Consider the following 72,089-nt stretch of genomic DNA (forward strand, 5'->3'; position numbering starts at 1 on the left):
ACACATCTGATACATATTTTATTCCTGAGTATTTATCAGGTTTAACTTGCTTGACTTGCCTGTCTCTTTATCAAGCGTTTTTTGATTATTAAAATAAAAGCCCAATAGCTGGTTATTATGGCTTTCAGTTATGAATTTATTAATGATTCTTGCTTGTTTATAACATTCCTGATAACTTTCATTTTCAGTGTTGCCATGAACCCCAACTTGTTTTCCAAAATCAATTTCTGTAGAGAACAACATGTTCTATTGGAATCACTTGACATAGTGTCACAAATTGCTCTTGGAGATATTGTGAGCCAGGTGCAATGTCATGTTTGCCTCAGTTAGTTGTTGCTCTTGGCTTTGCCACAGCTGATGTGCAGATTATATTAAATAGACATGGACTTATTGAGATCTCACCTTGCCAGCAGAGTTCACAGAGCTGTCTCTCCACTTGTCCTGATGAATGCTGTTTAGCATTATAATGATTCCAGATTACAGCGCCTTTCATTCACTGTGATTCCATGCGGCTCAGTTCCTGGCCCACTGTCCCTTCTCTGTCTTTTTGGTTCCACTATTTAACGTGATAGCTGGATATCAGCCTTGGAAAGAGTTTCTAAGCAGAAGATTTATTATTCTGGGGAGGAGTTATTGTCAAAATCCATTTTAAAAACTCAGAGCTTTGAAGATAAAGTTGTTGATGGTTCTAAACTTCCTTTGAAGTGTAAAGAAACTTCATAATCAAAAACAAAAGTCTACATTTAAACACTAAGTGTGATTATTCTTATAATAGTGATGATGTTATAGCTACTAACATTTATTGAGTACTAACTGTACTATATGTTCTAAACAGTTTTCATGTGTTATCTCATTTCATCTCACAACAGCCCTATAGAGATTTTTTTATCCTTTGTTTTCAGATGAGGCACAGAGAAATTGAATAACATACCAAAGATCACTCAGCTACTAGATGGGAAAGCCATTATTTGAAAACTGACAAATCTGATTCCAGATTCTATAGCTCTTAATCATCACCTACCGTAATAGAAAAAGGAAAAAAAAAGTGATGACAAACTCTTTCCATGAGAAAGCACAAGATGTTCTAATCTCACCCCTTTCAGTTAAGTTAGTTGATTGTAAGTCACAGGTCTTATTAGCTTTCATTTATTGATGTGGACACTTTAATATCTTTAAAAATACAAGGACTATTTTTTTCATTATTTAACCCAATAAACATGGTAGGGCAAACACTCTAATGTTTAAGTTTTATCTTTAGCAATTTCTTAACCAAATCAACTTTTTCCCGAGAAATATAGCATGGGATTGTTTTAGAATATAACCTACGGAGACAGGGTAGCTGAGCTGGCTATACTAATTTGGGGTTACTTATTTAGCCTCACTGCATTTCAGTTTCCTTATCTTTAACTTAGCTTTATCCTTAACTTTGATAGTAGAATTGTTGTGAGAATTAAATGTATTAATACATATACATTCTTTAGAATAATGTCTGATATAATAATAATAAGCAGTTCACTGTATATATCAACTATTTATTATACTTACAGATAAATATATTGATATTCAAGGGAATATCTTCATAAAATAAAAATAAATGCCTTTTTCAAATAAGTCAGGTGATGTCAATGACAATGTATACATTGAGTTGCTAATATATCCTAAGTAGCATGCTAGGGTCTGGAATACAAATTCAGTTCAGGAGCTCAGAAGTATTTAGAAAGCTTATAACAAAATGCAGACAACAAAACCTAGCCAAAATATATTAGGGTAAGTGATATTATTATAGGATGTACCATGAAAAAATTCAAACAGATGGAAAATTAATTTACTCCCTAATCGGATCCAGAGAAGCTTTACTGAGGAGGTAATATCTGAGCTAAACCTTGACGGAATCCAATAAAATGTATATGAAGCTCATTGTGGGTACAGGAAGCAGCATCACAGAAATGTGAAGAAATAAGAGTAGAAAATTGAAGGTTCATGGAATGCATATGAAAAATTGTCTGCAGGTGAGCAGGTGAAGTTGTACTTGGTGCTTATAGAGGGCCTTATAGTCAATTGAGGACTAACCTTGAGAGAGTACTATAACATGATAACATCTGCCTTAGAGACAGATCACTCCTATGGCACTATAGGGAATAGATGTGAAGAATAAACAAATGTAAAAAAAAAAAGCCCATAACAAGATTATTGCAATGATCCTACTTCAGGAGAGACTGTGAAAGGTAAGATAGGGTGTTAGTGACAAGGAAACAAAAGAAGTGTACAGATTTGGGAAGAATTTGCCAAGCTTCAATATAAATTTCATGTATCTAATTAGTATAGTTGCATAGTCTTAAGCATAATGAAGATAATTCCTACATTTCTTTGAATTGGAAGCAACATTTCCATCTACATTGAATTATTAATTTGGTGAAAGTTTCCTTTTTTTCTTGCTATGACTCAAGTAATTTAATCAAATTTAATATGCGTTTGGAATATATTATTTTATCTTGGAAGCAAAAAAGTAAAGAATGAACTTATTCTTAAAACTGAATTAATTATCCTTCAAGAGAGTAGAAGTTCCTCTAATAATGACCTTCAGTACCAAAGATTAAAATTAAAACCTAGGTGAACTATCATAAGCAAATAAATATTGATATTTCAAAATACCTACAACATAAAACTAAGCACATTTAAAAAGTGAGTACATGTAGCGATTCAAGCAATAGTAGGAAACTTAAAAACTTTTTGATGAAACTTCTCATTTGAAGATGAAGAAACTCAAATTAGGTGACCTGCAAAGTTTACAAAACCAGCAAGTTGTCAAAGCTTGGTCTAGGATAACTTCTGAGTCCATTTCAGTTTACTTTTCACAATAACATGAGTCTTACTGTCTCCCAGGAAGGATATTATATTCCTTTGTTATTTATATCTGATTCTCTAAAGTAGAATCTCTCAGCCAAAGTCGACTGATATTTTGGACAGACTAATCCTTGTTTTAGGCAGGTTGCTTCATGTTGTAGAATATGTAGCGACATTCCTGGTCTCTGCCCATTAGAGGCCAGTAACAGCTCCCTCCCACCTCAGTTGTGACAATAAAAAAATGTCTCTAATTAAGAACTGCTTGCTCTACAAGGCTGCCCACTTCCACCTCTCTTGTTCAACACTGTGTTGAAAGTCCTAGCTAGGGAAATTAGACATGAGAAGGAAATCAGGGGTATCCAAATAGGAAAAGAGGAAGTCAAGTTATCCCTCTTTGCTGGTGATATGATTCTATACCTTCAAAATCCAAGAGAATCTGTTAAAAATCTGCTGGCACTGATAAAGGACTTTGGCAAAGTCTCAGGGTACAAAATAAACGTGCAAAAGACAGTTGCTTTCTTATATACCAACAACAAACAGGCAGAGACCCAAATTAAAAGCACAATCCCATTTACGATAGTCACACAAAAAAATGAAATACCTCGGCATCTTCCTAACCAGAGAAGTGAAACGCCTTTACAATGAGAACTACAAAATACTGTTCAAAGAAATCCAAGAAGACACAATCAAATGGGAAAATATTCCATGCTCATAGATAGGAAGAATCAACATTGTTAATATGTCCATCCTACTAAAGGCAATCTACAGATTCAACGCAATACCCATTAAATTACCAACATCATTCTTCTCAGACCTGGAAATGACAATACAGAAATTCAAAGGAAACATAAACAACCACGAATAGCCTAAACAATCCTTAGCAAAAGAAACAAAGCGGGAGGTATCACACTTCCAGACTTCAAACTGTACTATAAGGCTATAGTAATCAAAACAGCCTGGTATTGGTACTAGAACAGGCATATAAACCAAGGGAATAGGATAGAGATTCCAGAAGCAAAGTCTCAATTTCTCAACCAACTCATCTTTGACAAACAGCAACCACTCATCTTTGGAGAACAACAACCACTGGGGAGAGGAGAACCTATTCAGTAAAGGGTGTCAGGGAAAATGACTGAACACATGCAGAAGATTGAAACAGGACCCTGGCCTATCACCACACACAAAAATCAACTGTAAATGGATCAAAGCTAAACATAAAACCTCAAACTATAAGAACCTTAGAAATGCAGGAGACACCCTTATGGAAATTGGAACTGGCAAACAATTCCTGATCAGAACCCTAAGGGTTCATACCATCAGAAATAAGACAGACAAGTGAGACCTCATCAAACTGACCAGTTTCTACAAAGCAAAAGAAACCATCAAGAGAGCAGGCAGACAGCCCACAGAATAGGAAAAAATATTTGCCAACTGTATACCTGAGAAAAGCCTAACATCTAGGATCTACAAGGAACTCAAATGCGCCAAAAGGAAAAAAACAGCCCCATTAAAAAGTGGGCAAAAGACATGAATAGATTCTTCTTTAAAGAAGATATACAGGCAGTCAACAGACACATGAAAAAGTGTTCAGCCTCACTCATCATCAGAGAAATGCAAATCAAAACCACATTGAGATACCACCTAACTCCAGTAAGAATGGCCATCATTAATAAAACAAACAACAACAGATGCTGGCAAGGATGCAGAGAAAAAGGAATGTCTCTACACTGCTGTTGGAAAAGCAAACTAGTGCAACCTCTTTGGAAGTCAGTGTGGCGATTTCTGAAAGAACTAGAAATAGACCTTCTATATGACCCATTAATTCCCCTATTAGGAATATACCCGGAAGAACACAAATCATTCTACAAAAAAAGATACCTGCACATGTATGTTTGTTGAAGTACTATTCACAGTAGCAAAAACATGGAAGCAACCATGCTGCCCATGGAAGCTGTACTGGATTTTAAAAAGTGGTACATATACACATTGGAATATTATGCAGCCATAAAGAAGGACAAACATATGGACTTCACAGCAACTTGGATGGATTTAGAGTTGATCATACTAAGTGACCTATCACAGAAACAAAGAACAGAGTACCATATGTCCTCACTCATAAGTGGACCTTGAACAATTGTCATAATACTATAAAAAAGGGATTGGCAGTAGTGGGAAACCGCTGGGGGAGGAGGGGTTGGGATTGGCAGTTGAGGGAAACTGCTAGGGGAGGGATGGTCACACCCCATCAACAAGGTACCTGCATATTCAACGTTTGTATACCTAACCCTGAATTGTACTCCACATCTTTAAAATAAAAATAAAAAAATACATTTAAAAAAGAACTGCTTGCTCTAAGTCCCCTCATCCCTAAGATGTTGTGAGCTTTAGACAAAAGAGAAAGAATTGAAGAAACTGCTTGTGAAAATTCTAAATCTCAGTTATACTTTCCATAGTATTCATTTCCTTTTCTCAAGGAGTTCAACACCTGTGTGCTTTGTCTCTAACTGGCCAATTGCTTAGACTGGCTTTTTCCTGTCTGCTCTCACAGTCTGGTCCTTATCATTTCTAGCTCTGCTTTGTATTCAAAGGAATCTACAGTTTCCAGTCTCCTTTGTTTTCTGGCTTCTAAGTGGATTCAGCCAATGGAAGGTCTAGACAAGATTGGAGTGGGTAAGAGGAAAGAAGCCAGGACAGGGAAGAAGCAGATAACGGCAGCTGGGTCACTTCCAGGGCTCTTACTTCTGCTTGAAGTCCTTCCTTGGTGGTCCATGCAATGATTTCATCTTCCAGAAGGTGGCCCTAGATTCTGGGCTGTGATAACATTTTCTCTTCCCCTACTGTCGTCAGCGACATCAATTGTTGCTAGTCTCTGGTTTACCTTGCCATCCTACTTTTTCCCATCATCTGTATAAATAGGAGCTATAAACTGAATTGGTTCTCCCCTAAAATTCAAATGTTGAAGCCCTACCTTCCGTTGTGACTGTATTTGGAGTAAGGAAGTAATTAAAGTTAAATAAAGGACATAAGGGTAGAACCTGAACTGATAGGATTATTGTTCTTATAAGAGGACAGACCAGAGCATCAGCTCCCTCCCTCTCCTCTTCTCCCTTCCTTTCCTTTCCCCTTCCCCCTCCCTCTCCTCCTCCCCCTCCTCACCTATCACACAAAGATAGCAAGAAGTTCAGCTGCAAGCCAGAAGAGAGCCCTCACCAGAAACTGAATCTGCCAGTACTTTGACCTTGCACTTCTTAGCCTCCAGAACTGTGAGAAAAGAAATTTCTATTGCTTAACCCACTCAGTCATCTGTATCTTGTTATGGCATCCCGAGCTGGCAAATACAGGAGTTTCATGTATTATATCCTTATTGTTTGAAACAGCTAGAGGTTTTCTCTTTTCCTGCCAATCCTTTCCCGAAGCAAGTTCCTTGTACCATTGATACTATATAATATTTATTGAACTTCTAATAGGTGCCTGCCGTGATGAAAAAGATACTTTAATATCCATTTCCCTATTTTTCCCAGTGATACTGTAAGCCATGACAAAATGATATGACATAAAAAACACAGGTTTTTTAGTTACTTAGAGTGTATCACAATTCCTCCACTTACTAGCTGCACGCTCTAATTGTTAGCTAATCTCACTAGGTCCTGGTTTCCTTACCTGTAAATTGGTCTAGTAATAGTACTGAACTAAGAGAGTTGTTGTGAATTAAGTTAGTTACTCTATGTAAAGTGCTGAGAATATTTTTAGTCGTATAGTAAGTTCTCAATAAATCTATTATTTTTATCTACATTTTATTGAGTACTGATTATATGCCAGTCACTGCAATAGTCACTGGAGATACGAAGTCAAATAAAAAGCAACCAATAGCTTCAATATACTAAGACATAAGCACATAAACAGATAATTTTGATAAAATGTAGCAAATTTATCAATAGATATATTATTGCAAAGCCAACATGATCAATAGTCAGGGTTTGGGAGGTATTAGTCAAGGTTTGAATCTTAGTTCCACCAACTTTATTCACTGTGTGACTGGGTAACTTACCTAACATCTCTAAGCCTCAAGTTTTTCACCTGCAAAATGGTAATAATAATAGTACCTACCTCATAAGAATATAGTGAGAAGAAATGATATTACAGTTTCTGGAAGATGACATGTACTCAAAGAATAGCTATTTTTATCATTAATAGAGGAAAACAGAATGAGGGTGCCAAACCCAGCCTTGGGCTCTCCCAAGTTTCCTACTCTTTAGTGCTTACTCTGATCTACTTGAAAATAACTGTCTTCCTTAATGTTTCTCCTTCTCAGAAGAAAAGATTGACTATCATACTTTTCTAGTATGAGTATAAAGTAGCACAACCACTTTAGAAAATTTCTTGACAGACTCTATTAAAGGTAAACATAAGTGTACAAAGCAGTTCCACTCCCGCCTATATACCTTGAGGTGAGTACATGTATGTACCAAAAGACACAAAAGATAATGTTTATAGTAGCTTTATTTTATAATTGTACCAAACTGAAAGCAAACCAAATGACCATCAACATAATTAATAAATACAGTGTAATATATTCATATACAATGAGGTACTACATAGCAATGAGAATATACTACAGCTACATGCAAAAATATAGATTAATCTCACAGATAAAATGTTGAGCAAAAGAAGCTAGAGTGCATACTTTATTCTTCCATTTAGAGAAAGTTCAAGAGCAGACAAGATGAGTCTATGGTCATAGAAATCAGAAGAGTGATCATCTTTAGGGACGTATTTATGGAGAGGGACACTATATTGGTAAATGTTTACCAAGAAAGAAACAGAGAGAGAGGAAGGGAGGAGGGAGGGAGGGAGGGAAGGAGAGAAGGAAGGAGGGAAGGAAGGAAGGAAGGAAGGAAGGAGAAAGGAAGGAAAAGAAAGGCCCCGAATTTATAGCATATGTCAATTTTCATGACATAGTAAATACTTCCAGTATGGCAGATTTCAAACTACCAATGTGAGTTACTAAACACACAGTTGGGAAGAGACGTATATGTGTGCAATCTGCTTTGGCAAGTATGAGCCAGCTCCAGATCCAGAAACTTATAGAAGGTTGCGTGAAGGAGCATTGTGATATGCTGCAAATGTCCTGTATTGTTTTTTCCTTCTTATTTATTTATTTAGAGATGGGGGCTCAGTATGTTTCCCAGGCTGGTCACAAACTCCTAGACTCAAGCAATCCTACTGCCTCAGTCTCTCAAGTAGCTGGGATTACAGGTGCATGTCACCACGCTCAGCTTTGTATCTTGATCTGGGTAGTGCCTACACAAGTGTATACATATTCACAGAAAAAAAATATTTTTAATCACTTTATTGTCTGTATATTATACTTTCAGAAAAAGCAAAATTTAAAAACATTTCTGAGAACTAGAAAGAAAAAAAGGGTGACCCCTTTGGGTCCCCTCCCACTGTGGGAGCTTTTCTGTCCTCTCAATAAATCCTACTTTTAAAAAAAGAAGAAATAAAGAAAAAGAAGTTATAACTGCTGTGTCCCAGAGAAAGATCCAGAAAGGTGCTAGAGAGTCAATGGTTAAGAAGTGAACACTCAGCTCTTCTTGTCCCCACAATAGATATGTAGCAAAAGAGAGACACCATGAGTAGTCATTGACATAATAGAAAAGAAATGGCTCTTCTTTTAACTGGCCCATTCTCACTTATTTCAGCATCTGACTTAATTCAGTCTTATCATCAATTGTTGATACACTGCACAGAAGAGAGTGTTGTTTCTAAAAGATCCCAGATTTGTTATCTTAACTATCTATAGCTCTGTCACTTGAAGTGTATTCCACTGGGTGGCTCTAAAAGAACATTTTAAACAAAGTACTGCCTAAACACAATGATCAGACATGGAAAAGCACCAGTGTAAACATTATTATTTTTTTATTTTGAGTAAAAATACACATTCACATTACTTGCCTATGTCTCTCAAATCTTGAATATGTTCAATATGTCTAGAAGAAATCTGTGGTATAGCTAAATGTGAAATTTTAATAGGACAGCTGTTCCTGACATATGTAGCACATAGATTTAAAGGTACAAAGTCAAAGTAAAATGTTAAAGGGTTTTGACTGATGATATCTTGACACATCCACAAATTCATTTGTTCCCAATCTGGCAAAACAGGACCATAGAAAACACCAAACCAAGGATCTAGAGAATGAAATTACAGAATTAATATGGAATGTAAGGAAAAATGCTGGGCATGTCTATAATAAACAGAAAGAGCATTGTATATGAAAAGATTCCGTATACTGACAGTTCTAATATTATTTATCTATGTCATCTCTCTTGGGAAATTAGAGGTTCCAATGGGACAAAAGAGCACTGAGAAACCTCTCTGAATTTTTTCTGTACTTTGTTTTGTTTTTTATTTGGCGTCTCAATGTGTCACCCAGACTGCAGGACAGTGGCATGCTCCTGGCCACCATAGCCTCAACCTGCTGGGCTCAGGCAATCCTTCCAAGTAGCTGGAACTACAGGCGCATGCCATCATGCCTGGCTAATTTTTTGATTTTTTGTAGAGATGAGCCCTCAGGCTGATCTTGAACCTGAGGGCTCAGGCAATCCTCTCACCTCGGCTTTCCAAAGTGCTGGGATTATAGGTTTTCTGTGTTTTAATCAACATTTTTTAGCTGGCTAACCAGCCTCTAACCGGCCCTATTTAATTGTGCAGTAGCAGCTGCCACCAGAGGACCCTCTCCCTTTTCTGGAATACATCATTCTTCTGTTAGGCATCTCACTTAAAGCTCTGGAGAGCTCAGGTCTCTGGGGGCTAAGTATACCTATTGCTTCCATTAAAAAGTTATGATCATCTGGTTTAAATCATCTGCATAAAAATCAAGGAGTCTAGAATTTCTCTCACCATAGTTTCAGGCATTGCCAAGAGGGATGAAAAAATGAAGTAACTTTTTTTAAAAAAAGTTTCTAAACTGTGGGGAATAGCTTAATTCAGGAATTTGCTTTGAAGTGAAAACACGCAGCTGAAAATCTAGGGCATAATTTCCATCTCATTAAGTAGCTGGTTCAAGAATAAGGCACTCCAAACTTGTTCTAATTGGCTTCGCACTTGGAGGCTTACACACCGTGTCATTGATGTAGAAATGATAGAGAAGACCTGTGTATACTACAAGTGATCGAAAATTTCCTTCCCACCAGCCTCCTTGGAAGGGAGGCAGGAGAAGGACAAAACACCATTTATGCTGAGTCATCTCAAATGCTCCCACTGTGTTGAGACTTACTGCTGACTAGTACTTTCCTGGAAATGTAATTCTGTTGAGAAGTGCTACCCAATATTTCTTCATGCTTAAAAAAAAAAAAAAAATGACACCAATTCTCTGCAAATGTAATAATTTTCATACAAAATGTTCTAAAATTCAGGACTCAAGTGTAGTCTTTTTGCCTTGATCCCTAACCTTCAGTCTGAAGGACAGGTATCAGGAAAGAATAAAGAAAATGGGCGAAATAATGGGATAAGGCAGCTATGGTCTTTCATTGCCACAACCTCAAGTTAGAAGCCTGCCATTCATCAGTGGACTAGACAGTTAATATTATACTTTCTTGCATTTTGCTGTCTCTGAAAAGAGCATTTATCATTGCTCAGAAAAGTAGCAAGTAATTAAAAGAGATTTATCATTGTATAATGAGTGTTAAGACTCATAATGAACTTGCTAAGAGGTATGCACAGGTTCTTATATTTTGAGTTGTCTAAAAAATGTAAAAATTATCATTTTTCTTTTAACTGCTTTATCTTTAGGAACTCCTGTCAGGATAACTTTTATTTATAACTATTAGTGTGTAGACTTCTTAAAACAAATTAAACTGCTGATCTTTTTTGGGCTTATAAGTTACTATAGTCAAATAAGGAGAGATATGATAGTCTATTTTTTAAGTTGCAATAATAATTCCCAAAAATGTCTATAGATAAATTTTTATAGAATAAATCATTTTGCATAAATTCCTAGCATCCAATGTGAGAAGAATTCCTCAGTTATATAATCTTAATAGAGTCTTGCTGTCTCTCATATTATAGCCAAAGGCATTTTCAAGAATCTAAATACATCTAATAGAAAATAAAATTACTATTCGCCTGGCTCATCAAAGCCTTTGCCTAAACAGAATAACATCAAAGGTCTAAAGGTGAGAGGGCTTTTTTTTTTTTAAATATCATATTTTTCTGTGGGGATGATCTGAATGTATTTTCTGCAGAAACATATTTGCCTTTGTATTGTTAAAGATATTTATTAGAGGAATTTTTCTATCTTTTTGTTTTCTTGAATTTGAAAACAGAAGGGAGATGAACCTAAATGTTAGGCAACTCGTACTAATGACTATAAGACAGACTAATGTGTGTCTTTTGAATACATTTTTATAGATCAGGTATCAGAAGACTGTTTTCAAAGCTCTTTTTTGAATAAAGATAGAAAGAATATAGAGTAATTTTCTTTCTCTTCAAACCCTAGAGAGATGGCACATTTTAGACTTAGAAATGAAACAAAAAGCAATCAGTTTTTTGAACCAATTATTTATCATACCTACAGACAGTCTAGAAATCACACTTAATTTAACTGATCTAATTTTAAAAACAATTTTTTTTATGATAGTACCACATAAACTCCATACTTATAGATTACTTTACAGAGGTTTTTATTAAGCCATTTCTCTGTTTACATCTTTAGAAGGACCAACAAAATATCTAAACATGTTACAAAACATGGAGTTTATCTATTACATAAGATACTGAAATGCACTATTCCTCTTATAATCTTATTTTCCATTATATGTATTTAGAGTCTTGAGAATGCCTTTGGCTATAATATGAGAGACATTAATCTCCCCAATTGAGAATGTCCTTATTTTTTCTGGTTTTGCTTTTGAGAAGCTTCCTAAAAGCATCTGTGATTTATAGCTAGTCATAGTCAATTGTTCAAATTTGGGTCTAATATGAAATTTAACACAGGTCTAATTCATTTAAAGTCTGCTCTACCAATATATGTGTGCATGTTTTCTGTTTACACATGTATGAGTATATATATATACATACACATGATTTATTACCTCCATAGCTATTAGCTTTTAAATTTAAATTAGCATAAGCCTAGAATACAAAGCAAAGAATCAAATAACATTTTGCAAAAGACAGAATCAAGAGAAATAGACCTAATACCTAGCACCATTTGACCTTGACCATATATTAGATCTAAAGAAAGACATCCATAACCCGCCAACAAAGAATGCTTCATATTTAGAACTGTTTATTTGGACTACAAAAAGGTAATACTCAACAGCACAATTTGCTGCTAATAGTCCCTAGTCTTTCTTTAATAGTTTGTTGGGAAATTCCACCAGTAATCTAAATGACCACTTAGAACACTAAATTGCTTCAATCCCAGCTAAAATTTCTTTCTGGCAGTGATGTGGCCAAGTAAGACACAGAAAGCTACCAGAAAGCCCAAGGAGGACATTGCACAGCATTCCTTGAGAGTGAAGTGCAAGTCGCTCAGCTGAGCTAAACAGTCCTCAGAGGCATTAAGTAGGAAGATAATTCACATCATTAGAATTCTTGCTAATACTTTGAAATAGGATTGTGAGTGAATCTGACTCACTTGATATCTAAATTACCCAAGATCTGGGGTGATTCCAAAAATGCTTCTCTAAAACAGTTCTAATTCATCTTCTTGGCAAAGAGTTTTAGGCCATGTAAGAAGTATCTTTCAGGTTCTAAAAAAGTCATGCAAAAAATTCCATCAAGATAAAAATCCTATACAGAATATTTTTCCAACATCAATAATTAAATTGATGAGAATAATACATAAGCCTCAAGCAGAGCTTCCTGGAAAACATCTCCAAGTGAGTCCATAGTACTTAAGCTGAGAAAATCAGAGTTCACTCTCTCTAGTTTTTAGAACTTGTTTGATTTCTCTAGCCAGAATAACAGGAAAACAGTTTCCCACACTCTTGAGTTCAGTTTTTGTTTTCTGTTTCAAAATCAGGGTGAGAAATAAGAAATTGTAAGGGTTGTATTTCTAACTTTTAAAATACTTAACTTTTATGCTTTAATTTAAAAAGGATATCTGGGACTAAGAACTGTGCGAACATTAATTCCTTTTTTTATCTCCTGCAGAGAGGTTTTTTAGAAATAATAGCTCAAGCCTTGCTCAGTTCATAGGACTGCAAACCCCTCCTCAGATACAGGCTAATTGAGGGAGGTGCTGGGTCTTGGGCACTTGTTATCCAGTGCTTTTCTAAAACACCTGTTTTGTTGTTGTTATTTGGATTCACCATAAATATTTGTTAGAAGAAATAATGAATAAGCAAGAGAATGAATAGAATCAATAATATAAGATTATACTGTACCTCAATAACTGCCAGTCCAAATGCTATTCCAATAACTATGATAATATGTTTTGCCACTAAGTCTTTTATGAAAGAAATACACGGCTGTTAAAAAAAAACATAAAAAGTTACCTTTAATAACATTTTTACCATATATTAACAGGATGTTTAATCATTTGGTTGACTTTTACATTGCTACCAAATAATGTACTCAACAAAAAAGAATTGGATGATTCCCTCTGTTTCTTGTTTCACTCCAAAAGGTGGTAACTGTTGAGGTTTTTTTCATACATTAAAAGGTATTTGAGGAGCAAATTTTGCTCAACTACCTAATTGCTGAATCTAGCGATCAATCATTATAAATAATAATTTTTCACCAATATGATCCCAAATTATAAATTTTATAGTTTATAAAATTATTAATAATAATTTTATCCTAATTTTAGATTATTCATTTTAGAGCTGATATCATCCTGACTATAAATCTTTTAGGCTCGTAATCTGCAGCAGAGAGGTTCCTGGTTGAAATTTTAAGCTAATTAAATTGCAAATTTTTGTTTTTAAGATAAGGCATTTAAAAATTTCTTAATATTTATCAAGGTTGTTCTTACACTAAAAAGAAAAAAATCACTGTGTTTACCATTATGTCAACACTTTATATTTTTTAAAAAAAGACTTTAGAAGATTGTCTCTCTGCTACATATTTTGAAATGTATTCAATCCGTCATGTAATTTCAATCTTAAAACATTTTGGATAAGACCTAAAAATTTCAAAAGTTATGAATTATAAGGATAATTTTTTAAATAGAAAAATGCTATACAATGTAATAGTGCTATTTCTGTATTGCCATAATATATACCATCCTTTTGATAATTATATATGTGCAAAGGACTAACAAAATATTGCTATTTGTTAAATAAAATTAAAATCTCAAAAAAAGTATCCATAAAGCTAAGTAGTTTTTCTTCTTCATACCTGAATGCAATGAGTTTCTCCATTCACATCTGATCCAAAGTGGTAAACATTCAATGAAATTATTATGTCATTTTGGGTTGACTATGAGATTAATGATTATATCTATTGAGTCACATTCATTGTATCTGAGGGGTTTTCTTTCCTTCTTCCTCCCAAGATAACAAGGTTATCTTGGCAAAAAGAAAGGGAAAAAGAGAAATGTGAATTATGGCATTCCAGATTTTTTATTTTTCCAAACGGCTTGCAAATGACACACGGCAGATGGAAATATTTTATGAATTTATGACTTTTTCTTTTGGGAAACTGCTGCAGCTTTCAGTCTATGTTCAGCTGAATTATGTGTGAACTTGTAGGGAATATCTATTATTATGTTTTTGAGATAATTCTAGTGGCTTTTCAGAATCTTTCTTGAGGAAAAACATCTTTGAGTTGAATCTTTAACAGAAGACAGGCAGCAATCTCCAATTGAATTTACTAATGTTCTCATTATTCTAAGTGGAAACTATATTTATCTGCACTATATTTATTTCTTCGTGTCCATGTGGCTATTACATCACTAAAATTAGGTAGAGAGATAAGGAAGGGAGAAAATATAAAAAGTAAGAATAAAACATTTTTAGTGATATTGTAGAAGACTTCTTGAGATACTCTAAATATTAGTGATATGAGTTACTTTAAGTATTGATGACAGCAATTCTTCTCAGAACAGAACCTCAATTTAATAAGCTCAGTGAAGAAGATCAGTAGTCAAGAGAAGGGAAGTTTCCTCATAGATACTTTTTATTTCCTTTTCTATATTAACTTCAATAGGAGTTACTAAACCAAAATAATACTAGATTGAAAATAATCTTCGGGTATTATAGAAATTAATTCATTGTGGTTTATAACAACTTTTATGTATCTCTTTCAACTAAATTATAATCTCCTAGAGGATTCGGAATCATATCTAATCCTGGCAAAGTTTGTCTGATACATAGTAGTCACTGAAGAATAACAGAAAACAAATAAAACACTAATATTAATTGTCATTTTTGTACACATTTCTTCTAGACAGAAGGAACAGCTTAAGTAAAACCCTGTGGTAAGGAATAGATGTTGTGTCCTCCATGAAAACATATCCTGAACCCCAAAGACCGAGTTAGATTAGATCCCATAACACCTTGTTCCTAGAACTATCCAGGGAACACCACTGGACTGAAGTTGCTTGACTATCTTTCTCTCTTTCTTATTTAAGCAAAAATTTCATAAGTGCAGACATTGTACCCTATGCAGGAATGGATTTCTTGTCACGAAGGTTTGGCACATAGGTGGTGGTTCATACATCTTTGATGAATTGATCAATAACAAGAAATAAGACATTCATGTATTGACATCCATAAGTCACATAACTATGACATCTACAGCACATAAAAGATTATATTTTCTTTTTCAATTGACTTCAAGTGTTTGAGGCAACTGAGTTCAACTTATGCAGACTTAAGAAAGGACTCCAAATTCTTTCCAATATACTTATTGACTTGGGTTCTGCATGTTATTAGTACCTATCAATTTCCCTAGTTAGTACTACAATTAAGAAGTTCTGGAGAAAGAAAAAAATCTCATTTCTGAGAAAAGGAAATTTGATTAGAAAAAAAACTTTCACATTTAAAATTAAAATGAAACTGTTCTAGAATTTATGTTAAAATAGAAAAAATAAAGAGAAGATAATGATTAAGGTCACCAAAGAGAGGACAAAATAAACTTTTATGTTAATTTGTACTTTGCCTCCCCTTGCAGTAGAATGTTTCTTTGATCTGTTAAAGTTGGGTTTAAATGATGCCAGAGTCATAAAAGAAATGAAATACTTTCAATTATATATATATTTACCTTTAAATAAGGATTTCTTTTTATTTGGGAAATTCCTGAGATTTTTATTTCATGATTCCCATTGTACTTCCTGCAATTTAAGTTTTTGTAGAAACTTTCATTGTGAAAAGAAAATAACAGAACCACTTATTGTGCCAAGTTTGATTTAGTTCTCACCTGTTTGTAAACATGTTTTCCTTCATAAGTTATGCAAGAAGAATCTTGCATATTTGAACATTCACATGACTTGTAATGTTGTAGGAAATTATTTCCCCAATCAGCAGCTCCATTGACCAAACCACAGCATTTAAACTGTTTGAATGAAGGTAGAATGAAAAGCAGCCATTAAGAACATTTAAAAGGCCAATACATTAAAGAACAATCTTTTTGAACCATTATTAAGATGTTTCTTGTGCAAAAATACTTTGTAAGTCACTTTGTCCACCTATCTAAATATAGAAGCAAAAATTAAGAAATTTTCATGTTGGTCTTCATATTAATGATGGAAAAATGGGAATGCAGATGCAAAAGTCTGAGGCACTAAGAAAGAAAATAAAACACTCACCTTCTAGTTGTAATGACAAAAGAGAGGGGTAAAGTCAGATCTGTGTATTTTAGATTTTGACAAAGAAGTTTCCAAAGAGTTAACAAGATAGTCAAATCGATTTCATTAAGGAATTTTTGCTCAAAGATATGAGAAGTTTTACAAACAAAATTTCCATCCATGATCTTCGATCACTTTGAAGGTGAAGAGAAAAAAGATGAGAGGCATTGCAAAGACCAAAAAAATTCTCAAGGAATTTTCCATGAGATTGAATTTTATGAACATTTTTAAAATATGGGAGGGTATACAAGTGAAGGATGAAGCTCTTATAATGTCAGAAAAACTATGGTCCAGAATAAATTAAAACACGAAGAAACACTAAGGAGAGAGGAAAGAGGATTTGTGGCCATATCTGAAGAAGAAAAACAAGAAAGTGATAAGCCCATTGACTCAGGAACTATGGCACATAATATTATTAGATGAGAGAACAAAAGATAATTATCCCTTATCTTGCTCCCATCCACTCTATTAAGGAGAAAATTCTTCAGGCAGAAATGGTAGGGAAAAAAACTGCTGAAAAACACAGAACCAAAACGAGGTGGTTTTTCTGGTTTAGGTACATTGCAATGCCAAGATAGTGAAAGAATTTTCATTTACTAGCTGCATGTTACCCATGTTGATCAAATCTCTCTGTGCCAAATCTTCTTCATCTGTAAAATATAGATAATAATAGTTGCTAATAATAGCATCTAATTTGCAGGTTTGTTGTGAAGATAAAAACAAGAAAATTTATGTGAAGATATGAAGGGCTTAATCTAGTCCCTGGTTTGAAGAACGCACCCAAAGATGCATTAGCTGTTTTTGCTGATGTTTATTATTGTTGATTTTTTCTGTTATTCTTTCATATGAACATGATCTGTTCAGCACTGTTTCAATGATTTGGATAAATAGAAAGTATTGTTTCAATTATGTAGCTGATATGGCGCTAGGAGTGATGATTCACGTGCTGGAACACAGAATCACATTTCAAAGATAGTTCAAACAATGGATTTAAACTAGCAAATTCAACCGAGGCAGATATAAAGTCTCACACTTTGGCCCAAAGACTGAATTGCACAAAAATATGACTCAACAGGGGAGGGGGAGTGGGATTGGCATTTGAGGGAAACTGCCAGGGGAGAGAGAGGCACACCTCATCAAAAAGGGTACCTGCATAATCAACGTTTGTATACCTAACCCTGAATTGTACCCCACATCTTTATAATAATAATTTTTAAAAGAAATAGAAAAAATATGACTCAACAGATGTTTACATGACAAAGAGCTAGAAATTTCAGTTGGTTCCAAGGTCAATATTAGCAAGGAGGGCAATCTTGAAACAATCTCCCTTCCTGTTCCTGTGGTAGACATGATTAACTTCTCACTCTTTCTGATTACATAATCTTGAATAGCATTAATTGGTGCAGACTCTATCAAATAGCATATAAATTCCACCATACACATCCACAAATTCATCCATACTTGAAATATAATATACCTCAAGACTGCTTAAGAATGCATAGAGACATCTTACAGAAGACAGGTAGGAAGTAGGAAGGCTAAAGCTTGTCATTATTTTGGGGCAAGAGATCAACAGTGGGAGCAATTAGGGAAGAAGTTAACCAGGACTTATTGAACGTGGTATAACAGCTGGGTGAAAAGAGGCACTACACAATAAATGATACAAGACAGCTAGACAAATACTCATCACCAATAATCTAAGAAAGGCACATTTCATCAGAATATTGACAGGGAATTTGTGTGGGGATTCCTTAAAATTCAAAGAGAAAGTCACGCAGCATCAGCAACTTCTATCCAGCCGGAGTCTGTGATAGAAATGTTTTCCCAAAGAACTAAAAAAAAGAAAGCCATAGTAAAGAAGGAGGAGGAGGAGGAGGAGGAGGAGGAGGAGGAGAAGAAGAAGAGAAGGAGGAGGAGGAGGAAGAAGAAGAAGAAAGAACAAACTCAGTGTGATAATAAAAAGATATAGGACCTGATAAACACAAGGGGCTTCAGGCATAGGATTTCTGAACAGAATGGGAACACTTCAGGAGAACATGCTACCACAAACAAAACATTTATAAACCCACAGTTGGCACTGAGATCTGAAATCCCAGGAAGGTTGTTCAGCAAGTGTGACTCAGGACCCAACCCAGAGGCCCACTGATTACCTACAGTACATTTTGTCCTAGGTCAACACAATAGGAGGGTCAATGATGCTTAGTCTCACCCAGTAGAGAGACTGAGGCTGCCTAAATTTTTCCGGCTTTAAGCCTGTATTAGAGGAGATGATCAAAGAATACAGCTATGGGGAAGCTAGGAAAAGCATAACACAGAGGAAGTTAAACAGGGACTGACCCATATCAGGTTTTGGCTCTTGGAAACAATGCTTTAAGCGGAATTTTTACAAGCTGGAGTTTATCCAAGTAGGAACTGGTGAATGTTCTGGGGGAAAAAAATGTCATCTGATAAATAGCTCAAGAAACCAAGGATGTTTCAACTTGAAAAGCAAAGCTTTTAGGAGTCACACAATAGCTATTTTCAAAGAAAAAATTGGTCATGTAGAGAAGCACCAATAGATTTTCTTTTTCCTCTGAAACTGTGGAAAACCTAGGACTAAATGATGCAAATTCCAGGGAGGCAGATTTTGTTTCAAATTAAGAAGGGGCACACTAATTATCAGACTTGTATATTAGTGGAATGGGCAAAAGTTGGTAAACTTTCAGCTCCTCAATTGTTAATTTGAAGGTGGATGACTATAAATGCAAAGTACTTTAATCAATGACAAGTCAAATTAAATGACTGATAAAATTCAGGCCCTACCATAAGATTCTGAGAAGTTCCATGACATGCATGAAGTGAATGCTGCGTGTTGTTAATATGATAAGAATTCTAAATAAAGATGGTGTGGGTAGGAGGACTTCCACAGAATAACTAATATTTTAGTCAAACTTTAAGGAATATGTATTCAGAAAGAAAGGGAAAAGTAATAAGAATATTCCAAGGATGGAGAATGATGTAAAGACAGGAAGGCAGACTTGTTCAAGGGAACCTGAGTAGACAAATCTGACTGGACTAGAGTGTTTTCTTTATGAAGTAGTGTTTAGTAAAGTTAAAAGATTGGGTCGGAGCCAGATAGTAGAATATCTTCAATGCCTACCTATATTTTGACTTTACCCTAGAGAAAAGAAAAAAAAAGAAAGGATAGTGTACTGATATTAAAATAATAGCCTGGTCAGACAGATGTGGGTTCAAATTCCAACTTCACCTGGTAGCTGTCAGATCTCTAAATCCTAATCTCCTCATCCATAAAATAGGTTTAATGAGGATAATGATATTACTCATATCATAGAGTTGTTGTGACTATTAAATGAGCTACTGAAAGTAAATCCTGGTACATACTAAGTGGCAATAAATGTTAGCTATAATTATTTTTATGAGAGAGGCAAAAGAGATAGAGATAAAGAGAGAGAGAGAGAGAGTTTAAATCCCCAAACCCACTGCTCTTCTAAAAGGGCAAATATTACAACAATTATTTATTTGACCCAACTGAGACTGAACCTGTCATGAAAGTATCTCCTTGATCTTTCCTTCTAAACTGCTTCAGAATTTTATACAAAGCTACAGAATAATTACAAATACCCTTGGATTTTTCTTATTGTATGTTGACAGAATAATCTTCCAAAATCTCCCAAATTGAGACATTTTTATAAATATTTAACTAATATGTCAGCAAAAATTAAAAACAGAAGAACTATGTCCAACTCCCTAAATGACCAACAAATTCTGATTACCTCTTCTTGAAACTCAGTCAGGGTTTGCTGGAATGCTTTTGCACTCTCATCTGTTTCACTCAAAATCTTCACATTTTCATAAAGTGTTTCATTCAGAATGCGATCAGACTGAAAATAGAAAAGTTATTGTTACATTATTCATGCCAAAATGTAGCATTTCAATGTTTCAGACTTTTCCAAAAATGATCAAATATCTGTGCACACACCTCAGGTTTGAAAGCAGCTCCTAGGATACCTGCCAGAACCTGCAGGATCAGTATCAGAAGTAAGCCTATGAAAAACTGGAAAAAAAGGGGGTGGGGGCGGGGGATGGAGAATATATATTATTTTCAGTGCATTCAGTAATATTTGGGGTTTGCTCAAGAGGGCACTTCTCTCCATGACTGAGATCATATCACAGGTGGAATTTCAGTCACACTCCATTTATTCTGCTTCCAAACTGCAAATTTTAGTTCTATTACTACTCAGAAACATTTGCTTCAAAGACTAATCAAGGAAAGTGATCCTAACAAAAATTTGATAGAACTATTGATATCTGCATGATAGTGAATGGAGAGAAATTTGAAAACGTAGGTCAACTTATTTGAATATTATTGTCTTCTCTATCTTTATCAAACACAAACTCAGAACTGACATCAAAACAGCATTTCCACCACTATCAGTGTCTTGTGCCCACCTTGTGTCTTGTCTTATACATAGATTCCTGAAATCTGCCTCAGAAGTAACTGAATTATAATTTTGAAGGATGCAGCTCACAGGTTAGCTTTTTAAAAAACAGTTCCTCTAGTAATTAATTTCCCCAATTGCAGATGAGGTTTTATTAATCAAAAAGCCATGACTAGAGATGCCATTAAAGTTCTGTTAAAACTCTATCTCTACCTTCCTTCATAATAAGCAGTTAAAATTTTTTTTAAACTGACACAATACCTTATTAGAGAAACAAATTTAGATTAGTTCGGATAAACTCTAATGTCATATTTATGTCTGATAATCACTTGATTTTTTTGAATGTTTTTACTCTATTTATTATTTTCTACTAAATATGTTAAAAATGAATACTCATGGGTTATCCCAACCCAATCCATCCTCTTTGACGTTTTCTAAGTGACAAATCTGATTATCTTACTTCTTTACCATTTTCTTAGCATGGCATATAGGACACTTTGTGATGTGACCACAGTCTACCCTTGGACTCATCTCCTATCATTTACTAAAAACAGCTCTGCCAGTCTCCAGTCATATCCAAGGCCTCTTACCTCCCAAACATGCCAGTGCTGTAGCTATCAGATTCTTTTCCTGGAGAGTTCTTCATACCTTCATCTATACCAACACCTCATGCACTTCTGCCCTGGCTTCAAAGTTCCCTTCTCTATCTTGTTCTTTTCTTCTGGAGCCACTCCCACTGCAGCTGTTTGCTTTCTTATTAATCTTTCCTAGTGGGTTCTAATTGTCTAAAGGTCTTATATATCATTTAGCACAGTATATGGCACATAGAGGTACAGCAATCATGTTGAATGAATGAATGCATAAAGAGATGAATGATTCAAATGTGTCTCCTCTCAGAGTACCCTCTACTCTAAGCCAAACCAAGCCAAATCTAAACCATAGTAACCTCCACAATCAAACTCTCTAAACAGAGAATAGTTTCATCAATTGTGCAAGTTATTTTGACAGACAATGGGGATGGGAGATAATCCTTAGGAGTCTGAAAGTTTGACATTGAGATTTGTCTGGAGAACTCACCAAGAGAAGCATGCAACGGCTTTCTTTCATGGCACCACAGCATCCCAGGAAGCCTAGAATCATGATGATGGCACCCACAGCAATCAGGATGTTCACAGCAACATAGGGGTTAGTGCCAGAACTTTCAGAACTGATAATCTGGAAATAAAAAAAGTTTAGTGGCAGAAAATCCTTTTCCTTGGAGTTTATTTTCCTCATTCAGCAAATATTCATTGAGTACCCACTATGTGCCAGGCTCTGTTCTACAGCCTTGAATTACTTTAGTGATCTTAACAAGCACAAATCTCTGTCCTCATGAAGTTTAAATTCTCTTGAAATGTTACTTGCCTGAATAATGTTTCCAATCTTATATAGTTCTACAATTATGTGTTGGAAGTTGAATGAAAGAAATGTAGTCAGTTTTTTAAACATCATTTTAAAAAGCTTATTTTACACTTCTTGATGTGATCTTTGGTTCACATATTTTTGCTTTATGAATAAAGCAGCTTATAAAGCATGTGTTTTATGGTAATTTAACCCTTTAAATTAAAAAGCCCAAGTTCCTCAAACTACTGATAGACACAACAATATAAATGAATCTTAGAATCATTATGTTGATCTGAAGAAGTCATATAAAAAAGAGTAAATACTGTATGATCTTATTTACATAAAGTTCAAGATTAGGCAGAACTATGGAGATAAAAATTAAAGCAATATTTGACTTTGAGCAAGGTAGAAGGGAAGGCAGGAATTGACCAAAAAGGGACATAAGGGAACTTTTATGAGTTAATAAAAATGCTTAACATCTTTATCAAAAAAACAAAAACTAAGTCCAATTCCTGATATGTTACATCAATTCTATCTCCTTGATCCTAGAAGATATAGTCCATAGGGTCTCCCAGAAATTCTTTATTTTGCCTGACTTTTGGGTAATGGGATATTGAAGCATCCCAGGGCCTTTTATGGTGGATAGACAACCCTTTAGGCATAATTCAGTTCTTCTCCCTTCAACACACACGTATGCTTCTTCATTACCCTCATAACACCTAGCTTCTATCTTACCACTTGTCCTCCATATGTGTATAAAAGTAAATCACAATTAAAAAGTGAAACTTTGTGGCTTTGTGATGCATAAGTGTAACATGTAGCCCATCTATCTCCCATGACCTCTATCTACTAGGTTATCTATCTCTAGACAGAGCACTAGTTCCTAGACTAACTCAAAGACTCCTTCTAGAATCTGTTATACAGTATTAGGTCAGCTCCTTTACCAGTCAATACAAAAATGACTGTTACTACTGATGATATTTTTGTTTGAGAAAACTTTTTAAATTCACTCAGGGTCTAGAGGAAACCTTTATTCAACATTCACTAAGAAGAAATGTGCCAAAGTTATAAAAGCATTAAGATAAACATCTATATTTCAATCAGAGTCCTAATAAATAATTAAATCTGTAACCCTGAGACAAACAACTCATTGGAGCCCATTTTCCCTTTTATAACAGGGAATTGGGTCAGCTTCTGTGCTAAGGCTTCCTTTGTCTCTAAAAGTCTATGCTTACAGATAAGGTTTCAATTTACATATTTTGAAAGTTTAGTTATGTCCTAAAGATTTTGTTTGTTCTAGAAGTTTTTTGTTTATTGCTTTTTGTTTGTTTGCTTGCTAAGATTAGAGCTAGAATATCAGTTTTGTTAATATACAGGCATGACATCTGGGTCAAAAGAGGTGTGAACAAAAAAAGCAGCATTAGGAAACCAGCTCTATTGACTCACTGCTAAATACTGCTTCATTAGAATATTGTGGCCAGTATCAACAAACCCTAAGAGAGGGCAGAAACCTCATTAATAAGTTACCAGAACTTAGGACAGATATCCCAGACATAGAAATAATATATCAAAAATCTATATGTGAGGCCTGGAGAGTGCAGCCAGCACTTGTGCTGGAGGTAGTAAGGCACTTCTATGAGATTGGCCCAGGCAGTGTGACCCACTGCCAGAGAATAGCCAGAAAGTAGTGTGTTGACTGCCTGTAGTCACTGTTCCAAGTCCAACCCAACAAGTGGCTATTCTTATTCAAGAATGAAGTGGAAATCTGAGTTCAGATGTTTGCGCCAGAAGAGGCACAGCAGGGTTTGAAAGGCTGTCTTGAGTGAACACTGTGTCCCGTGTGTCTTAAGACAAGGGGAGAATTTCAAAAAAAAAAAAAGAGAGAGAAATGACTGAGTCTGAAAGAGGAGGATTCAGAATCCTCTCTGGATCAGAAAATATCTCCAGGGTGGCTGCTCATATTCTTTGCTCATGGCACTGAGTTTATTCTGAGGTGGGAAAATGTGTCCCTGTGAGACACTAGAGCAGAAAGAACTGTCACTTCCCTGTCATTCTCCTCCTGTGTTTATGCTCATGTTTTTCCTTCTAGAACTGTGATCTGTTTTCCACTAATAAAATTCACCTCTTTGCTCAGTCTTGATTCTTTGTCGCTGCCACTGACTTCAGATAAATCTAAATCAAGCCAATTTTATATAAATCAAGCTGGCTGATGTTGTTCTGGAGGATACCAGCTTTTGTTCAGGGTGACAGACTGACAGAGCTTGAGTCCAAATGTAACTAAAGTTGCTGTCTAGCTCTATTAATTCATTCTTACCCCCAGATGTAGGGTAGCACTCTCTCAAGGACAACAGTTCTCCTTTAATACATTCAATGTGTGTAATTTCTTAGCAGACTAAACACCAAGTTTGTTTACCAGAAGCACTGGGAGGGAAAGAAAATATCAATGGGAAATAAAATAAGAAAATAAAATGCAGGCTGCATACATATCTTTAAAAAGCCAAAGCATCCTGTGAGTAGGCAGCTGTTAATCTCTGTGCTTAATTATGAGTCCCAAAATCAGATAATAGATTCTATACAATGGAAGTTCTGCACATCTTCAAATATTCTTCTTGGACTCAGATACCAGAACCCCAGGTCATCAGGAGGTCTCAATTACATTCTCAGTATAAAACAATAGATGAAGCCCTGATGGGCGAAGATGTCACCAGCAAGTTGACATACCCGTCTCCCACCCAGTTTCTTCCCTGTGGTGGAGCACAGAATGAGAAGCAACAAATTGCCACTAGGACTCTGGATTCTCTAGGGATAGAAAGCAAATTTTAAAAGAAAAAGAAAGAAAGAGAGAGAAAGAGAAAGAAATACATTTTTCAGAAAAACCACCACTTTAGAAAAGGAAATAGAACAGATGTTAATTCGCTTTTAATCTTTCTTTCTACTAGGCTGTGTCCAAAAACATTTAGCTGCATCATATTGCAATAAGTTTCAATAGAAAATGTGTTGTCTCAATGACTGGCTTAAAAATCTCTTGATAATTATCAACGAGGAATCAAAATTCTTCTCAGGGAGGCGAAACTCTATTTGTATAAGTACATTGAAAAGGCTCTAAATCTACAAGATGTAGTCCAGAATTGTGACAAGAGCCCAGACAACAAAGAAGAACAGGAAAATCGTTCTGCATGAGGTAAATATAGTAATTTGGGAGAAAGACTATCCTGAAAAGAAGAGGGGAGGGAAAACAATAGAAGCAGGAGAGGCAGGAAATGGTGGTAGGCTGACATCATATTGGGAAAAACCAACAAAACAACCCTCCCAAACCTTGCTCCCTTCTACCTTCCCCTAGCTCTTTCCACATTTGTGACACTGTGATATAGAAACAGTACATGTAAATATCAAATGCCGGAGTCAGAATTAACCATATGAAATGAACCTCATGTAGACTTGTGATTCTTGGTAAGAGCTTTGTCACTGGACAAGAAATGATGTCTGGCGAAGGGAAATGAGTATTTTTAATTTTGGGTAGATAGCAAGAAACTGGACACCCCCAGCCAGCTACTGAGTGAGTGATACCAGCACTATCAGTTTCTTATAGTTATACTACCATAATCGGCCTCTAATTGTTGCAGTGATTAACTTCAATGCCAGTTACTACAGGTAAATACCAACTATCCTTATATATTATTGCCTTTAAAACACATTCAAATTCTCCCTCTCCAAGAGAACTTTTTACCTTCTTTTCTTTGTGACCAAGATCACCTTGAGATCAACTAAATTACTATCAACAACATCTATAAAAATTGTTCTTGATGGGGTTGAGATGTGGCCCATATCCTCAAGCTGTACATCAGGCTGGCCTTAAATAAATAGTAAAGGCAGCAAATTTCCACCTATGTTTTCACTGAAATCTTTCTTTTTTTTTTTTTTTGGAATAACACCTCCTCCGTTCTCTAGAAGGACTGTTCCTTGCCTAGCATGGTGCCATACACAGAGTAAGTAATTTTGATCGATTGAATTGAATTATAAAATCACTTACCAGCACAAATGATTGCATGAGGCAGTCAAAAAATACTTTAAAATGTTTATTATTATTATCATTATTATAAGAGAAATAAACGATTTGAGGGCAAGGTGGCTTGTATTTATATATTTACCTCTTGACCATCTTTGCTTACTCGTATCCATATTGCTATTGCCAGGATCAAGATACCACATAGCTGCAGGAAAAAAATACAAAAAAATTTAGAATACAATTAAGATCAAATGAAACTTTAATTTCACACACTCCTATTCATCTGATAACAATGGTTTACTATTAATTATAGCATTACAAACTTAAAGACATAAATGAGGTATATTCATAAATAGATAATAACTGAAACGCTCCATTGTAATTTGTAAGTTTGATAAAAATAATTCTATTACTCATTCATAGTCCATTCACAGGTCTGTGGACAAATCATATCCTTTATTCCGGGAAAGATTATTTTCCATATTTTAACTCTAGCTGTGTTACTGCTCAACTTTAGGATACAAAATATAAGTCACAACCATTTAAAGAAGAAAATAGCCTTATCATGCCCCTGGGTTTGTCTCTGAGAAGCTATGTTGGACCAGGAAAAAAGAGAATAACCGACTAATCACCAAGCATTCATTCAAGAGCCAAGAGGGAGGCAAAGTCGGAATAGACAGGAACAGTAGGGCATTTGACAAAATTTGCAGTTTAGCAACAAAGGTGTATATGAATCAACACTTTTTGAACCCAAATAAACTTTCTTGAAAACAAGTTCTTTTAGGTGGTAAAGTTTACTCAGAGAGAAGGAACAATGAAGAACAGTACTTAAAGTCTTAAATTCCTTTAATGACTTTACCAGATTATTTAATTTGGACCAATGCCAACACATAAAATGTAAAACACATTTTGCTTTAGTGTAAGGAAAACTCTCGTCTTCCAAGGTTAAAAAAAAGATATATATTGTGGCCTCAAAAAAAAAAAATCAAAGCTCTATTATTAGATAGAGATGTTAAGAGCAGGCCTGGTAACATACCAGACACAGCAGGCTTTGGAGGACTTTCTATAGGATTCTGACCTTTCCATGCACTGAAAGAGAAATGTCTGAGTCCTGCAAACCCAATGTTCTTGGGGTGTCATTGTTTTCATGCATGAGTGAGCCATATGCCTAGAACCCCCAAACAGCACTTTTAATGGTTTCTCATTAAGTTTAAAGTGGGAACAGAGTCAAGGGCTTTGTTGAGAAATAGGTAGTTCAATAAGTAGCTGAATGATCACAGAATCCGTGCTCCATACAATACCTCAAAAATCATCTAGGTTCAAACCCTTCATTTTGGATAAAGATAATGGAATCCTGAGAGCTAACAACCACTACATGAAATTTCAGGCCATTCCTAACCAATCTGCTCCCACAAAATACTTCAACTCCCACAAAGCATCTAATGCAATTAAAAACTAAAGCTCTTTATCAAACTAACAAATAACCTATGCAATTTAATTTTAATTTTTAATTTAATTTTTTTATACAGACACACATACACACACACACACACACACACACACACACACACACACACACACAAGCATACACACCATTTAAAAAGCAGCTTTACAGCCTAAGAACTCTCCTTACTTCTCTAATCCAGTGGTTTTTAGCATCCTTCTACTAAATCCTAATTTCATTTGCAAGTGGAGATAAATGCTCACTTTAGCAATTCTTTGTTAATAAGTCTGTGAGTGATAATTTATGTCAAATGGTAATGAGATCCTTTGAGATTTTCAGTAATTTTATAACAATTGAATTTTTGTTTGTTATTTGATTTGTTTCACTGATTATTTTCTTTCTTTTCTTCTCCTTCCACAAAAAGATTTATGATTGTCTTAATAGTCACTATAGCTTTTAACTTTAAATAAACATATATTAATGATCCTAGCATCTATTATGATTGTTATTTTTTCCTGATATTTGTTAAACTATCAATGAGAAAACTTTGAGAACTCTTAGTAACAACTCTTAGGAAGGGTGTAATTTAAAAAATTTTTTTTGATTGTGTGTTGTTATTTACCTCACTTTTCAAACATTTAGATATAAAATAATAGCTATATCTTATGAAATTAACTCTATCTGCCCCTCAAATGACAACTTTTAGTCTTTTCAGCCACTGAGAGTTTTTTGTAACATTAATATTTTAGAATGTGCAAACTTCATTTTAAAGATGAAACAAATGTCTAAAATATATCATTCTCATTTAAGTGGAATAATGCCCATATAAAGATCAGCGTCTTCATAGCATGAAACTATCCATAAATGTGTTATATAACTTTAAAATTAAATTTATTTTCTATCAAGAATGATCATTCTAGAGTCATGATTAATTCTAAACTATTTCATCTCGATTGTTAGAATATTGACCACTGTAATGGTTCTTTGATCCCTTTATCCATTTTAGCTTTTAGAGTTTGTATCCTAATCTTTTTATACTGCTTCAAACAAAAGTATAAATTAAGAAATAAGTGCCTATCCCAGCCCCACTTTCGGTGATAAGATTGTAAAAAGAAATGGGTTCATATGTTGGCCCCAGGCCTACTGGCTGAGGACACTGCAGAACTGACTAGGCCTATCTTTCTCGGCTTCTGATTTTTCTTTGAAGAGAATCATTGAGGTTTTCATTAAGCATTCTAAAGGACTTTTTTTTTTTTTCTTTAATGGAAATGGAATGCACTTGGTCTGAACCAGCTTTCTAAGAAAGTAAGTAATTTTGATCTTTGCTTATGGGTATGCAATTGACTGAATTGTGTCCCACCAAAATTCATATGTTGAAGCCCTAATCTCCAGTATGACTATGTTTGGTGACAGGGTCTTTAGAAGATAATTAAGGTTCAATGAAGTCATAAAGATGGGATCCTAATCTGATAGAACTGGTGACACATTGGAAAGATGCCTCTCTCTCTCTCCACTCACGAAAACATCCAGAAGGCAGCCAGGAAAATAAATCCAATTGACTGGCACCTTGATCTTACACCTCTTAACCTACAAAACTATAAGAAAATAAATTTATGTTTTCTAAGCCACCCAGTCTATGATATATCATTAAGATAGCCCAAGTAGACTAGGACCATGCAAAACCATAAAATGTTATATCCAGTATAAAGATAAATGGTAGAATGCTGATTTGTCACCTGCTCTGATAATGTGTCCCCCAGTCATTCCTGCTCCCTCTCTTCCAATTCCATCCTTTGATTTGGGTATTTATTGAAGTATTTAAAGAGTGCTGAAAATGCTATATACTGAGAGGAGGAGTGGATTATGAACTTTGTCATTATTGGCCCCCAAATGGATACCTTATAGATAAGCCTAAGAGAATGTTTCCGTTGCTGCTCCTGAGAGGATATAAAGGAATAAGAAAATATTCAAGAGAATAACTACAAGATTTGTTTATGTGATAACCACAGAACACTAGAGGGGACTCCATGCCTACAGGGGATAAGGATCCTGACAACCCTAACATATTAGGACTGTACTGTTGCAGCTACTGTTAATGTTCATTTTCACATTTCTTCTTTTACTGAACATCTATTTTGACCTAGTTCAATTACATTGTGGTAAGAGAATGAAGATTATAGAATTGTTGTTTGTGATAATATTTTTCTTTTTGCATTTCCTTAGACAATTTCTAAAGATCCAGAGATACTGGAAAGTCTCAAGAAGGTACAAAGGTTTTTAGAAATCTATTAAACACATTTTACTTAGATCTTCCATATTCATGGTTTCTTCTTTCTTGAGTTATCAAAAATTGAGAAATGTATTACATCATATTAATTGAATTAACTGTGCTTACTACTCTGTATTTTTAATAGTGTTTTCTTCCTATAATCCAATAAATTCTATTGGATTTTAGTCTTGAATTGTGCCTCAGAGTAAAGGTTACCAAATTTTTATTTTCTACTACATCTTTTCTCTTTCAAAAATAGTTTTTAGATTTACATTCCACTTAAAAAAAATACAACTATTGGGCAACCCCCTTGGCTCCCCTCCCACTCTGGGAGCTTTTCTGTCCTCTCAATAAATCCTACTTAGAAAAAAATACAACTACTTAAACATATTATTTCTTTATTTCCAGACCTTTGCTATTATAATTTTCTGATGCCTAAACTATTCATTTTTACTTCAGACCTTATTCATTTGGAACAAGATTATCTAAGATTTTTTCTCTCTTTTTCATGATGAGAGAAAGATGATGGCAAGAATTATGAAAGGCTCTGAATGCTCAGCATTGTTCCATTGTCTTCTGACATTTAGTGTTACAGTAGAAGTCTATGGTCAGCCCTATTTTTGTTCATGCATTTTTTGCTTGTTTTCTTTTTTGCTGTTTGTATCTAGATATTTTAAGATATTTATTTATCTTTAATGAATTTAGTCATTTTCTTAATATTTATCTAGGTATAGATGTCATCTTCTATGGAACAGAAATGGCACTTTGCATCTGCATACGTATTTTTAGCTCCAAAAAATCCATGTATTAATTTGATTATTGTTTTCTTTCATTTATTTTGTCCTCTTTTTCAGAAACACAACTTATTTGGGGGTTTAGTTATCTGGTTTTAGTATCTATCATCTTCTTTCACTCATTTTTCTTTATTTTTTATTTTCCTCTGGGAGAGCTTCTCAATTTGGGATTCTGTTTCACTGTCTCCATTTAATATGACATCTACAGTGAATTTTAATTCTGCTATTGTGTTTGTAATTTACTTGAAGTCTTTATTATATTTATTTTTATTTTACCCATATCCTTTTTTTTAAAGAGTTGGATCTCACTCTGTCATCCAGGCCAGAGTGCGGTGGCATCATTAAGGATCACCAGAGCCTGAACCTCCTGAGCTCAGGCCATCCTCTTGCCTCAGCCTCCTTAGTAGCTGGAACTGCAGACACATGCCACCAATCTCAACTAATTCGTTTTTACTTTTTGTAGGGACTAGGTCTCACTATGTTTCCTAGGCTGGTCTCGAGCTCATGGGTTCAAGAAATCCTTCCACCTCAGACTCCCAATGTGCTGAGTACAGGTGTGAGCTACCATACCCTGCCTCCATTTCCTTTTCCATCTCACTCTATGGTTTTCCAATTAACTTTATCTTCTTTTATGGCCTCTAGCCACTGTGTTCATGGGAGAATGTTTTCTGGTGTCACATTAAGAGCATCAATTTCCAGATACTTTCTTCAGAATTCTGAAGTATTCCTTCAGGAATGTGTTTGTCCTCTAAGTCTTCAGGGTGATGATATTTTTCACTTGTTCAAGTTTTTATTAAGCCTTATGCTAGATTTTTATTTAATCATCCTTGAATAACGAGAATTTTTCTGATTTATTTTTCACTTGGAGTAGGATGGGTGCTTTGCCTCACTCTCTAACAGTGTATTGGTGATTCTCAGGTCTCCTGGGGGAGGAGAAGTTGCTGTATACTCCCTTTTCAAGTGTGGCCTAATGCAATTCTGATCTAGTAAGCCTCCTACTTCTCATGCATTATCAAATTTTCTGATACTCTAAACCAGTGGAGTAAATTAAAATCTTCAAGTTTTAGTAGACTCTGTTGACATGGGTTTTTTTTTTTTTTAAGCTCCAAATGAATGATGTTTATCGTATCAAGTGTTAAGTGCACAGTACTGTCTCCAAGGTTGGTTGCACTCATGTGCATCTTCTAAACCTATTATGTAAACCAAGTACTCAGTACAGCTGCTGCATATCCTAATTTTGAATAACCCTAAATTTAGGAGAAAGAAATCAACCATGTTCTTTTCTCACACAAATAAAATCTAAATCACTAAAACACCAATTTTCATATAACTTCAAAGCATGTAAAGAGAGATGAATGTTCAGCATTTGACTTGTACCCTGATATTTCTGAATCAGAAGATGACACAAATTCAGGAATGTTTCTATCATATTATTTCAAAAGTACAACTTCCACATTGGTAACGCTTGTAAATACATTTGAAGAGCATGGGACAAGAATATTAATAACAGCCCACAGAACATTGATCTTTATATTGGCAAGTTATAATTCAAGGTAATAGAGATAGAAAAAAAAGGTGTTCTGTCTTTCTACCTGGACAAATATGCCTGCTTAATGACCTGGAGAAAAAGTTTGATTTAGAATTCTCAGGGCATTTGGGCAGAGAAATATGAGGTCCTAGATATTCAAAGTGGAGGCCAGCCTCAGTGTTGGTATGCTCCTCTACCCCTACAGATTCCTTGTTCCATGAAGAAGAGAGGAGGGTCAGAGTAGGACTAAAATTATATTTAATTTTAAAAGTCCTTTATGTATAAAATACTATCACAACAGATTCTAGTAAGGCAATATGATAATTGGAATCAAGAAAAATTCATTAATTGAACTATTATTGTGTGTCAGTCCTTGGTTCTAGGCTTTCATACAGTATCTTAGTTAATCTTTACAATTAATCCTGCCAGCTAAAATTATCAGTTTCACTTTACAAATGCAGACTGGAGCACAGAAAAGTAAAGGAACATATTCTAGGTCACAAAGCAATAAAGGATGAATTCAACATTTGACTCTCAGTCTGTTTACAAAATTATCTTTTCCCTCATTTCCTTAATTTATGACAGAAACATTTCTGCCTTACCATAATTCTTGCCATCTTATTCACTCTAATGTTTTAAAATTCAACACTGAAACGTATTTTATCACTATGCAAAGTACTTTTGTATTTCTGTCTCATAAAAATGCGTATGCAATGTTGGTTGAAATATATTTTTCTTAAACATTTTTTAGTGATTCTGAGGTCTTTACAGGTATTGACTTATGTAATCATCAAAACAAATCTAAGAGGTAGATACCACTACTATCCTCATTTTTACAGATGAAGACTAATAAAGCACAGAAAGGTTAGCTAATTTGCCCCAGGGAAGCACAGATAGTGAAGAGGGAGCTGATGTTCAGCTTGAGCTCTTAACTGCTGGGCTCTAAGCTTTTGTCATGATCATAGTTCCAAGCTGATTACATAGTGGCAGGCAACCACTGTGTTTACAAAGTTCATACATTTCAGCCCTTGTTAAGTCTTTATCTTGAAGGACCTCATCAACTGACACAATAAAATATAATTGCGTTCTGTTATTTTAAGTGTACTCCTATCTCAGTTATATCTGCTTTGCCTCCAGTCTTTTAATTGCTCTCAGCACAACTAATCTCAAGGCCCAGGCACCACATAAAATACACTAAGAACACTGAAACGCTGGTTCCTGAACTCTCTCCAAGTCTTGACTTCCTTCTTTCCTCAAAACTCTTCAAGCATTGACTTCCGTCACTTACAAACAATTTTGACTTTACAACTTGGCTCCTTCTTCTCACCTCTCCTCATTTTGGATTGGTAACGTATCTCACTCTGCTTTCTCTTATCAAGAGCTGGCCTCTCTAATAGCTCTGTCTCTTTTTATTATTCTCTGCATCCACCAGCCCCTGGTCCCATGTTACATGCTTACACAGACCCTAAGAAACCCTAAGCATCTACAACATTCCCAGGCCTGACCTATCTGAGAGGAGCATAAGAAAATTTGGATATTTCATCTTCTTTTGACATAAGATTCAGAGAAATCGGTTTTGTACCTATGATTTATTATCTACAGCACCTCTAATTTCTAACTTGTATCAAACTCTAGCATGAGTGATTAAAAATGATTTTTATTTTCACATGTTTTTCTTCAATTAGTCATGCTAACAAATGGAAATCACTGCATACTTATGTGGCATATCTCAAGTTTTCCCCAAAAAGAAACTAGTATGTTTAGATTAAATGGCTATATGCATATCTTAGAGATATTTCAACATCTGGCCCTACTTTAAAGGCTTAGTTTTGCAAGTTACACCAGAAAGAATGCATTTGAAAACATAAGGCGATGGACATCTATAAGAAAACCACATCAGTGGGATCGTTAAAACTTTTGCTTAAGTAAACATTAGGAATGTGACAAATTGCTAATTTCCTATGAAGGGTCGTAAAATTCCAACTGAGAGCTCTGGGGTGGGGGTAGAAATGTAGAAGTAGGAACATTCCCTAACTTCAGAGACTCGGCCTGCTGCCTAAGTTTGAGTTCAAAATATTGATGTTACCTGTTGGCTAAGAAGTTCTCACCGGTCTTTGCAACTGTTGCTCTCACTGAAAGACACCGTTTCAAGATCTAAGTAGAAATTGTAAATTCCACCACATATGCTAGTGGGAGGATCAGTAAGGGAAGTCAAAAATATCTAACTGAAATCTACAGCATAAAAAAGATTTTGTGTTATCAAAGAAACAAACAGATAATGGAAACTATAAAACAATCAGAGCTTCCCAGAAAAGCAATGTCAATCTCTACAACCCACCCTGAACCCTAATTGTATGTATCTAATGCTGAATCTATAACCTACCCACTTCTCGACTGTCTTTATCATTTTGGTTTGAAATTTGGGTGTATTCCAAATTCCCGAGAGGCTAGTTAATGAAATACTGACCTCTGATGTATTCACAATAACTATTAGCACTTTCCATTGTGTTCTTATACAACAAAGATATTTTTTAACTGTTTCATCATTTGAAGATTGCTACTGGTTTGAGCATTTGAGGATATCTTAATAAAATAGGAGGCATATATTTATTAGCATGTTAACATTTGGTTTTTTTAAATGGGGCATATATATTCTGTATCATATAAAGAAGACAATGGCTGCAGTTCTTTAAAGACAGCTATCAAGACTTCTTGGAGAAATAGCTGATTCCAGGTCTGGGCAGGAAATAGGCAGGTAAGCCTGGAACATCTTGTCATACCAAATAGGGAAGAGGTCATCAAAGTTATTAGGATCATGTTAGAGGGACTCAGTAGTGAATTTAAAAGAAGCTCCTTGGTCAAAGATGGAATAAATTACACATGAATATAAGTTAAAATTGTAATGGAGTTTACCTATCATTTTATAGTAATACTTACAGAAATACAGTAATATCACAGTTGGATATTACAAGACAGTTAACTTATCATTTGAAATCTGGTATGGAAAGAGTAAGAAAGAAATACTTATGTTATCTTTCTAAAAATAAAAACTAAGTACCATAATAACCAAATAGTAAGGAAAAAATTTCTCCTTCTTGAAAATATTCTGGATTAAAAACTTTAAAAGTTGATAGAACTAGAATATCACCAATTCAAACCTCTTACTGAACAATAATGGAGTAGGGTACTCCATTACTGAGCATCAGTGGCTACTAACATCACAAAAAGATGACACAATCAGATATCATGTGCCTTCAGATTAAAGAATAATATATCATTTTGGAAGAAGCTGTCCAACAAAACAAAACAAGACTAAAAACCCTGAATCTGAATTTCACCAAGCTTCCAGAGACAACTACTAACTTACAGATAATAAAGAAGATGGGGGAGCATATTAAACTCTGCCAAGGGTGCAAATAGCATTTCCAGACCATGGGAAATGTGATATGACAAACACCACACACCAGAACATAAAATTTCAGTGGGGAAAAAAGAGATGAAGTTGGAGAGAGAAACTACAGATTAAAATGGATAAAAAAAGATGTATTAATTGATCACTATGTGGACTTTATTTGGATCCTGATTCAAATAGGAATATTTATGAGGTAATTGGAAATTTGAACCTTGGATCAATATTTTAAAATTGATCGAGAAATTCATATTAAGTTTTTAAAGTATGATAATGATATTGTGGTTACATTTTTAAAAGAATTCTTATGTTCTAAAGATATATACAAAAATATTTATAGATGAAAGTATTTATTTGGGATATGCTTCAAAACAATATGGGGGGCAGTGAATAGAGTATGGATGGAGAAAGATTGCCCATATTTTTGTGGCCGTTGGGCCTGAGTAACAGGGTTGATTACTGTATTCTGTCTTCTTTTGTGAATATTCTAAGTTCTCCAAAATTAAAAACTAGAAACAAAACCAAACCAAAGAACACAGGCATTTCTTTTTTATATTCTACTTTTAATGTTTAATCAACTTAAATGTTTCAAGGGAAGACATGTTTCAGGACTGATTTTAAAAACTGGCATATAAGCATGAGCTACATTTAATGTTTGCAAAAGCAGCCCATTTATTTCTAGGGAAAAGGGAAAGTACAAAGAACAAATCTTCTTTATTGTTTTTATTTGTATATTTTCTTAATTACTTAATTCACCAATTTATCATCATTACTCATTAATGCTACTGACCATTGAATGGAAAGTTGTTCTATACAATAAAACTGTATTCACGTAGTTAAGTTCAATTAAACTCATCATTAGCGTCATAGTACAAAAATTCACCAACACATAGATACCACCTGTCTGTTTACTAAAGGCGACTAGGTACAAAAACAAAACCAGAATTCTTTCCTCCTAGTACACCATAAGCTATTTTTTATCTAGTACACAAAATATTTTATTCACTTAAGTACTTTGGGTCATTTCCACTGATGTACTTTGAAACAGTCTTTGCTAGTACTATATATACTAAAAATGATAAGGTCAATTTCCCAACATCCCAGCTTTCCCTTTTCACACCTTGTTGTTTTTCTGTTTTTTTGTTTGTTTCTTTTTCCCAAAGCTAGATGCTGCTTATTGATTTGTTGGTTATGTCTATGTCAGTGAACTTTTAGGAGAAAAAAACGTCTTGCTAAAAACAAACCATCAATTAAAAGGTGAAGGAATGACACATCAAAAAACTGACTTTAAAATGCCAACACATATCACTGGCTTAGTTTAATATTTTTAGGATTAAGGAATTTTATTATTTTTCCCAAAATTTTTCATAATCTATTGTTTTTCTTTGGGGATCTAAAAGTGATCCTCTCTTCATGTCTTTTTTGTTCCACACCCTGCTATTCACCTGTTTGGAAACCAGATGTGAAAGGTAGGAATCAGGGACTGGGCTCTGAATGGACTCATACCACATTTCTCCTACAGAGTCCTTATGCAGGGGAGGACTACTTGATATGCAACTAAGAATAATTGTCCTTTAATTAAAGGGTATTTTTCCCCTCTGTGGTTGTTTTTGCAACAATATCAAAACATTTATAAAATGTTTATCTTAATAGATTCTGAAGTGCACTTTTTTGAGTCATTGGCTCATTTTCAATTACTGAAATAACCAAAGAAAGAACAAACACTTCCAAACAAGCACATGGAAAATATATTTTCCTCCTTCTCCTATTTCTCTAATGCAGAGTCTGTTCTTGTTTACAATATATATATCACGTTCCCCTTTCTTGCATAAAATTGATAATTAAAAGAAAAACACTTACCCAGAACAAGAAGTTGAAGATAAACATAGAATATTTTATACAGCCACTCACACCTGCCATTTCGGAAAATGATCAGGAATCCAGATGCCGTGAATTTAACTATTCGTTATAGGATTGTCCTGCAATATGCTCTGGAGTAACTTGCCTGCAGAGATTTCTGTGCCCACAGCTTCAGAGCAGAAATAGAAAGCAAAGAAGTACAGGAGACTAAAAAAAAAAAATTAAGTTATGAAAGTGGATAAAAAATTAACCCACACATTTAAATATCACAAAGGCTATCTCCAGGAGAGTATGTTCTTTTGCTTGTCATGACTCCTGGGGCACTGGGCCAGGATATTTATGATCCTTTTGCAAAATCTGTCTCCTCTAAAGTAAACAGATATCAAGTGAAGGGAGTGGCGCTGGATCAGTGGAGAGAATGGCACAGCGATACTAGGTTGTTGGATTTCAGAAACCACTGCCTGACTTCTCTGCCCTCTATTTGGCCAATAGGGAAATACTGTTGTTTTGCTCTGAGGTAAAGGGGCATTGTATCTCCACTCATTTTTGCATTGCATTTTTTCAACAATACAAAATTTCTTCCAAATACAATAAAAATACATTTAGAAATCTGCAAAATCTCAAGGCTTAGACATAACAACCTCTTATCATTAACCCCAAAATAGTAAAACAATCATTACTTGTACCTGTTTTCCAAAGCTTCTAAAAGTATTTCAACACAACTCCAGAGTTGCATTAATGCACCACAGTTTCAGGAAGTACAAAGGGAGAGGCAGTCTTGCCTATCATGATAAGATTACTCAGTTTTTATCTTTATGTCTTTATGAGGAAATAAGAAAAAAATGTTCAAGAGTCAATCTCTGACTGCCCCTATTGTGTTCATTTTATAACGTGTAATCATTTTGATAACTTGGTTTGTTTTTAAGGTAGACATTGTACTTTCCTTTTTCTAATAAATTATGTTTTGCAGCAGCTCCTCTTCCCCCACTCAGTTTCTGAATTCCAGGTCCTCTTGGATAAAAAAAAATTCAAAATGGCCAGCTGGTCATGAATCAGTGGTCATAGACTGTACAATTTGTTTCTAACGCTAACAGAAGGCAGCAGTCCTAGGTAAAGGAAAAATCCCCTGACCTAGTCAGTGAGGTGTCAGTTGCCTTGTGTAAATATGCTGTTTTGTGTAGTCATGCTAGTTTCTATATCCTGCCTTTCAAAAAGAGTTCTTCTATCCTCTTAGAAAAATTTTAAAAAGAAAACGAAAAAGAAGGAACACTCTACTTCAAAAGGTTGTTGGGAAAATAATTCTTTAAAAATCTTTGTTATGTTCTATGTAATAAACAAACAAAGACTCTTACAAAAAATTTTTTTCTGATTTTCACTGGCATACAAAGATGATTTTGAAATAACCCCACCTCCTGACTATAAACACAGTGTATTTTAATGCATTATTGGTAATTACATTTAGTGTTTTTGTTAAATATTTAATGTTAAAGGCCAAATTTAGGATTAGTTCCAAAATTAAGGGCTTAATATTTAAATCATCACTAAAATTGTTGATATTCTGTGCTCTTTCCTCATAGAAAAATGGAAATAATTTCACCAACTTCTATTGAGATGTTACTGCATACAGTAAAATCCATGGCTGAAAGAAGAAAGAGTTCAGATAGAATAAAAGATCAAATGAATGTATAGTCCCAGGAATGATTATTTATCATTTAGAGACAAAATCAAAAGAAATATCGAGATTTAAATGCTCCTTTGTTGATAAGAATGAATTAGGCATCTGCAGAATTTCAATTTGAAATAGTTTTTTTGGTGGATGCTGAATCTCCTTATAAAAAATACTGTATTGTCCTTAGTTAGATCATTCTTGAACTGTGAAACACAAAAATCAATGGATGTGTTTTTACAGGAAAATGGCTCTATGTAATAGTACTCCCCAGGTCAATTCAAAACCTATAGGAAACAGTCGACTCCTCTAGATTCCCATCCCAGTTAATGTTATAATCACACAACACTTGCTCACACTGAATGTTGTAGATTATTTTGTATTCCTCTTTCTTTTTTGCATCCTACCCAACTCTGCCTCATGATCTGTGGAGCTCCTAAATTTCCTTCAAATTGTTTCCTCTACACAGTCGTTATCCAGCCTGTTACCATTTCTTACTGAGCTAGCTCAATAGAATCATAATTAGTCACTTTGCCAGTCTCTTCCCACTCCTTTCTGCCTTAGCACTCTACAATTCTCCTTTGAAAATACTTATTGATCAGATAATTCCCCTGATTAAAAACCAATCTAAGAATGGTTTCCTGTTACAAACAAGATAAATTTCAGACTCCTTACAATGGCACTTACAGAACATGGCGAGCAGGACTCCACCCACCTCCCAGGACTTTCTCCCTCCCTTCTCTCTCTAGGCAGCCTCCATTCCCAGGTCCCATAAGCATAGAATTCTTTCACAGGCCTGGAACATACTTTGAGATTTGATGCCGTTGTGCCATGTTGTTCCTTCTGCCTGGAACATCCTTTCCCACCTTCTCTACCTGGTGGATTATTGCAACACCCCTGTGGAGGCTTCCCTTCTTCATATATTGGCCCCACTTTAGGCAGACTTACTTGTTTCTCAGTCCTCACCCTCATTATGATTTGAACAAATATTTAGTCTACAATTTCTATCATATATCACATTTATTTGTGTCTCTTTCCTGTTTTATCTATTATTCCTGAAAGGCAGAGATCCAGCCTATTCATCTCTGTACCCACAACAGCTGGCAATGAAGATAAATAGATGTGCAATTGCACCCAAGCTCTCCAGAAAGTTCAACTAATGACTTCCTCACAGGTATTTCTAGGTAACTACCAACATGCTACCCTTGCACCTCTAAAACATCAGTTATTAGGTTTAAAAACATTTCTTTATTCCAGGACTTGTCAGAGCCTTTAGCTTTCTAATATTCAAGAAGTGATATATAGCAATTCCCAAATGAACACGATCCCAGAACATAGTTTTGAAAGACATATCCAGGACCAGTATTATAGAACATACTTACTTATAGAAACACTATTATAGGCAAACTTTCACATTTTATACATGAGAAAAGTGCAGCCCAGAAAGATTGAGTAGCCCAAATTCACAAAACTGGTTAATAGCAGATCTTCTTCTAGAAATGAGGTCACATGATTACTTGATCATTATTCTGTCTACCACCATCAATTATCTCATGAGTTACATAGTATGAGTCATTTATCACCTTAGATCTTGAGAAGTTTCCATATAACAGACATTTAGCAGTGGTGCAGGGGCTGAGGGTTGTTAGAAAATATCAGTAATAAATACTGGACTCTGTGAAAGACCAGGCTAGAAGGGAGAGACAATAGAGAGTGAGATATTATATTAAGAAAGGATAACCGATCAAGCATGGTGGCTCAAGCCTGTAATCCCAGCACTTTGGGAGGCCAAGGCGAGAGAATTGCCTGAGCTCAACATGGTGAGACCTTGTCTCTACAATAAATCAGAAAACGAGCCAGTCATGGTGGCACACACCTGTAGTTCCGGCTACTAGGAAGACTGAGGCGCAAGGATCGCTGAAGTCCAGCAGGTCGATGCTGGGGCAGCCATGAGCATGCCACTGCACTCCAGTCTGGGTGACAGAGTGAGACTCCAACTCAAAAAAAAAAAAAAGAAAAAAGAAATGATAACCAAGGGAAAGAACAGAAGGAAAGTCTCAATAAATTCAGATAAAGTTATCCTAATGCCTCAATTATGCTAATTGTTATTATTACTCACAGGGAATACATAGTATAAAGCAGGATAACAATTCAAATTTGATTAATCATGAAAACTCTTTATGAGGCAGTCATCACTAAACTAGGTTTTAATAGCAGTGTGGGAACCCTGACAGAGAAGAGAGTAAGAGAGATTTCTTATGTTCAGGACAGAGGAAAGCATATGAGTAGTACCATCAGACACCCTATAGAAAACATTGCATTTTCTCTAGGTCATCAAGCAAACTAGTCCTATATTTGGGACTTGAACTAGAAAGGAGCCATAGATAGGTAACTCATATTTACATCATGACATCATCTTCCCCTCCATAAGATATACTCAAGCATTTATTCAACAAATGTATTGAATGCCTACTATATTCCAAGCACAGTAGTAGGTGCTGGAGACACAGCGGTTTACAAAACAAGGTAAAAATCTCTACCTTCATGAATCTTACATTGTAGTGAAAACACAACTTCCTCTTTGCATTTTTGTTTCCAAAATCTAGTAACTCAATATACTTGACAATTGAGTAGGTAGTAAAAAAGCAAATATTACGTGTTGTGAAGACTATTTTCTCTCAAATCTTACATATTTTCCCATGATCACTGTCACTCTGTACTATATGTTTTTATGACCTTGTGAATAATCTCTTCATTTTCTTTCTTTTGTTTTTTTTGACTTGGAGTCTCATTCTTGCACCCAGGAGTGCAGTGACATGCTCATAGACAACACAGCCTCAACCTGCTAGGCTTAGGCATCTTTCTGTCTCAGTCTTCTAAGTAGCTGAAACTACAGACATACACCACTGCACCCAGCTAGTTTTTGTGATTTACTGTAGAGACGAGGTCTCACCAAGTTTGCCCAGGCTGGTGTTGAATCCCTGGGCTCAGGCAATTCTCTCGCCTCAGCCTCCCAAAGTGGTGGAATTACAGGCTGAGCCACCGCTCCCAGCCAATTCATTTTCTTAATGGTTAGTAGCGGCAGTAAAAACAGTGATGTTGAAATCTCTCTTCCTGAGGGGTGGGTGTGTAAGGGCATAAGATCATACACGCTTAACGATTTGAGTGAAGAGAAAGTTCTGGTACTCTTTAGCATTTCTCATTTTGAAAACCCCTTTTTCTTATTTTTGGAAAGTTGGAGTTGCTCATTTAGGCGTTTTATGGTCTCCTTCACAGAAGCAGAGCCCTGACTCTTGCTGTGCTCTACTACAATTCCAGCCTTCCCTAAACCAACATTCTTCTGCTTTCATGTGAGCCCAGTGTTCTACTTTTCCTACCCTGTGTGCTTATGGAACCTGGCTCATAAAAACGTTTTGTGCATTCCCACTAGACGTGGGAAGCATCTGGTATGAGATTGTTCCCTCTCCTTTCTTTGCTGGACATTTTAAAGCAACAATCTCTGCTTGTAGCATTAATTCCAGCTCAGAAATAAAGTGTGACTTGAAATTGTCATTGTGAAGTAGCAATACAGTGTTCATGGAGAACGGATATCCAATAGCCAATATTCTTCTTTTTCTGTAGATGTTTTTATTCTAAAACATTCATAACTTTACTTGCACATGGACATAAAGTTACTAACCATATAGATCACACATGGAAAAACATGAAAATATGTTTGAGAAAAATAGACTTTAGATCACCAAAATATGTATGTTAAGTAAAAATTGAGGCAAAATGGTGCAGTGATGAAAAGTGCAGTTTCTGACTGTGGTAAATTAGAGATGCCTATGAATTATTAAGCATCACAAGTGTTTATACTTCTTGTATACTTAAAGAAATTTGAAAAAGAAGCCAGCTGCTGGGTGGAACCAGAGTCAGGTCTTTGGCAACCCTGAAGTTCAGCTTTGCTGGCCTTTTCTGGGGTGATATGCTTCTTAGGAAAGATTCACCTTAAATGCTCTCATAGGAGCCAGAATGTCAATTTCCTAGTTTACCATGAGAAGTGTTCCCATCAAACCATCAACATAAGATAAGTAGCTGATCAGAAAATCCTCTCCCTGTAAAAATGCGGCACCAAAGCCAGAACAAACACAGATGGCGTCTTGGGGGATACATTCAGAAAAGGAGTCAGTGGATGTATTGCCAAGATTTGATAGACTGTTGAGTCTAGAACCATCCCAAGAATTCAACAGCCAAGCCCTCCAGATGAAGTATTCAGTGGTCTTAGCATCTTCTCCGAGAATATTACTATGACACACCACCAAATTCTTTCTTTCTGAAGTTGTCTTCCCAGTATTCCATTCAATTCCTACCCACTCTGTGATCACGGTCTATCTGCAGACAAGGGCACATTATAATTGACTAATTATAATTACAATTCCGTCCTGCTTTCACGGTCACATTTTAATCACATTTCAGATACTTCTAAAATTTCTAAAATTTTTCACTTACATATGATCGATCTCTTGTCCCATTACTGTAGATTTTACTAGCTGATCTCTCAAAGGTCAATCTTTTCTTCTTCTTCTCTCTAAACCAGGACTTGAGCCATGTACAGACTGCAATACTCAATAAGAGAATGAAGAATACAAAACAGGGCTTTGTGATCACCAGCTCAGGATCATTGAATAGTCCATTTTTGTGCCAAATATTTGCCTGGTTGTTTGCTTTTAAGTTTAAAGTTAAATGTCAGCCTGATTTTCTCTGAGTTCTCTCTGAATCAGTCCTTTGTTTGGTAAGCTCACATGGTACACATTAACTATGGAACACAATTAGGTTTTAAGTTAATAATGATTAAGAGGTAGAGAAGTAAGTGGAGGTCACCAATACAGAAGAAAAAAATAAAAATTTTAAAAAAGAATAGGGTAGAGATGTTCAATACTTGCATCAGACACCAGCTTCTCAAATTGCAGGAACCAACAAAGTGTTGCACTGAATTTAATACAGGCCTATCCCATGACTGGTCAGAAATAAACATGAGCATTTTACTCAGAATGCTAATTAGGATCTCACAAGTGACTAATTCCGAATTACAAAGATTTATTCAACCTCACACACTGAGAATATATTTCATGGCTATTCTGGCTCCCAGGGAAAAATAAAGTAACAGGAAGTCATTGTAAAAGGTCATTTATGAGGAACTCCCAACCCTCCATTTCACATCTTTTTAAGAAGCAACAAAACGTATCTCAAATAAGCTCAGGTAGAAATAACTCATGCTTTGGTTTGAATAAATTTTTCTTAACCACAGAGAGATCTATTTTAGATTTTTTGTGAGTACTTAGAGAACCTGATTAATGTGAAAAGGAAAAAAAAACAACCAGATATTTCAGGAAGCTTTTGACTAAACACCTAAACGATGGTTCCCCAAAATGAGAGAGTGATGGCCAGACTGCATTTTTCTCACTGTTGTCCCATATAAATGAACCACCCCAATTTTAATCACTTCAAACAAAAGTGTATGTCTTTAAGAATGCAATGAACAAACAATCTTTCTAGAAACCAGCATGGGTACACAATTTCTCCTAGAATTCTCTTTTGGTTCCTTTCTCCATTTATGGTCAGGCATTAAAGCATGTTTCCCTGAACTTCCCAATAATTCTCTTACTTATTAACACCCTGGTTGATTCAGAAAGTGACTCATCTATAAACCAGCCATGCAAGTAAGTCTGATTTTTTTAAATTAAGCTACTTTTGAGGGTCATTCAAGTGTTTATGAGTCAAACAAAACCCAGGGACCGTTTTGCTTTACAAGAGTCATGTTGATCTCTAATTTTGCCCACACTAATCATTAAACCTTTAGAAAACCTTTAGAAAGCATTAGAAACCTTACTGGTTTTGAGTTGTTTTTTTAAATTATGGAAAGAACTCAAACTCTTTCTGCATGCTAATTTATTTATACCATGTTCTTATTTGCGGCTTCAGAGAGCCAGGGAATTCCTGTAAGTACTCTGCTCTCTTTCCTCTTCACTCTTTATGCTTTCTTGAATACATGAGTGTGAAGAGTTAGTGTTAAGCCAGAAAGATTGGCCTAGCCAAGGCCCCTCAAGAAGGAATGTGCAAATCTGGGAACACATTCCAGGATTTCTAGCTACCAGCACAGAATCTGATGTATAAGAAGTATCAGCCAGAAATTTCCAGTTTCTCGAGAATGACTGTATTCTCAGCCAATCCCCTAAGGAACTTTCTGAGAAGGAAATGGTTCATAAAACAATTCTCTGTGCAGTAAAAGATTATGTCACTCCCCAGCTTTGAACCCTCTAATGGATTCCCATCACAATTAGAATAAAATCCAAAGCCACACAAGATGGGCCCTTGGCTGCCTCATTGACCGCATACCACCTCCCCAACTTTCTCCCTTACTTATGCTCCTCCAGCCATGGGAGACTCTTTGCTGCCCTAGTATTTACCAAGTGTATTTCTAATTCAGGGCCTTCCTATTTTTTCTGTCCCCAACCCTAAATTCTCTTCATCTGCAGAGCTAACTGGTTTATTCTCTCCACTCACTGCATTTCATTTGTTTCTCTGTTGTTTACTTTTCTGCTCCCTTTCCAGAATGTCAGCTTCAGGCGGTCAGGGACATTTTCTGTGTTGCTCACTTCATATTCTTGAGGTCTAGAAAACAGTAGGTGCTCAATAAATATTTCTTGAATCAATGAATAGAAAGTAATCTAAATATATTAATTTATTTTTAAATAACAATAAAGAGCATCTGTTTGTTTTCATCATTGCATTTCTACTACCAGCAGAGTCACTGGCAGAATAAAATCACTGCTGTGTGCTGGGATACATCATTACAAAAGATAAATAAAGTCCATTCTGCTCATTTGGGCCTTATATTCCACCAACTTGAGATGGCAAACAAATACACAGATAAATATGCAAGGAAACACAGGAAGAGAAAAAATAGCAGGATCCTGTGCTACAAAGTAAGTGAGGGAACTTTCTCACATTACGTGGAACTCTGAGACAATGCCATTTAAACTGAGTCCTGCCTGATACGAAGTCATGAGCCATGCTGAGATCTTGGGTAGGAGCATTCCAGACAGACAAAGGTAACTGCATAAAGGTGCCAGGATAAGCAGAAACTTGGCATGCTGAAGAAAGAAAGCCAGCATGTATAACAAGGTATGGGGAGCATGGTATGAGACAAGCTCAGAGAAGAAACTCTTCAAGTTAGATTCTGGAGAGAGTCTCAAACCAGGAGAAGAGAATGAAGTTTATTTAAGTGATGTTGGAAGTGCAGGTCGATGTTAAGCAATGAAGGGACATAACCCAGTAGCCCCAGCAGGAGATGATGGTGACTGGTCTAGGGGGATAACAGTGTAGAGGAAGAGAACTGAATGGATTCAGTATACACTTTAGAAGTAAAATCAACACTGAGAGTGAGAGGGAGGAGCATGGATGCCACCAAGAGAGAAAACTGGGGGAGGAGCAGAGGTACTGTTTCAAACCTCATAGATTTAAGATGCTTATTAGGTACCCAAGTGGAGATATCAGGTAGGCAGTTCAATATATGAGTATGAAATTCGGGGAAAATGTCAGGACTGGAGATGTAGATTTGCGTATCCTCATCATATTGAAGATACTGAAAAACAAATTAGTGGATAAAATTACCTAGGGAGAATGCATGGATGGATAACATCAGAACCCTGACCCTATCTCTAGAACATACCGATATTTAAAGCTGCAAAAAGCAGGAGTAAATGCATACAACCGAAAAACAGTTAACAGTGAGTTAAGAGGAAAGGAAGCAGGGTGGTGTCCAGGAAGCCAGAAAAAGAAAGTGTCAGGGAGATTGGGGCAGCTGCCAAGTGCTGCTGAGAAGTCTAGTAAGATGAGAATTCCCAATTCCACTGGTTTTGGCAGCATGAGATTACCGCTGCCTTTGAGAAAAGGCCAGTCTTAGTCACATAGTGGGGACAGGACACAAATGAACAAAGTTGAAGAAGGAATGAGAAGTATGAAAGTGAAATCATTCATTTTAGAAAATTATTTCAAGTTTTGATGAAAAGGGAAGCACTCAATATATGGAAATTAGTATAACATGAGCTTACATAGTTTCACTGTCTACTGGGAATTTCAGAGGGATGTGAAAATTTGTTCTTATGCAAAATGAATTAAAGAGTTTCTTACCATATGGACAATTAAGATTATGATGTTGTTCATGTAGAATTAAACTCTTCATGGATTCTAAGAAAGCCTGTAGGAAACCATAAATACAGATTACAACTAAGTAAATTTTTATATAAAATAGAAATATAAGGTTTCTTGGATAACAACTTCTGATAGGCTTTCAGGTAACTCTCTCTCAAATGCTGTAGTAACTAGGAACTGTACCTTATATAATATGTAAGAAATATTATATTTATATATCAACCAAATTAATACATCCAGTCAAATGTTAAAAGTATTGGATGGGCCGGGCTCGGTGGTTCAGCCTGTAATCCCGCGCCTTTGGGAGGCTGAGGTGAGTGGATTGCCTGAGCCCATGGGTTCGAGACCCGCCTGAGCAGCGAGACCTCATCTCTACAATAAATCAAAAAATCAGCCGGGCCTGGTAGCGCATGCCTGTAATTCCGGCTACTCGGAAGGCTGAGGTGGAAGGATCGTCGGAGTCCAGCAGGCGAGGCTGCGGTGGCCGGGAGCAGCCACTGCACTCCAGTCTGGGCGACGGAGTGAGACTCCAACTCAAAAAAAAAAAAGTATTGGATGGAAAATCAAGGGAAACCTATGGTGAAAATTTTAGTAGCTATATTATGCCATGTTCCAGGAAGAATCTTAGATAGCTTGCAAAACTATACACATAGTTATAAAATACAAAAATAAACAAGGAAATTTAAGGTGAAGGAATGGATGGGGACTAGGTAGAGGCAAGATTTCCCATGGTATATGTTTTTATTTGTTCTTATTTACTTATGCAAATATATTAGCTATCCAGTACATTCAATGTCTAAAAATCCAGAGATTCAATCCAAAGCCAAGGAGACAGATCACTGAACAGGTCTCAGCAGTAAGACTGGGATGGTGTTTTAGATCTGCTTTGGGTGCTATCAGAGGAGAAATAGCAAGGTATGAGTTGACTGGGTAGAAGCAAAGTCTAAATATACACAGGGGAAGTCAATCAAACATTTATGAAAATTTTGAGGATAAGAATTTGAGCATATTTATGATGAATGTATTAAGGAAGGCAGATATATAGTCAAGAGCAATGTGCTATGAACATCCATTCTAGGACAAGGGTTTTTTGCTTTATACTTTGATTTTAAATCTTTTCTCAGAGTAAAAAGCAGATTTGGTATATGTTAGACTATTATGCAGAAGGAAACAGAAGTAGATTTTGCCGAAGCTGGAAGCTAATGAGAACAGCAAGGGGAGAGAGTTAGTTCCTCTTAAGGACCCTTGGGGTTCCTGTCCCAGCATTCTCTTGTCTTTCCCAAGGCGTATCAGCCAGACACAAGCAGGGTGTGGGTGGTTCCTTGATTCCCACCAGGATAGGTTACTATTCTCAATTTTGATGCCATTTTACCCTGCTTTTTGTTGACCTTCCTAGTGGATCACATTTTCCCCTGATTAATTTCTTTTTCTTTTTCTTTCTTTTTTTTTTGAGTTGGAATCTAACTCTGTCACCCAGGTGGAGTGCAGTGGCATGTTCATGGCCACCGCACCCTCAACTACTGGACTCAGGTGATCCTTCTACCTCAGCCTTCCAAGTTCTTAGAACTATAGGCACGTGTTACCATGCCCAACTAATTTTTTGATTCATTGTAGAGATAAGGTCTCACCAAGTTGCCCAGGCTGGTCTCGAACCTGTGAACTCAGGCAATCCTCTCACCTCGGTCTCCCACAGTGTTGGGATTACAGGCATGAGTCGCCGTTCTCAGCCTGTTTAATTTATTTATGTGCCATGCTGGTATCTTTATATCTCTCAGGACCTCAAGCTCAAGACTCAAATAGATTCATTCCTCCAAATAACCAAGCATCATCTCCTATCTATACTCTTTTTAAATTAATGGACCTCATTGTTTTAGAGCATTTGAAAGTTTACAGAAAAATTGAGCAGAAAGTAGAGTTTTCATATAGTCTGTCCTTGACATTCCACCAGTTTCCCCAGTTATTAGCATCTTGCATTATTGTGGTACATTTATTTTAATTAATGACCCAATATTATCAATCGCTCATTATTTATATGATTACTTAGTATAATGATGTAATGTGTAATACATATTGCTTTTCTATTATTTTGTTATTATCTATATATTATTATTAAATGAAGTCCATAGTTCCCCTGAGAGTTCACTCTTTTTGCTGAACATTTAATAGTTATGACAGACTGAGTTCAGTGGCTCAGCCTGTAATCCCAGCACTTTGAGAAGCCGAGGCAAGTAGATTGCCTGAGCCCGTGGGTTTGAGACCAGCCTGGGCAACTTGGCAAGCCCTCATCTCTACAATAAATCAAAAATTAGTAGGCGTGGTAGCACACACACACCTATAGTTCCAGTTACTTGGAAGGCTGAGGTAGAAGGATTGCCAGAGTACAGCAAGTCAACGCTGGGGTGGCTGTGAGTGTGTCACTGCACTCCAATAGTTATGACAAATGTATAATGACATGTACCCACCATTACAGTACCATACACAGTAGTTTCACTGCCCCAAAGTTCCCTGTGTCCTACCTACTCATTCCTTTCTTCCCACCCTCTGCTCCCATACCCAGTCAAACCACAAATCGTTTTGTCTCCATAGTTTTGCCTTTTCCAAAATGTCATAGAGTTGAAATCATACAGTATGTATCCTTTTCAGATTTGCTCCTTTCACTTAGTAATACACATTTAGGTTTTCTCCATGTCTTTTTGTGGCGTGAATGTTTCTTTTTAACACTGAATAATATATCATTGTATGGATGTACCAGTTTGTGTATTCATTTGTCTACTGAAGGACATCTTGTTTGTTTGCAAGTTGTAGTAAGTATGAATAAGGCTGCTATAAACATGTATGTACAGGTTGTTACAGAGACATCGTTTTCAACACATTTAGGTAAATATCGAAGAATACAGTTGCTGGATTGCATGTTAATAGTATGTTTAGTTTTATAAGAAACTGTCAAACTATCTTCCAAAGTGCCTGTACAAATTTACATTCCTACCAACATTGAATAAATCCACATCCTTGTCAGCATTTGGTGTTGTCAGTGTTTTGGATTTTAGCTGTGTAGTAGGATATCATTACTGTTTTAATTTGCAATTTCCTAATGATAATGATATAAGATGTTGAGCACCTTTTTATATTTTTGTTCTTGTTTTTTTAAAAACAAGATATATTGAAAGAACAGAAAAGCTCCCAGAGTGGGAGGGGACCTGAGGGGGTTGCCCTTTCTATATGTTTATTTGCCATCTATATTTCTTCTTTTATGGGGTGTTTTTCAAATATTTTTCCCAGATGATGATGATGATGATGATTACTGAGTTTTAAGAGTTCTTCTTGTATTTTGGAGATCAGTTCTTTACCAGATAGGTGTTTTACTAATATTTTCTCCCATACTGTGGCTTGTCTTTTCATTATCTTAATCCTATTAATTTTGAATGAAATAAACATTACCCCATGTGAAATTGAGGCTCAAAAACTGTTATTCTTGACTATTTTCTCAATGTACAGACATATTTTGTTACCTCTGGAATAGCTCTAGTACTGCCAGTACCTTACTTACTATGCCTTATTGAAATTTGACCATAACTTCTCCATTGGACTTCAAGATTTCAGTTTGTCAAGAACTACGAAGGTGCTGAGATTTTACCCTACTTGCAGATTAACAAGTTAACCTGCCACAGTTTGATGGTTGCCATCAGAAGACATGAGATTCCTGGGTCAGACACAAATGACTTTATAACCCTACAAGCTCTAGGAGCCTCAAGTTTGTACAGGTTCTCTGTGTTCTCCAAGTCTTATAGGGAAGATGTCCACCACCCCAGGTGGATTCTGAGTCCAGAGTAAATTTATATCACACTGAGGAACTTTGAGCTTAGAAAACTCCAATCTTTTTAAATGACACTTTTTCCTCTCCCATAAGGAAGACACAATCTTTACCTTCCAAGGTTGTTTGTGACACAAACATTTTTGAAAAGATAGTCTGCAGCAAAATCTGTTCATTCCTGTGCTCAAAAGATGTGAGATGTGCAGAAATGGGAGACACCCAGGGAAAATTTTCTCCCAATATAATCTTTCATCTCTCCAGGTCATGGTGAACTCCCAAAATGAGTATTCCATTTTTAAAAGCTCCTCTGTTTAGCAAAAACACCTGAAATAGTTTTCTATTATCTATACAAAATATAAGCTCCTTAGCAGAGCATCAAGGACATTTACTACCCGTCTTCCAATTATCTCTTCTAGTTTTAATTCTCAAAATTTCTCAATATGTATTACACATGCTATCCAGTATAAACTTTTTTTGCCTTTTTCTTGTTTAAACAGCTCTGTCTTTTCTTTTCTTCCATTCTTCTTGTCTCAAATGCTATCTCAGTATGACAACTTTACTGATGCAATCAGACCTATTTGCTCAGGCATTAAGTCAAATGATATCTCTCATGTGAGACATTTTTTAAGTAGATTTCTTCCTTCCCTGAGCACTTATGCACTTTTTTACCCATAATGCAACTTAAGCAGCTTTTATTACAGTTAGTTATTTGTGTTTTCTCACTATTAGCATGTAAGTAAACAGGTCAATATTTCTTCAATTTTGTGTCTGTCATGCCAAGAAGTATGCCTAGAAAATACTGAATTAATGAAAGAAAAAAAAATGTGGTTTTTGTATTTTCCTAAGGAACTTTTAGAGAGACAAGAGGGTATAATTTTTAAGAGCAATCTTTTTTTTTTTTGACAACAAAGCAACTGTTCCTCAACTCACCAACCTTTTTTCATCATTACCATAATCAGAGATTTTTTTTTTTTTTTTTTAGCTTCTTTGATTTTGGCACAAAACTCAGTGCTTCCTTTTATTAAACCTGCTGTAATATTTTAACCTAATGTGAAAGTAGCAAAGCAAAACCAAAAACTGCATTCTGGCTTGTCAACATCCTTCTCTATATCCCTTTTATCTCTACTAAAATCTGCCAACTTTCCTAACTGTCTGACAGCCTTTGAGTGCTTTCATGTTAGCATTTCTTGTAGTGAAGTCACCTTGCAGAACCCAGCCCTCCCAAGAGGAGGGCAGATTCTAATTAAGCTAATAGGCAGCAGGGTGAAAACAGCCTCCACTTAGATAAGGATGATACAATGTTTTCAAGAAAGAAGGGTTCACAACTTTTTTCCAGAAACTAACATGCAAGGCAGTTCAGCTTGCAAGGAAGAAAAATGGCTCCATCAGAGTCTATGAGGTGAAAAGGCAAGACAAGGAAGACAACCAGCTAGTCAAAGTGAAGCAAACTAAAGGCTCTTGGAAAAAACGTGGACTTTATATTTACAAAGTTTTGGATTCTAAAGTAAGAATCTGCTTCTTACCAGCTCAGAGAACTTTGTTCTTTTATCTATTCAACGAACATCTTTTAAGTGCCTAATAAGTGCTGGATATACAATAGTTAAAGAGCAAATGTAATCTCAGACCGGGCAGATTTTGCAGTCTAGCAGGGCATAGATAAAAAGCAAATAAACCAACAAATCAATTTACACGTGCAAGGTGATAAGGGCTATGAAGGAAAGACACAAGGTGTTGAGAAAGTTGATGATTCTAAGAACCTGCTTTGAATGCACAGTCCAGAGGGCCTCCTTACAGTAGATAATGTTTTACTTGATATAAAAAATCAGGAGCCAGCCATACAAAGAGTGTGAAGGAAGATAATTAATCAGGGAAATAGAAAAAGTATTTTACTTCACCTGCAAAATGGGTATTCATAAGAGTTTGCATGTAACAGATTTGGCCCGGTTCTGATGCATTGTCAGTGCTCAGCAAGTGATATTCTTGTTACAGCTATGGTTGTTGACCTTGTATACTTTGTAACCAGTCTATAAATGGCTACAGATCACTAAACAATCTTTTAAACCCAGTTGACATTTAAATAATAAGCATCAGCAGCTACATCTTTAAAGAGGAAAATATAGAAAACATCATACACAACATAGAGAAAATCTTGTAGAAAACTCAGCATCCTCGCTAATTCATATGCTGATAATTAGAAATTTTACATTTGTCCTGTGAAGCAAGTGAAAATTTTAATCAAAATGCAAGCAGGCAGAATGCTTAATTTAATTAAGGAAACATGTCATCTCTGAGCGGCTTTAACTACATACATTTGCATGCAATTAATGTATTGATTGCAAATGATTTGAATTTTCTCATTGAAGCATAGCAAATAAAATTTCACTCTGTAAAACTTGGCCTTTTCAAACTTATATTTCTTGACAAAATTTGTCATAAATAAGTTATACCACTGACTTAAACTGATTTTTTTCTTCATTTAGTCCATATTCAGGTTTTATGTGTGACCAGTCCTTAATTGGCCTGCTTTCCTTTCATAGCTTTTCATAATTTATACTTTGTCATTTTCCAGAAGGTAGTGGATTCAATTAAGGTGGACTCTTTTATGATTAAATGATCTTTGTAATAGTTATAATTTGACAAAGATTGAAAGGGTGTTCAAGATGTAATTTTCCTTCCTTTATTATTCTGCCAAATTTTTCTTTCTGTAATCCAAAAGACTATCCCCACATCTCTGATTCCATATGCCTAGACCCCCATAAGGACCCCATATGATTTTTGACACACTTAAAAAAATTTTTATCTTTGTTCTCTGACTCATGGGAAGAGTTGAATTGTTACGAAAATTGTGCAAATTTTAGCACCAAAACCCAGAAGTCAGGCCTTCCATCAGACAAAAGTTCTGAAACTTGGCCTTAAACGACTAGAGTGTTTTATTAATTTTGAGAGATAATCCTGATAGCCCATAGAAAAAAGTTGTTTCAGATCACATCTATAGTGTCCTTTTCAGGTCATTTTACAAAACATTTTGGAATGTCTAAGATCATCATTGGACAAGTTTTGGGGAATGTTAAAGAGATAGTTTAAAAAATAAAGATAACATCATGACTCTCATATGGCTATCAAGTGAGAATGTAGTAAAGATTTTTTTTCCTATTGTTAATGAGGGAATTGGTAAGTGGTTACAAGCAGTTCAAAGGAGAAATAAAAGATAATTTATAGGTCAAGAACACTGAAATGAAGGTGCAAATGATGGAAAAATTATTGCTACTTCCATAGGGTAAAAAAAGTCAATGAAATCTCTACTGGTCAGAATCTACTTGAATTTCAAAATAACAATTATTATTGATTGCTTTCAATTATCTACAGTTTACAGGGTTAAAATAGCTCAGAGTTAATGAAAGCCCAAGTCTCCATAAAATCAGAATCAGAAGATCCAGAAGGGATTGCCCTAAACAATGCAGAGTTTTCTATCAAGGCGTAGATTTTTTTCTTACAGCACAAATGGTACACATGCTTTCAACTGTCATTCCCCAACTCATTCATTCACAAATATATATTTCTATATATTAGACACAAGAATAATCCCTGGGGACCGAGAAGTGAATCATATGTAATCCCTGCCTTCAAAAATCATAAAATATTACAAAGAGATACATACATGCAGAACACAATGGGGACAAAAGTAATATGTAAATTTCAGCAAGTGCTTTTGTGCCTGTAATTGTTCCAAATGCTTCTTTCATGATTGTTTCCTTTAAACCTCATAGCCCTGAATGGTAAATTCAATTAATAACTCCATTTTACAGATGAGAAAACTGAGGCACAAAGGAATTAAAGAAATGAATTCCAGATCCCATGATCACAAGTAGTAGAGACAGGATTTAAGCCGAAATATAATTCCAGAGCCTATACTTCAATAGCAATACCTATCCTCCCACAAATGATAGAACATTTAATACTACCTTGGGTCAGGGGTGAGGGTGGGAAACTGGAGGAGAAAACTGAGCTGAATTTTGAAAGATGACTGGGATACATCTACAGGTTGGATCAGGAACTTTCTAGAGAGAAAAAGAGCCACATAAGCCACTATACTATCAATCAAAAATAAAATCCTGAGCCCTCAACTGACAAAATGGGCTCTCTCGGTCAAGGAATTTCTGGACATGATGAGAAGGAAGATTAGACACATCTCATTATACCTCTTCCCTTTTGTAGTTTAAATACAACTGACCAGCATTAAGACTAAATTAGAGATCACAAGACTAACAAAACAGACTTCTTATGGCAATAATATATCAAATTATAAACAAGACCTAATGTTAGAGTATGGATAGAATGAGGGTGAAAATGTTAGGGTACAGGTAAGGTGAGGGTGAATGGATGGATGGAGAGGGGCACAGCACCGCCGGAGCCGGCATGTCGGAGGTGTGCTCCCATAACCCAGAGATCTGAGTAATGCAAAGAACTGCAACACACAGAGGCAAAGAAAGAAAAGTTTATTTAAAAGTAAATTAGAGAGAGAAAGAGAAGGGACAGAGAAGGTTCACCTCCCTGAGGTGGGGGAGGGGGCCAAAGCCAGGAAGCGTGGCAATAGTCATAGCTCAAAAAACACATGGCCACACCAGAGTCTAGCAAGGCAATGGCCACTGGCTACTTATGGTTGAGTCCTTTTAACCATTCCCCTTGATGGGGGAATATCATTAATGTGATTGGGTGGTGGTGGTCTGATCCATATTATTACAAAGGGGCAGGCAAGTGCAGGTACTGACGTCAGGTGATGGACAGCAGGCAGATGGGTGGGACAGTCACATGACTGCTGCCATGGTGGGGTTTTTCTATCATGTAGGTCGCAAAGGGCTAACCAGGCCAACTTGGGGAGCTTGGGCCTGGAGGGGTGTTTCCTGCAAGAGACTTGTTAGACATTTGCAATTCACAAACTCCTTGACCAAAGGTGGTCATATTATTACTTTTATGACTTTGGCCTGCCAAAGGGTGATCTTTGATCTTTGGCTTTGACAAGGAACCTAAAAGTTTACTAGAGATTATTATGCTAAACCATGAATTGAAAGGTTGGGCTGTCCTGGTCTTGCATCTGATGGAGATTTGTGAGAGGGGATGGGATAAGCTGCTGCTCGTCCTGCAGTAGAATGTCTGAACACTTTCTAATGGTTATGCTGAGACTAAACTAAGAATAAACTAAGTTTCTTCTAGGTTTCTATAGGTATCACCTTTCATTTCTACCTCTTGTTATTTTTAAAATATTCTTATTTGTACCTGGGAACAGAGACAAAGGTGAAAATGTTAGGTTACAGATAAGGTGAGGGTAGATGGGTGGAGAGAGAGGTGCAGCACTGCCAGAGCTGGCTTGCTGAAGGTGTGCACCAGTAACCCAGAGATCCGAGTAATGCAAAGAATTGCAACACACAAAGAGGTGAAAGAAGAAAAGATTTATTTAAGATAAGTTCACTCCCCGCAGATAGGGAGTGGACCTACACTCTAGATGAGTGCAGCACCATAGCCCCCCAAGTCCTGGCTTAAATCTTTTCCCTTGGAGATGTTGCAATCAGGTAGACGTGACTGCTGTGACCTAATTGACCACCTGCGAATGTCTTGGAGAACCTGTGACACAGAGACCCACTAATGTCTGCCCATATTATCATAGCCCCTAGAGAAGGGCATGACAAGGATTCTAATGCTCCTGTATCTTCCCAAACAACATACCTTAGAGCTAATGGAGGGTGTACTTCCCCTTATCTCCTATGCATTCCCAGTGGGTAGTTTCAGGGGAAACTTGACTTCCCTATAGATAGGGTCCAACCTACTGGAAGATTGAATCTCCACCCTGCTCCCCCTCTGAATGGTCATAACTTTTGTAATTACAAGTTTTATGACTTCTACAATCCTTGCCCAATGCATGATGTCTTAGGCCTTGTAAATTCCCTTGACTCTAGGCAAGCTGGATTGCCACTGTGAGATGCCTCTGATACCTGGCACCAGGAGGTCTGTTTCTGAAAAGACAAAGTCGGCAAAGTTCATTTTACCTAAAATATGCATTTTTCCAAAACAGCTTCTACTTTCTCATCATTCTAATAAGGTTTAGGAACAAGATAAAAATTGGCTTTCAGCTCTCTGTCTGTCCTTTCACCTAAGGTTGTGAAAGCAAGGGTTAAGTAACACCCTAAGGACCATAAAATCTCATTAATTTTTTTTATTAACTAGTATAATGTGACTTACTTTCCAATTGATTCTGGTATAGCATCACATAACAGATAGCAGATACTGAAAGAAATTAAATATTTTACTCCAAAATATATTTCTTTGACATATTTTGAAATAGCCCAGCAAAGTCATCTTTTGGGGGAGGGAACTTGCATTGGAAGACAGTTGCCATGTTTCCCTTTCTAGGTCTTTCCCAGATCTAGGAGAGATTAACTGAAATTCTGACACCTTTAAAGTTCTGAAGAGATATTTAACATCTATTCTTTCTGAGAGCTGCCATTAATGAGGCTTAATTTACATAACAAAGGCCTTGGCCCCCCCACACCCCTTTATCTTAACTCAAGCACTCCTTTCTACTGACTTCAACTTAGCTCTCTCAATCAATTGTCAAAATGAAGGAATCCCTAAAACTTACCTATGACTTGTAAGCCCCTACCTCAAGATGTCCACCTTAAGGGCAAAACTGATATATACCTTCTGTGTACTGATTTATGTCTTTGCCTATAATTTCTATGTTCCTAAAATGCATGAAACCAAACTGTAACTTAACTGCCTGAGGACCACTTACTTACCCAAGGCTTCTGGCGGTTGTGTCATCTCTGGGCTGTGGTGACTCATGTTGGCTCAGAATAAACCTTTTTAAAATATTGTTTATGGAGTTTGGTTTTTCCATCAACAGTACCAAGACCTGCATTGCTAGAAAGAGACCAGGTTATAAAGCACCTCTTAGGCCAAAACTAAAAATGTTTGCCTTTTTGCTTTTTAGTAAGAATTATGGCCTTTGTTCCATTTTGCTTTTTAGTAAGAATTATGGCCTTTGTTTTATTTTAATTTTTGAAGGCATTATGGAGGATGGAACAGAGAAGAGACTGGATAATTATTAAGAAACTATGGGAGTAGGGCAAGTAAGAGATAAAAAGACATAAATCAGGGCAGCAATATTGGAGAGGTACAAGAGGAATACACACACACAACACACACACACACCATGAAAGTATAGTTGATAGAACTCATATATAGGGCTGTCAGAGACCAATGATGTTACACCCTGACTGGGTTCCTATGCCTGCTACCCCTCAAAAACAGAACGACAATGGAAAGAGTTTAATAACCCAAAGCAACTAAGCGAAAAGAATGGGAAAAATTACTCAAATCTGCCTCCCTAAAAATCTAGAGCATAGAGTGTTTTAAAGGGAACTTGGCAGGCAGAGGATATGGGCTGTTGATTGGTTGATGTTGTCATGGGAGGGTGTTAAGATGGTCTTCCTGTTGCACAGCCAGTTTCTGGGAGGAAGCATCATGATCAGTGGAGTAGACTTTCTGGTGTTCTGGGCCTTGGTAGGGCCTTGGGTCCATCAGAGTCTGAAAAATATCACAAATACCATTCTTAGGTTTTACAATAGATGATATTTACTAAACAAGATGAGTGACCATCAGACTACCCCCTGGAAAGAGAGCTATTATACGGTCTTAGGCCCATTGTTTAAAGGGAGAATATGCTGGGCAGCTTCCCACTTTCCCAGGGGACAAGACATGAAGGTAATTCATTGCCCTCTATCAGAGTGAAGGCAAACTGAGAAACAACAGATTTATTAATTTCTAACTACAGCTTCAACTTTTCAGGAATTGGGTCTCTTCTACAGCTTTTTTCCTGTGGCCTAATGTTAATTTTATAAAGACAGTTTCAGTGATTTTAGGATAATGGAGAAAGCAAAATATTTTACCCTAAAATACATTTATTTGACATGTTCTGAAATGACTGCTGTAGGGTCAGCACAGTGAGGTGTCCCTGCAAAATTCTGTTTTGTGGGAGAAATTTACATTGTAGAGAATCTCCATTAATGCAGTCAGGCCTTCCCTTTCTAGGACTTTCCTGTATCTAGGAGAGATTAACTGAGAATCCAACAGATCTTTTAGAGATCTGAAAAGAGGTATGTATCATCTGTTATTTCTGAGGACTGCTATCTATAAGGCTACATCTATATAAGACTTCCTTTACTAGCCAAGCCTCTTCCTTTTTCCCCTCTCATAAACTTTCCACTAAAATATGTTTTTGACCATGCTCTGAGACTGCATCCTTTCTGCAACCTCAAGATAGTATATAAATTTCTGTACCTTATTGGGGAGAGGGAGTAAATCTTTGTTCTGAAGGCCCCCATGTATGTACTTTAAATAGCAATTTTTCAGCAAACCTTTAGGAAACAAAGAGTCTTGGCCCTCACAATGACATATAGTAATGTTTCTATCTTAAGCTATAGGAGAGATGTACTAGCATTCACTGGAGGTAGAAAAAAAGTGAGAAGGAGCATATCTAGAGGAAAAAGGAGCTTGGTTGTCAGCATGCTGAGTTCACAGTGAAAATATTCAAAACATTTGGGTATTAAAGAGGGAAGATGGGGGAAAGTCTAAACAGTGATAAAGATTCATGATCTTGAATAGCAAGGTGGTAGGTTGAAACCACAAAAAGAAATAAAATTATCCTAGGTATCCAGAAAAGTCAGAAAAGAAAAGAAAGAGGGAAGAACATTAGGGCATACCAGCAATAAAAGTATAGAGCAAGAAAGACAACCCATAAAGGGACAAAGAGGGAAGAATAGCAGATTCAAAATCAAGTGAGTTGTGACCCCTAGGGAGAGGAATGGTTTTCAGTGATGATAGAAATGGTCAATTTTAAATACCACAGATAAGACAAGTCCTGCTGAGGCCTAAGTCATCAGTTCCCTCTCTAGAATGGTTTTAGTGGAATGCAAATGTGGTTGGAAAAGTTATGTGAAGGGTAGGGATACATGGGTAAAAGAAGCAGAATGAAAACATTCGTTTACCCTTGTTCTCTTCTGAGTCCTCCAATTTAACAGTAAAGGGATTTTAGAAAAAGCAAATAGATGAAGAAAAAAAATATGGAGGCTGAAAAACTGATGAATGAGTGATAGATGATTCAACAAATTCAGAAAAGCTGAATCCTAAGCCATCAAGGAATGCTAGTAACAAATTTATACCCCAGATCCCCCACTCAAATATTCCGGAAGTAGTGGTACCACTTGCCGATTCCATTGGGATTTTGATTAAAAGTGGGATTTAAAAAGAAGGAATTATTTGAAAATATATGTAAAAAGCACTCACATTCTAAATGACCTTCATTCTCCAACAGACAGGCTTTATCACTTTATGGAAGACTGGAAATTTGTAATCTGCAAAGAATGAAAAAAAATTGTACACTAGAAGACACCAAAACAGCCATTGGTTTTGTATCATACTAAATTCAAGATATTGCCAAGTAGGGTGTGGCGTGACACTCCATGGGTTATTTGGTGCGCCACAGAAATAAATTTCAGAGTGGACCCAATAAGACAGAATTTATTACATAGAAAGAGAGAAACAGAGACAGAGAAACACACACACACACACACACACACACACACACACACATACACACACACACACACACACTCACAGAGAGAGAGAGAGAGAGAGAGAGAGAGAGAGAGAGATTCATGCTTGACAGGCATGGATATCTTAAGGAAAAGACAACATGTTAGAGTTTGACAAGAAGTTTGCTATATCTATACAGTGATCATGCTAACCATGAGCTAAAATGTTGACTGCCAGTATCTGATTCTGTTTCAGTTCTATCTCTCCACCTTTGATGAACTAAGGGGTTGACTTTTACTGAACTTGCATTTTGCTTGTGACAGGAAACTTGATAGACTTTTACAGCAATTATTATACTCACCATAAGCTAAAAGGTGGACTGATTGCCATTTTTCAACATTTGATGGGCTTTCCTTTTATTGAACTCAAGATATGAGCTACACTGGTAAGTCCACATTCCAGCCAAGAGGGTGACCAGGCCTGTAAGAAAGATGTCTGAATACTCACTCTGTTTTAAAACAAGAAACTTCTCTATGTCCAATTTGCCTCAAAAGAGGTTTAAAGGAAAATTTTATACTGAATATTAAGACTTTCAGCCCCTATCCCCAATGCTGTCCTCAGAAAATTGGTAGATAACCAGAATTATACCTTCTAGGCAGAAAATTAGAAGAATTTTTTCCAGAGACTCTAATTACCCTAAGCATGAGGGTGGGGAGGACTAAAAATACTAACATCAGTGATTTCCCAAGGAAACATCCTAACCTGATCAGTATAATGAAGCCCACAACTCACAAACTAGACCTCACTTTACTCTTACAGAGCCTTCTGACAGCTTTTTAGTGCTGCAAACTGAAACATGAGCAGATAGTCAAGGATCCACAGAGAACTAAAGAAAATCTCTAACATGAAAGGCAGAAAACAAAACAAGCAGCAAATAATCAACTATGTGGGGTGGTGAACCCCCCCTCACCCCCCAAAACCAAAAAACTACCTTTAATATAGTCAGAGATAAAGTTTATTACCCCTGAAATAGGATCAGAATGTTATAAGTAGATACTGGGAACAAGCAAAAAATAAGAAAGAGCTCTCAGAAAAATAAAAATATATTTGCAGAATTTTTTTTCAAAACTTAGAAAAGAGATTTGAAGATATTGAGAAACTCTCCCGTAAAGCAGAGCAAAAGACAAAAAGATAGAAAATAGGGCAAAGAAAGGAATATTAAAGAATCAATCAAAGAAATCCAACATTCAAATAATAGAAGTCCTAGAAAGGATAAATAGAAAATGGAGAAAAGGAAATCATCAAAGAAAAAATTCAAAAATATTTCCCATGTTGAAAGCATCCATTGAGTGCCTACAACAATAGATAAAAATATACCCACATCAAGGTAGATACTGAGAAGTCTCAGAAGACTATAGACAAATACATAGTCTTAAAAAGCAACCAGTGATAAAAAGAAAATAAATGAAAATTAGAAGCAAAATTAAATCATACACAAGAGATCAGAGATTAGAGCAATTTTGGATTATTTTCCAGCTTTACTGATGAATACTTAGCAAATAAAAATTGTATGCATTTAAGGTGTACAATGTGATGTTTTAACATAGTCATACAGTGTGAAATCATTACAACTATAAAGCTAATTAACATCGCCATCATTTCACAGTTATAACTTATTGTGTGTAGTAAGAACAGTTAAGATCAACTTCCTTAATGAATTTCAAGTATACAATGCAATATTATTAATTATAGTCACCACGCTCTGCAATAGATCTTCAGAATTTATTTATGGTCTTTTGTATTTTCATATGAATTTTAGGATTGTTTTTTCTATTTCTGGAAAGAATGCCATTAGAATAATATTAAATCTGCATACCATTTTGGGTAGTATGGAAATTTTAACTATATTAATTCTTCCAATCTGTGAGCACAGGATGTCATTCTATTTGCCTGTGCCTCTAATTTTTCCATCACTATTTTATAATTTTCAGTGTATAAGTATTTGACCTCTTCAGTTAAGTTTGTTATTAAATATCTTATTATTTTTGATGCTATTATGAATGAGATTCGTTTCTTAATTTTCTTTTCAATAGTTCATGATTTGCGCACAAAAACACAACTGATTTTTGCATGTTTATTTTGTATCCTTTACTGAATTTGTTTTTTAGTTCTAACAGTTTTTTTGTTAAGCCTTTACTGTTTTCTACTGATATGATCATGTTATCAACAAAACTAATTTTATTATTTCCTTTCTTTCCCATTTGGATGTCTTTTATTTTTTTATTTATTTATTATATTTACATATTTATTTTTTGCCTTATTGTTCTGGCTACTACTTAAGTGAAAGTTGTGAGAGTAGATATCCATGCCTTATATCAGAACTTGGAAAAATTTCCATTTTTTTCCCCATTGATTATGATGATAGCAGTGGGCATTTTGTAGATGACCTTTATTATGTTCAGGTTTTGTGGGGAGTTTTAATTATAAATAGATGTTGAATTTTATAAATTTTTTCATATCTTGCTGAGATAATTATGTGCTTTTCTATCATTTTGTCAATGTGGCATTCACATTGATCAATTGTGTGTATGTTGAGCAAAGTTTGCATCTCAGGAATAAATTTCACTTGGTCATGCTGCATTCTCTTTTTATTGTGGTGTCAAGTGTAGTTACCTAGCATTTTATTGATGATTTTTGCATCCATGTTTATCATGGATATTATTGCCTTCCAGTTTTCTTTTCATATGGTATCTTTGTGTGGCTTTGCTATCAAGATAATGCTAGTCTCATAAAATTAGTTTGGAAGTGTTTCCTCTTTTTTATTATTTTGGAAGAGTTTAAGATGAATTAGTACTAATTATTCTTTGCATATTTGGTAGAACTCACCTACCTGTGCAGCCATCTGACTTTGGGCTTTTTCTTTGTCGGAAGGTTTCTGATTACTACTTCACTCTCCATATTTATTATTAGTTTGTTCAGGCTTTCTATTTCTTCTTGAAATGGGTTTAATCAATTTCTTCTATATTATCCCATTTGTTGATATGCAATTTGTTGATATGCCCATATATTCCCTTGTGATTCTTTTTATTTCTGAGACATCCATTGTAATGTCTGCTCTTTCATTTCTGATTTTATTTATTTGAGTCTTCTCTCTCTTTTTTCCTTAGTTTAGCTAAAAGTTTCTCAGTTTTATTTATTTTTTTTTCCTAAATGCAACTCTTAGATGTGTTAAGTTTTTCTACAGTTCTCTATTTTTTTATTCTGCTTTTATCTTTATTATCTTCCTTCTGCTCTCCTTGGGCTTAGTTTGTTTTTGTTTTGTTAGTTCCTTCAGGCATAAATTTAGATTTAAATTCAGTTAATTTCATATCTTTCATTTTGCTTAGTAAGGTGTTTATCACTATAAACATCCCTCTTAGCCCTGTTTTTGCTGCATTTTATATGTGTTGGCATGTTGTCTTTCCATTTTTTGTTTGTCTAAAGATTTTTTATTTCCCTTTGATTTCTTTGATCTATTGGTTTTTCAGCAGTGTTGCTTAATTTCCACATATTTGTGAATCTTTCTGTTTTTCTCTTGTTATTACGTATAATATACTTTTGTACATTTTGCATAATAAATATATTGGTTTACTGGATGGTATCGCATAAATCCTGCAGGCTTTTATCATTTTTTTCACTATTTTTTCCCTCTAATTGGGCAATTCATTATGACCTATCTTTGAATTTAAAAATTCCTTCCACTTGACTGAGCCTGAGCTTGAAGCTATCTATTGCATTTTTCAATTTCGTTCATTGTATTCTTCTGCTCCAGGATTTTTGTTTGTTTCTTTTTAATAATGTCTATACTTGTTGAACTTCTTATTTTATTCATGTGTTATTTTCTACCATTTGTTGAGTAGTCTACGTGTTCTCTTGGAGCATGCTGAGATTTTTTTAAGAACAATTACAGTTGACCTTTGAACAACATGGGTTTGTTTGGGTTCATTCTCTGAGTCTGCCACTGAAACACAGGCCTGCCTTCTCAGAGTGGCTCTCCTTGGTCTTGGGCTTCACCTGGGTCTTGCAGCCACCTTCCTAGATCCAAAAGCTCCCACAAAGGCACTATTTCCCCATGGATAGATGCCATATAATTATTTGTGTGGTAGAACATGAGCTGGGGATCTCCTATTCTGCCATTCTTAACAACACTGAAACAATGGCATTCGAAATTCTGAGGAACAGTGTTTTCCAACTTAGAATTCTACATACAACCAAAATACAAATTAAGTGTGTTGATACACTGCACATGATGATACTAGGCATGCAAAGAGCCAAAATATTTACAAGCATATTTACTCACCTTGCATCAGAAATTACTGAAAGGTGGATTCTACCATAATGAGTATATGCAAACAGGGAATCTACCTCAAGGGTGAAGCAAAGGAAACCCTGAGTAATGAAGAGACATCCTAGGATGACAGCTGTGTGCCAATTGTGGGTGACAACCAGTCTAAACTGGAGCACGTCAGAAGGCTCCAGGAGAGATGTCTGCAAAAGATGAAACTGATAGAGTTCTTGATGTGTTTGAACACAATGAGAGGGGTAGACATTTGCTGGGGGGAGAGGGGATTTTAATAAGCACATAGAAAAACTAAGCAAACAAGAAAAAAAAAAGTGTAAGCTCCAGAAACACAAAGGATGTACAGGAAAAGGAACATAATCATATTATTCACCTATGAACGCCATTTAAGTTCCAGTCTGTGGGAAGAAAAGTCCTTCACTCAGATGCCACAGCTAGAAGCACTCCCCACTTTCATCCTCTTCAGTTTAACATGATGGCCTCTTGGGCAATTGGCAGCCTCAGCTGTTTCCTTGCCTTCAGGATCCTTCCTCTTGAGGCTATATTTACTGCAATTTTACAGGGTCTTCTGCTTTGCTGGCCAGAACTCATATTAACTATGTTGTCAAAGGGGATATGGCAGTTACTTGAATTAACTCACCCAATTCAAAGGTGAATGTGTTGAATAAAAAAGTTACATTTGGAGTTCTTAAAAGTCAAGAATGAAATCTAGGTTATAGGAGTGCCATCCTCATCTCATCAAAGCCAGGCTGTTTTACTGCAGGTGCTGATATCAATATGTTTGCTGCTTGCAAGACCCTCAAGAAGTAACACAAATATCACAGGAAGCACAAAGAACATTTGAGAAACTTGAAAAGTCCACAAAGTCTGCTGTTGCTGCCATCAGTGGATCCTGCTTGGGAGGAGGATTTCAGCTTGCCATTTCATGCCAATACAGAATAGCAACAAAAACCAGAAAAACAGTATTAGGTGTCCCTGAAGTCTTGCTGGGCATCTCTTACCCAAAGCAGGAGACACACAAAGGCTGCCCAAAATGGTGGGTATGCCTGCTGCTTTTGACATGATGCTGACTGGTAGAAACATTCATGAAGACAGAGCAAAGAATATGGGACTGGTTGACCAGTTGGTGGAAACTCTGGGACTAGAATTAAAACCTCCAGAGAAAAAGATAATAGACAATCTAGAAGAAGTTCAGTTACTTTTGCCAAAGGGCTAACCGATAAGATGATCTCTCCAAAGAGTGATAAGGGATTGGTGGAAAAATTGACAGCGTACGCCCTGACTATTCCATTTGCCAGGCAACAGATTTACAAAAAGGTGGAAGAATAAGTATGGAATCAGACCAAAGGTCTTTATTCTGTACTTCTGAAAAAGTTGATGTGGTAAAGACTGGAATCAAGCCAGGGAATACTGTTGGTGAATTCTCTGAATCTCAGAAATGTGGAGAACTTGCAATGACCAAAGATTTAAAAACCTTGATGGGATTCTACCATGGTCAGTTCCTGTGCAAGAATAATAAATTTAGAGTTCCACATATTCTTGGTGTAGGACTATGAGAGCCAGCATCACCCAAGTCTTCGTGGCTAAGGGGCTAAAGACTATATATAAAGATCCTATACTGCCTAGGCTAGACTGAGGACACCAGGAAGTGGTAAAAAGATTAAATGATAAAGCGAAGAAAGGGATGCCATCTTCAGCAACTTGACTGGGCAGCTGGATTACCAAGGTTTTGAAAAGATCAACATGGTGATTGAAACTGTCTTTGACCTTAGTCTTAAGCCCAAGGTGCTAAAAAGAAGTAGAAGCAGTGGTTCCAGATGACTGTGTCTTTGCCAATAACACATTGGCTCTCCCAAGCAATGAAATTGCTGCTGTCAGCAAAAGACCTGAAAAGGTGATTGGCAGGCACTCCTTCTCTCCTATGGACAACCCAGAAAACTGGAGATTATTACAACCCAGAAAACTTCCAAGGATACAACTATCTCAGCTGTAGCTGTGGGTCTCAAGCAGGGGAAGGTCATCATTGTGACCTGGCTTCTAGACCACCCAGGTGTCTTGCACCCATGATATCTGAAGTCATCCAAATCCTTCAAAAGAAGTTGACCCTAAGAAGCTGTGTTCCCTAACCACAAGCTTTGGCTTTCCTGTGTGTGCTGCCACACTGGTGAATTAAATTGGTGTGGATGTCACAAAACATGTGACAGGTAAAGCCTTTGAGGAAAGCTTTGGAGGTGGAAGCCTGGAGCTACTGACATAGATGGTGTTCAAGGGCTTCCTGGTTTGCAAGTCTAGAAAGGGCTTTTAAGTCTATCAGGAGGATATGAAGAGTAAGAATCTGAATTCTGACATGGATAGTACTTTGGCAAGTCTGAAGTTGCCACCTATCTCTGAAGTATTCTCTGATGAAAACATCCAGTACCGGCTGGTGACAAGATTTGTGAATGAGGACAGCAAGTGCCTATAAGATGGGATCTTGGCCATGCCCACAGAGGGAGACATCCAAGAGGTCTTTGGGCTCAGCTTTCCCCTTTGAGGTAAAGGACTTTTCCACTTCATGGAGATTTATAATGCTCAGAAGACAGTGGACTGGCTCAGGAAGTATAAGGCTGCCCATGGAAATCAGTTCATCCTGTGCCAGCTGCTAATCAACCATGGTAACAGCCCCAACAAGAAGTTCTGCTAGTGAGAAGATCTCATGCCTGCTCAGTCAGTGCACTAGCTCAGCTGCCAGTTCTCCAACAGAGTGGTGTCTAGATTGGTTAGAGTAACCAGAAGAAAGACTGACTTTGGCATTGGGTTTGCTCTTTGATTAAAGTACCTTCCTCTATTACCATCTCTCTCTCCTGGTGAAGTCTGTGAATCAGTTTGCACTTCACATTGGAAGGCAAAGCCCATTGTGCTCATTTTATAAGACCCAAGGCCCAAATGGCAGCTAAGAGCCATCTGGACCCATCTCTGCTGCCTGTTCCTTGCAGGAGGTCAGGGTGGCCAGCGATGGTGAGTGAGGGTAGTTCTACACCCAGCCAAATATTGTAACAATAAAAACCAAACTCTGTATCAGCAAAAAAAAAAATTAATAATAATAAGAGAAGAAAAAAGTAATAGTCATAAGACATCAAAATTAATAATCCCCATCTTTCATAGAATTAAAGTGATCAATAGATATGGCCTAAAATGGAAAAATTAAGGAGTAATATATTATGTGACAATATGAAAAATGCAAAAATAAAGTAACAAAATTGTATATTGCCTATGGACTGCAGAACAGGTAAATCTTGAGAGAGTGCTGTTTTCTGTTACATGCTTTGAAGAACTATTTGACCTTTGAAAATGAGATTTTTATCAAATTTTGCATTTTTATAAAAATTTAAAATAAGTGTTTAAAAAGTGAATGGGTGCTGAGGATGTAGAGGCAAGCACACATGATTTCTGGATTCATTTGATGGGAAGAAAGGGTAGGCTATAGGAGGTAGGTAAGAAGGACATGGGTATATTTTTCAAAAAAAGTTATGTGAGACTCTTATGCATGTGTACAAGTTGCAATGACAGAGTTAAAAAATCAAGAGAAGTTGAAAGTACAGATGAGAAACTAAATGATTAAAGAGGAGACTCCTGGCCATGCTGGGGTGGAAAGAACTCACCTGGAAAGCACACCTTTGAATGGGAAAGAGGATGCTTTTTTACTGAAATGTAAGGAAAGGGAGGGAAAGTGCATGTTGATGCAGACAAAAAAATGAGGTGATGTCAGGAAGAAGGGAATACACAACATTCTAATGCTGAATTCTCAAAAGCCAGTGAATCATAAAATGTGAAACTGTCACTAGACTTGTGAGATACTCTTTCTAGTTTTCAAAATAAGTCTCCACTTTAATTTTGTGGAGACAATATATTCACTGCTCCCTGGTTTATTCTTTAGTTCCCGTTCAAGTCACTCCAGTAGTGTCAAATGTGGGCATATGCTCACATGCACATATATGCGCGCGCGCGCGCGCACACACACACACACACACACACACACACACACACACACACACACACACACACACTTTTCACTCACTTTCAGTCACTGATAGGTATCTACTTACCGAGAATATTATTTTCTGGAAAAACTATACTGATAGCATAGTCAAAAGAGCTTTGGTATTCTCTTACAACTAAAAGAAATGTTTTTCTGTTTTCATCACTATTTTCATCTCTCATGTAGACTGAGGCAATAGTAATATCCCTTGGTAGCTACTAGCTTAGCTCTTGAAAATGCTGCACTTAGAGACGGCAGTTCAACAATAGTTTTATTAAATTATGTTTTATATGTATTTTTAGTACTTCTTTGACCTGGCATGGCCACTAATTATGTCCTGTAAGGTCATATCTGCCAAGCGATAAATAATTGCCCTGGAGCAATATGTGGTCAATTATTTCTACTCTCTTCAATGGTGCTAAGTTTTCAGTTTCAGGGCTTTCTTTTCTTTTTCTTTTTCTTTTTTACATTAATGTGCTTATTATTATAAGGAACTTCTGGTCATGTTTCAAACACAAATAGCTAATGTGAATAGAAAATGTACAATGTATGTGACCCTGTGCTTAACTTTTTACATTCATTAATTTATGTTATTCTCCAAATAGCCACCTTAGAGAAAAAGCATGCTATCAGGCCCATCTTAAGGGATTTGAAGTAGCCAAGCAAGGATTCATACTCACATCCTTCTTCCTTTCAAGTCCTAGAGTAGCAGGTGCTACTGCCTCTCCAGCTACCATAGTTCAGGGGCAAAAGAGTGAAAGCTTAAACCTTAGCAATGGCCTTGGAAAAGATGGTATAGATGCCTTCACCTTTTTGCTACACAGCACATTTGATGCTAGTCCTTAATATAGTTGACATCCATTACAAAGTTTATGTAAACCCCTCCTCTCTCCTAGACAAATATCCTTCCTGAATTTTTTAAAGATTTGAATATGAATATGTATATGAGTTCACATGCTAGAAGCTATTTACACATTATCAAATCCAACAGTAGCACCATGAGTTATATATTATTATCACTGTTTTATGGAAAATAAAATTGAGATTCAGAGGGGCTAAGTTGACATGCTCTTCCTTGAACAACTTGACAGTGGCAGGCCTGAGGGTTTGGAAAAGAAGTGCACAATAGAATCATTTTTTTAAACCAAGTTTTAAATGCTATAGCTAGGAAAAACAATGTACATAGCTGTATTCTCCTTTCTGTTGCTTTTCTGCACATGACCCAGAGGTGATGGACATATGTAAATATATTTGATTAATTTTACAAAAAGTCCCTTTGACAAGACTCATTTGGGAAAATTATATATGTATTTAATATATATTGTTTTATATGTGATATAATTACATATAAAACAATATATATAAAACATATATGACTTTGCATTTATATATTAAATACAGAAAGTTCTGTATTTAAAATATTATGTAAAGACACAAAAAGTACATCCTAATTCCCATGTGGTTTAAATGTCACAATTGATAGGTTTTAAACCCAGCTAATTATTGTTTTATGATACGGGAACAGACCAAGGATGGTCATTGCACATAAATATAAGATCATGCAACAATTATTCCTTCACAGGGCTTATACTATACAACTCAAGCTTTAACAATCCCATATGGATGCTGCTAACAGATGTGCCTGGTCCTTTTAAAAAACAAAGGCATTTCCCTGAAGGACTTCATTACTTTCCTGCTAAAGCAGTCATGCTAATCATGAGTTCTCCTGCCTTGAAATATTCAAAAGACAGTTTTTCTCATGATAAACCAGGAAACAATACTCTGTTTTGTTTGGAAATTTGTCTCACAAAATTATCCTGACCTTGAGATGTTTTTAAAGTGGAATTCGTGTGAAGACTGTTCTTGGACACACCTTCCAAAAGGTTTCCCCCAAATTTTCCACTATCTGAACTGTTCAGCCATGACCTTTACTTTCTTCACATCTTATTCTTTGGCTGTTGAAAAGGTATTTGTTTATTTCAGTTGGGGCAGATGAAAGGATTAGAATAGACAGTGTCATTCTCATAATAAACCATGTCCTCAGAAGTTAGAAAAGAGTAATTCATTTCTTTTTTTAAAGACGTTTTTACTTTTTGAAGAAGCTTTAGGTTCACAGCAATTGAAAGGAAGGTACTAATATTTCCCATATATGTATAAAGTCTCCCATTGTCAATACCCCCACCAGAGTGGTACATTTGGGACAATTCATGAACCTACATTGACACATCTTTGTTACCCAAAGACCATAGTTTACATTAGGGTTCATTCTTGGTGTTATATATTCTATGGGTTTTGACAAATGTATCCATCATTAAAGTATCATACAGAGTATTTTAGTGCCCTAAAATCCTCTGTGCTCCATGTTTCATTCTTATTCATTTCTTTTTAAAATCATAGGAAGCTGAATTCTCCTTCTAAGGAAACCAGATGTAGTAAGGACATCAAAAAGAGAGTATGTGTGTGCATGCTATATGCACTATCTTCAGAGAGTTCAGTCTACTTTAACAGGATTTTTTCTTTCTACAGAGAAGATTCTAGACATTGTCTAAGCTTATTTTATTAGAAAATAAGTAAGAATGAATTTGCACACAGATGCCAACTAAACCCACAGCAGACTTTAAAATACAAAACATTTGTAATTATGCAAAACATCACAAATATGAGGTTGTTACACCCAAGGGAAATACACAAAGTTAAAA

At 36.0% G+C, this 72,089-nt stretch overlaps 1 protein-coding gene and 1 pseudogene across 1 annotated transcript; one reads left to right on the plus strand and one right to left on the minus strand.

Moving 5' to 3' along the window:
* Window positions 1-8,288: 8,288 nt before the first annotated feature.
* On the minus strand, window positions 8,289-38,201 carry TSPAN8 (tetraspanin 8). The gene is made up of 9 exons (XM_021711059.1): window positions 38,028-38,201; window positions 37,773-37,941; window positions 26,611-26,673; window positions 22,157-22,294; window positions 20,620-20,694; window positions 20,414-20,521; window positions 16,214-16,348; window positions 13,237-13,320; window positions 8,289-9,033 (listed from the first exon to the last, which is right to left on the minus strand). Exons 2-9 carry the CDS (start codon window positions 37,830-37,832, stop codon window positions 8,980-8,982), a joined length of 717 nt encoding a protein of 238 aa, XP_021566734.1. The 5' UTR covers window positions 37,833-37,941; window positions 38,028-38,201; the 3' UTR covers window positions 8,289-8,979.
* A 27,769-nt stretch (window positions 38,202-65,970) lies between these two features.
* LOC103257708 lies at window positions 65,971-68,055 on the plus strand (annotated as a pseudogene).
* The last annotated feature ends 4,034 nt before the right edge of the window (window positions 68,056-72,089 follow it).

This window comes from Carlito syrichta, unplaced genomic scaffold, assembly GCF_000164805.1.
Source record: "Carlito syrichta isolate Samal-C Ts95f unplaced genomic scaffold, Tarsius_syrichta-2.0.1 Scaffold301847, whole genome shotgun sequence".
Taxonomy (NCBI): Eukaryota; Metazoa; Chordata; class Mammalia; order Primates; family Tarsiidae; genus Carlito; species Carlito syrichta.

Excerpts from the sequence above, each read along its gene's own strand:
- TSPAN8 (XM_021711059.1), bottom strand. The coding sequence starts at position 37,832 with ATGGCAGGTGTGAGTGGCTGTATAAAATATTCTATGTTTATCTTCAAC. Across the intron at positions 26,674-37,772 it reads TCTTCAACTTCTTGTTCTGG|CTATGTGGTATCTTGATCCT; the intron begins GTAAGTGTTTTT and ends TTTTTCCTGCAG. Across the intron at positions 16,349-20,413 it reads TGACTGAGTTTCAAGAAGAG|TTTAAATGCTGTGGTTTGGT; the intron begins GTAATCAGAATT and ends TCATTCAAACAG.